We start from the raw sequence: 51672 nt of genomic DNA, 5'->3' as shown, positions 1-51672 counted from the left end.
AGTAAAGGATCCTGTACACCCAGATGAAGAACTGGAACTCTTACAAGGACATGTTGGTGAGGACAAACTCAACGTTGTTTCCAAAGAAACAAATCCCAAAAGTAATCGTCCCAAATCAAGTCCAAGGACCTAAAGTGAAACAAATGATAAAACCTATTTGGGATGAGTTGGTGAATGGAAAAGGTGGCAACAACACTTGGTTCAGGGTTAAAGGTTTTATAAGTCGAATATAAGTACATAAAGACTTCAAAGAACCTACATTGACAGGTTACACTACATTCAAGCTCAGGAAAAGCTGGGAACAACAACTTTGCATAATGAAAAACTGTCTGTGGTTGATTTCCTTCACGATGAAATGGAAGACCTAAAAATAATTTTTGGCCCCTAACACCTAAAGGGTTGAAGTACCTAGTCAGATGTTTGGTCTGTTTTGCCTGAACATGTTAATAAGAAGGTAAAGGGCTTTTGAACGACATCATTAACAAGTTACCATGCGAGTTACATGCGCCGCAAGAACTGGAATCTTGATACGTACAACTACTGTGGGCGGGGCCGGCACCCAGCTGACAAGAGACTTTGCTAGGGGAGATAAAGGGAATTAATCCCCTCTGATGAAGCTTGTAAGGAAGCATGATATATGGTAATAGGGATCCATAAAAAACACCAGAAGACAGGTGGAGGCGGACAAAATATTACAAAAGAAAAGCTTGGAGAGAGGTTAACCTCAGATGATGCTGACTTTGGAAATGAGCGTATGGTACCGGCCTAGCAACAACTAAGGAGGAAATGTTGGTATGAAACGTAAACTTCGGTATTGGGGTTAGGAACTTTTCAGGATTGTATCTACCACATCAGATATTATAAAGCAATGAAAAAGCAAATATTTTTTACCCTATATAATAAAGAGAAGGATATAATAAGAGACAGTGATCAGTGGTAAAACCAGTGATGGAGAAACTGTACTATTGAATTTTCGAGCCGGTATCAGCAAAGAAGTGAGTAATCAGAATCTGGCAAATGCCAGTTTTCAGAGCTCAACTTCAAGTAGCAACCCAAACAACAATACAACATTCAAACTGGATACATCGGAGACGGCATTTTATGATTCATACAGCATAATGTAACCACATTCCAAGGAAAGTATGTGGCAAAAATCTGAATGGATCTGGATTATCCAAACTAACTCTACTGTCTAAAACCTGGTAGAACAACTTCGCGGCCTTCTTCTTGTTTTTCAATGAAGTAGAGCTGAGGAAACACCAATAAACATTTGATCCGACACTTAGTAGAACTCCCCGGCATCACCACAGCAACTAGTAAAGGGGGGGTTTGTTAGTTTACAGTAACAACTGAAAAACAAACACTCTCAAGTAGTCGGTATTCTCCCCCCCATCAATACGTTTTACATGTAGGTGGGAAGTTTGAAAGCACTTCGGCACACTTGGGCATTTAGGATTAGGGGTTCTTTGGACACACCTTACGTTACCCGATGTACAAGGGAGGTTTTGAAATCACATTTACTAGGAATGAAGATAATGATGCGTTGTTTCACTGGAAAGGGGCAGGGTCCACAGCAACGGAATCCTGGTGATGGAAAAATTGTGATAGAGTCGTTTTGTGTTACGAGTTCCCCCATAGTCGATTATACCAGCACTTCCAAAATCCAGTTAATTGATGGTTTGAAACATCTGAGTGACAAGGATGCTTTAGTCTACAACTTCTTTCAATGGCAATGCATCGACAAAAGAGGGGTGTTCGGTTCATCGTTCAGCCTTCGATATTACAAGTGTTTACAGAAATGTGTACAATCCTAGATTTGTTATAAATCGCACTTCAGACAAACAGAACAAACACCCAGGCAAAAGATCCCTAGTAGATTTTGACAGCTGCAACATCAAAAATGTGTCTGTGAAAATTAATGGAGAAAGGTACCCTCAGAATTGCAGAATTTTGATATTACTAATGGTATATACAGGATCATGTACGATCAGTACCTAGGGTTCCGAAAAATAAACTTCGGAGACAATAACGTGTTAGTAAAACCTGAAAGAATTTATTGATAACTCACCTTTGGTTGTAATTGACACACATCTACATCAACCAACAACAGACAGATCACGAAGTGACATTCAGATTGAATTAGATTTTGTAAAAGCTATTGCATCTCCACAGGGGAGCAGCGGCACCACAGCATATGTTGTCGTTGTATCTGAGGCACATTTATCATATGACATTACTCGAAACATAATTCAAATTCCTGTAAAAACAAATAAAAAAAACAACAAAAAACAAAAAAAGTAAAATAAAAATGTTTTTTTTTCATTAGTAGGCGGCAATTATTGTTTTCATGTAAGTGTTTTGTATATAAGAAAGCGTATAGAATGGAAAGTCAGCATAATTATACAGTTCGCGGCTATCCGAAGCTCAAAAACGTAAACTTCGTACAGCGTACAAAAGACGGAAACCTACAGTAATCAGATTATCTAATTGAACAGCTGTCTCACGGAAGTGATCGTATACTTCTTTCTGGAGAGCAACACAAAGCCGTTTCTAGAGCCGTTAAGAACAAAAAAAGGTTTACAATTGCTTCTAAGTTACAACCAACTCGTATCTAATAAACAAGGAGGGTTTTTTGAAGGAAATTATGGAAATGGTGGATTCGTCAGTTCCTGGAGGTAAACGTTTCATCTCTCCATTAATAAGAAGAAAGGTGGCTCCTTTACTGAGAGAAAAATTTATACCTTGGTTAAAGAGTTTAGTCGATGAGGAGTTAGACACCATTATTGAAAAAGATCCTACGGGTAGAGGGTTGAAACGACGTATTGGTCGGAAGCTTGATGCATTGTTGTCTGTGAATAAAAAAAGAGATCTTCCCGCTGTCTCTTGGTGAAATAGAAAAAATTAGCAGGTATATTAAAACATTAATGAGTTTAAAGGTGTTTTCATGCGACAGTTACTTCCAGACAAACCTACAAATATCGAACGTGGTATTGTAAATCTTGGTGACCTTTCATCTGGTGGTACTCACTGGACGTGTTATGTGAAACGTGGTGAAAAGAAATTGTATTTTGATTCATATGGCGATGTCAATCCTCCAATAGAAGTAGTCAGGTACTTGGGGCCAAAAGGGTTGGTTTATAACTCAGAGCGTATTCAGGGGTTTGACGATCCTCCTATCTGTGGACATCTGTGCCTGGAGGTTCTACGACGAGATTCAGCTGGTGAGGACTGGGAACATATTCTTCGTAGTATAAGAAACAATAAAAATGCATGGAAACCGTGGTTTTATTTTCAACAGATTTGGAGACGAAATTGAAATTGGATCAATACCAACTCAACCCAATTCAGACCCTTCTCCTGACGAGATAATTGAGCTTGCAAGTGATGTATCAAAAGTCTCACAAGGTTTATCCGAAGTCAAGAAATTATTGGAATCGCATTTGGTAAAATCGGAAAAAATAATAAATGCGATCGAGATTGCCCCCACTAGTACCGTAAATGGTGAAAAGATATGGGGCAGCTTCCTACTGGAAAAACCACCAGAGAATTGGTCAAGTGAGCAAAGCAGTGGAGCCATATGATGTGGTTGTCAAAGTTCAATTGAGTGAATTAGAAGGCAAGATATACATCATGCAGAAAAAATTCAACAACGAAATAAAAAATATATGGAAAGAGGTTTTGAAGACTTCCATGATGGTAGCAACTTCATCTAAAACTTGTATAGAAATTATAAGTATATAAAAAACTGCAACCATGCCATTACTCAAACTAACTGGAACTGAGTCTGTACTGACTCTCCATCTAGAACACCCCATCCACTTGGATCCGAACGTAGAGTATTATATAGGCTCTTGTTGGATTTTACTCTGAGAACAACATATACAACTTGTTGCAACATGCAAAAGTCTATTTTTGGGATTTGGAAATACATTTCATTCCGAAACCACTGATACTTCAATGTGGTTACTGGACCATTGAAAAACTTGAAAAGAGTTTCAGAGATTACATACAATCGTTGAATCTTAGTATAAATTCTGACGATTTCAAGATCTTTAAAGATGGTGACAAAAATAATCAATTAATTCTCCAATTAAATTCTACTTGGATAAAACCGTTAGTGATCTCTTAGGTTTTGAAAAATCTGATGCAACAAACTTACAAAAAGAATCGTCTTACTTCAACTCAAATGAAAATGTAATTGCATCGAATCCACCGAATCTCAGAGCCGTTGATGTCATCGAGATACACTGCAATATTCTCAACAACAGTCTTGTCAATCATGATGTTCACTCTCACAAACATTTGGAGACAGCAATCCTCTACTCCTTTTCCCCTAATGTACCACACGGCTACAAAATATCTCAATCACCTCAAGAAAAACACTACATACCTCTTCGGAGCGGTTTTACGAAAGATTCAACAGATCACAATCACACTTGTAGACCAAAAACAACCAACTGCTCCAGAACAACCATGTAAACAACATCGTCTATTTAGATCTGATCAGTAAATCACAAACACATACATACTCACAATTGTGGTAAATAAAAATGCGTGGTGTCGGTGGCGGGACAGCGATGACACGCGTGGTGATTCGCGCGGCGCGGTTCTGACTACCCGTACTCACACTCTTAGTCGCTCTCTAAAAAATTCTGTCCCAGATTCGGTCTCACACGGTTTGTCCCAGAACCGGTCTCGGGTGCGTTTGTCCCAGGAACGGCCAAAGTATACTACTTATAATATCTTTGTAACTCAATATATAGATGGATAGTATTAGATAAGTACAAAGCCACTAAATTAACAACAAAACGACACGACAAGGTAATCTGCTAGGGATAACGCTTGAGAGCTTTACAAGAAGAATGGTCTGCAGTCATCAATGCTCTTGAGGAATTGGAGAGCGACCTAGATCAAAAAACTGGTACCCGAGTGGAAGCAAGAGGTCTGATCAAAAGATTAATGCGGTTGGAAACAGCTGTAATAATCCGTTTTAGGGAACTATTCTCCTTAGGCTTTGTAAAGTTAATAAATGTATTAAAAATGAAGACGTCGATATAGCAGTCATCGTAGAAGTCACTAATAATACATTTCTTTGGAGAATTCAGAGAGCTATTTGATATATACGAAGGCAAAGCACTACATGTTTGTGAAACAAAAATGTATGAACTAGACGAAAAACTCAAAACAACTAGAACACTTAAATCTGATGAGTCCCAGACCTGCAAATTTTGCTTTTCCGGATGAAACAACTTCAGAGTGAATACATTTTACCTATGATAGATAACTTAGCTGAAGAAATAAAAATTAGGACAATTGCCTAGGGGAAGTTTACAGACAAGTTTGGAGCAATTATAAAATTATGGACTTTAACGAGTCAACAACTAGAAATTGAAAGTAAAAAACTTGTTCTTATGATTTTTATAATGTTTTAGAGGCTTCGAGTTTTGAAGGAGTTGTTTATCTGAAATAGAATTCCATAGCCAACAACATTGGAACTAAAAATCCACTGCCTCTCACTCTCTACAATTAATAACTTAAAGAAACTGGACTACAGAAAATTTATCCTATTATTTTAATCTGGCTGAGTATGTTATTCTCTACCCCACTGAGGAACGCACCAGCTGAGAGGTATGTAACAAAATACAAACAGCTTAATTTAATATTTAATTATCCTCCGACAAAAGAGGAGAAAAGGTATATTGGTCCTTGGCAAAGACGATATGGTAAAAATATTACCAATAAAGACAACGCTACCATTGTAGTGTACTCAGCGGCGCGTAAAGAAACTATTACGGAAACTTACAGGCACATTTACAGTTTTAAATAAAGACCCAACTGATATCTTTGAACGTAAGGTAGCGAATATCTTACAAACACACAAAGCATTTTTCAGGTTAATTAAGGTCTAACTTAACTCCTCACTATTCCAAACTCCCCATATGTATGACCTTAATAAAATCCAAACCAAGCATCTCTCTCCGGCCTGTAGTTAGTGCTCGAGATTTGCTTTGCATGGAAGTGTCTAAAGTCCTTTTGGACATTTTAACGGCGTTGGTAGCCTTAACTTATAAGTAAAAACATATTTAGATTTGTAGAGAAGTCAAATTCCCTGAAGACTGAATCTGACAAACTGTTTTGACGTCGAAAGTCATAAATATACCAGTCCTAAAACTCTCAAAATTATTGAATCACGTCTCAAAGAAGATCAAATATTAAATGAAATAACTAAACTTCCCGTGCAAGTAATTTTGAGTTCGAGGGTTAAATGTACTGTCAACACGAGGGGATAGCAATGGGGTTTCCACTGTCTTCTATTTTCGCCGATATATTCATGGAGGGATTTGAGCAGGGAGCTTTAACTTTAGCTCAGTTCAGATCAAAAATTTGATGGAGTAGATGATACTTTTCTTGTCTTTCCTCGTGGAAACACTAAATTGAATGAATTTTTGAATCAAATTAATAGTATTTCTCCTTCCATCCACCTCACAGTGGAAGTGGGCGTCCAAAAAACAAGCTTCCTTTCTTAGATGGTGCATGTATTAAGAAATATGGGTGTTCTTAAAACTATGGGTTTTTTGAAAAAAAAAAAAAAAAAAAAAAACACATACAAGAAAATATTTAAATTATCAATCAAACAATCAAAATTATGTCCAAGAAACAGTGGTCTACTCGTTATTTCACAGAGCAAAGAGCTTATGCTTGGATCAATATGGATTATAAAAGAAATTTAAGAAAGTTGAATCGCTTTTCAGACGCAATGGATACCTTCAATCAGTCATAAATAAGTGCAGACAACCCAGAAGAGTAATTCTTATGTCAGTAAATCAAAATAGAGATAAATTTGCGTTTATATCAATCTTTTACGTAGCGGAATTATCAGGAAAAAATTAGATGGATAAGTAGAAATTACATTAGATCATAGTTTAAAACACACGATACTTTTAGACAAATTCTCGTGAAAACAAAACGATAAATGGCACACAGGATCCCACCACATGTACTTACAGTGTAAAATATAGTTGCAATAAATAATATATAGACGAGACAAAAATGCCATTAAACGTAAGAATAAAATAACACGTGTCATTTAGTAGATACGGTTAATATCCTCCTCTCTCCCAAACAAATTAACACTTTTCTTAACAACAAGGGAGTACTTTTAGATCGTACATTTTCCTCGGAGCATTATTCTAAAATATGTAGAGCACCGGAGGCTCTGATTGAGGAAGAGGTCCACCACCCAGCTTTATATTTTCGTACCAGCATTCCCATCTGTGAAGCTTCTAAAACAGATCACGTTTTCTACCATACTTCCTTTAACCAAGCTAATTACCTCAGATTTAGCTTACACCGCAGATGTGCCGATTTATTAAGATCTTGCTATTCTAATTAAATCTCCCACATTGATGCAGTTGTTCTCACTAACCCAAGACTTATATGGAGTCACGTTAACCGCTTGAATGAAATCTCAACCACCCCTGCCATCTTGAAACCCAATGTCATTGAAACAACCGAACCTCAAGCGATGTGTAACTTCCTTGAATGATACTTCTCCGATGTCTTCGTTAAGACCAACAGTGCTCCTCAATCTCCAACAATACTTCTTTGACAATTGTCTAACTATTTCCACATATGTAATCACTGAAGAAAACGTTCTTAAGCAACTAGCAATACAGCCTGGATAGCTCTGAGTTATGGCCCCAATGGAATATATCATTCAGTTTTACGATTCTGTGTCGAATTACTTGCTCCCGGGATCACTACTCTTATGAATAATTCGTTGCGTCTGGGCAAATATGTTCGACATTCTCAAACACGGTTAGATAGTGCCTATACTAAAAGACAAATACATGACTCCGTCCTGCAACTTAAGGCCCATAGCCATTCTACCCATTGCATGCAGTGTTTAAAGGTTAGGTTTTGGATCAGCTATTAACCTCAGAATTTAATATTGTCGTTCTTGTTACAATTTATTTTTTTAGTTAAAATCTAAATCTTGTATTGTCATCGGACCATGGACGTAGCATTGATAATGGTCAAAACAATATAATTAATATAATTAGATAGTTAAAATAGGGATTGAGTTATAACAAGCACCTGCTTACAGTGAAAACTGTATTAAATATCAGATATGATTTTTATGTACTACATATTAGACTATCACTATTTTACATATTGGACACTTGGGCATAATACCTTTAAACACTGTAACATTCCACAAAGACTAGAAATTTTCTAAGGATCCTTCCAATACTACTTCCGACTCCCGACCTAAGCTGCGGAGGAAGTGCAATAAACAATGTAATTGCAGATTAGCATAAAATGTAAAAAATTGTAGTGTTGTGATTTGATATAACAAATTATGTGGAGTCTTGAAAATTTTATCTGTTAGTGTTGGTAGGTTGAAAAATGTTTCTTATTTTTCATGTAATGAGCCAGGGTTTTAAAGTGTAGGTACAAAAATTATATAAAAATATGAGTTGAAAAACCCATTCTAAAGGAGTCAGATAATTTCATTCCGAAAATAAGCCAAATTGACTTTTTTTAAGTAAACATCTGTTTAGTTTTTGTGGTTACAGCACATCAAATTACAACAGTATAGAAGAAATACAGACATATACAGACACAATATGATGGGTGGAGGAAATTATTGCCAACAAACTGTGCAAGCCTCCTAATAACAAAGATATCACTGTTTAAATTACTAGACACCTTATCGATATGTCTTGAGATATCAAGGCAAGAATCAATAGTAATTCCAAAAAAAAAAAAAAAAAAAAAAAAAAAAAAAAAAAAAAAAAAAAAAAAAAAAAAAAACTATTGCAATGGCTTGAATCAATTTTGTTATCGCCTACGAAGTACGAATATCTGGAAGCATTTTTATCAGAATTCCTCAACCGAAAGGCAATGCTCACAGTTTTATTTCTGTTCACTAACAAATTATTGTCTGCCAAACATTATAAATGGGATCTAGTTTGTAGCAACATAGCGATCTTAACCTTGTTACGAAAATGATTTTTAACACTTATTGAAGTGTCATCAGCATACAAGCATAAATCAGCACAAGTCTCATTTCCAAGATCAATAAAGCAAGAAGAGATTAGGTCCGAGAGCCGATCCTTCGTAACTCTAGAACTTGCAACTATTTCACTGTGATTCCTGACGAGAAATGCAGCTCCTGTCATCCACATAAGAAATTTGTTTAAAAGCCTTTTACTATTTCATGATTATCTACATTTTTCTAAAAAAGAAAAATCCCTTTTTTGCAATTTTAAATAGGTAAGGATATCTTTTGTAAATCGGCGTTTACCTTTAATAAATCAATAGGTAGAGAATGTTTACATTTAAACGTTAGGCAGATTAAAAATCTATGTAAAATGATATCTTGGTGCATCACTGTGTGGAAAATGTTTTAAAAGTTTTACTCTACGTCCCATGAGAGGAACAAATTCTACTGTCCACAAATTATTTTAACTTTTATAAAATAATAAACCGAAATTTAAGAATAATTTAGGACGTGTCATTTTATTCATACTGGTATTTTGAAAAGAGTTAACAAAAAGTACAAATTAATCACTCAACCTTAGACTTTATCATAGAACAGTAAGGCGTTATAATACAAAACAATAGCTTACCCTTATGCAAATTACTCAGTAAGTAATCAGTACAGTACAACGAGCTCTTCACGTGTTAGATTTAATGGGGTGATCAACCGAGGCGGAGAGAAAGAGTGGGGACAGAGCCGACCTTTTTTTCCAGTAGCAGCAGAGCCAAGCAATGATCAAGAGAAAATAATAGGTTAGGGTTGTTTTGGGTTTTAATTTTGATTGCTTGATAATGGAAACTCTGATAGGGCTATGCAAGAATGGAATTTTGAAAGTGTTCACCCCTAGAGTTGTGCCTATTAGATCTTTACAAAAGAGAAAATCGGTGAGGTACATGCTAGGGGTACCTCCATATAAAGGAAAGTCTTTGGAAAAAAAATTAGAAGGTAAGAGCTAATGTACTTGTATATTTATATATGTGCATTTCAAAATTTATATTTCAGACTAATACTTTTGGGGAGACTTTAATAAGCGGCCTACACTCGTTATTCGGTTGTTTTTATTGGACAATTCGGTATATTATCCAACTTCCGGATATGTGCAATTCGTACACAATGAGTTTTAATAAATACAGAAACGAGAAGCTTGTACATTATAATTTAAAAACTCAAATTTAACATTAACATTTCAAAAGGGTAGGGTACGATAAGCGGACCCGGTTTTTTATATCAAAGAATATAGGCTAGTCATCGATACCTAATACTACTCGCATCTCAAATCCTAGACTATCAATCGATATATAAGTACCTATAGTCCTCAATAACAACCTTATGATTGAAATTAAAATATTAATTTAATATTTAAACAGTGATCAAACAAATTATTATAACCAAAATTAGGAAAACTGAAGACGACGATATTTACTCCTCTCACAATTACAGTTGTTTCTTTCCCACAAATTTCACATAATGGGTTTTTCGGTACGAGTCCAACATGTTGAAGCCACGAAAAAGCAACGCTGTGTAGTTTTCTAAAATTGACTGCCATTTTTAATAATCAGAATTACTTATGTAAAATTGAAATATTATCCTATGTGTATTATTGTAGAGTGTTTACAGCTGTTGATATAGATTATTTAGGTTAATAATTCAAAATAATTAATCAGTGTCGATTGATTATATCGATGGTTATGATCAAGTAATATCGGTTTACCAATTTAGATATAAAAAACCGGGTCCGCTTATCGTACCCTACCCTTTCAAAATAACAAAACCCCTAGACTTACATATCAAAGAAACCTTATAATATTAATAAGTTGCCCATCTATATATCAATGAGTAACCGCTTTTGTGAATAAAAGGAAAGAATTCTCCCCATGGGTTATCAGGAGCCAAACCCACATGTTGAAGCCACTTAAACAAATCTCGTCAGTTGTGACAAATATCTCGCACATTTTCCTCATTCATCACCATTTTCAAAGTCTCAAAATAGCCTATTAGTTACTTCTTGCTATTTATTGCTTACATTAAAATTACTATATAACTAATAAGTTGAAATCATATGCTAAGTTAAACAAATTGTCATATCGAATTGTTCCTTCGGATAAAAACATCGAAACATTCAATAAAATCAACCGAATAACGAGTGTAATCCGCTGATTAACTCTTTGAGTGCCACAGCGTTGCTAATTTTGACGGTATGAAAAGTGCATAAAGTGCCAGCACCGCTAATTTTGACGTTTCATATTTCGATAATATTTTATATAGTACAAGATTATTTTGGCCAAATAACCAGACAGGTTCCAAACTATCGATAAATACAAGTTTTATGTTGTTTCTCTACTATTTTATCTGTGAAACTTATGTTGTTTGGGAACTTATCAAGAGGCCGCTATTTTCGGACGGGTTTTCCATCTTGGGGACAAAATAAATTACAGTATTAAAAAGAACACTCACTTCAACCTATTTTGGAATTTAAATGTTACAAGTTCGACAATCAATTAAAACAAAAACTAAAAGAACAACGTTTTATTATTTGAAAAAGTCAGGTCATTCGTGCGTCTATTTCGAGACAATTTGGCAATAGGAACTATGACTAATCGAGTATTTTTTGACTCATTATGGAAGAAGGAAAATATAATGAAGTTTTTTTTGGCCCCTGATAAGGAAAACTCGTCCAAAAATAGTGGGCTAAGATAATACCGAAGTACCTATGCGATTTCCAGTCATGCAACATAGCGGAAGGATGAGTACCATGTTGCGTAACAGCCTTTCTTGTTGTGTATGTGCTGATAACCAAGCTTTTGAGTAAATACAAACTAAAATAATAACTCATACAGTATTTTACTGTATTTCTTTACAAAAGTAATGCAGTGATTTGAGTTGTGTCCAAGCGAAAAACATGAATTTTCAGCGCAAATATATTAGGGTTATTATTTAATAAATGTAAACTTTTATGTAAATATGTTAGGAATTATTTGTCTCTACATTTTACTAATCATATTTATCTGTGTTATCCTGATGTCATATTAGATTTTTTTGTGAAAACCACACTATTACTATGTAATTTCTAAACTCTAACAAATAGAGTACAATTTATAAATTGTTGGTACCGGGCAGCATTTTGTTTATACATATAGTGCCATGTTTGTTTTTTATTTCTAGAATCATATATTATACTTGGGTTTTATTTAGAATTATATAACCTTTATCATGGTATAAAGAAAAAAAAATCTTAAAAATAATATATACACTCCAATTAGGTTGAAACATAACTTTTTATAAAAAAGAAAAAAAGTTTTTTATATATAATTTTTATATTTTATTAAGCAAATTTTGTTTGTAACAATATGTATCATATTCAGCATTTAATGAGAAAAAAACCACAAAATTATAAAAATCTGTTGGGTAGTTATTTTACAACAGCTTTTTTGTCAAAAGCTTACAAATATACAAAAATAACAGCTTGGCACTTTACGCATATGCCTTGGGAAAATACCTGTGGCACTCAAAGGGTTTAAGTCTACCTATACTTTTAAAGCATTTTGCTGCCATGCTAACTTATTTGCTCACATCGTGTCTCAAGCCTGGTTTAATAAGATATACAATAGACATTCTATTCAGCAAACTGGTAGTCCCAGACTGCGGTGTTCCCGGATGTCACCATGTTACCTGCAGGGCCATGTCAAAAAATGAAGCTGAGAAGAATTATTTAGCAAATTATTACTTATCTTTTCATTGTATTAGCCTACACTTAATATCAGTTGTTCCTTGATTGTTGTTTACATTTAATTACTGTTGAATACTGAAGCGAATGTTTGTAGTTTAGGCTACATCCATGTCTATTAAAAAATATCTTAGGTTCTTTACTACTTGTTGCATTCCTCATGTAAATTTCAAATTGTATAATTAAACCTTGTTATCTCCTAAAATCTATTTTTGAGATATTAATAAAATTGTTTTTATATTTCAGAGGCTAACTACCAGGATCCAAAAATATATTATAAAGTAGACATTGGATTTCCACAAACAATCCAAAACCGGACTGAGGGTTTACAGCAACGAATAGCTCATTCCAAAAAACTTAAAGGGAATCTTGAACTAGAGAAGAAAGCCAGAGAAAATAAACGTGAGTTGAGAATGTTTTATATAATAGTTGTGATGCTAGTAACTGCTAGGTAACTAGAATCTAGTTTTGTACTGACATATTCAATTGGTTTACTTACCAAGCTGCATTAATATAATGCTAAACATTTTTAGACTGCATTATATTTAAAAAAATATTTTTATTTATATTGAGAAATTTCAACTTTAAAATTTAGAATGTAAAATGGGCATTTCATTTATTTTCCAAGTTTTTTTTTTAATTGTGATGATACAAGTTTTATAAGTTTTATGAGCATAAAAAATAATTTGTTTTGTCATACTATCAAAAATATTAAATTGTAATGTCGTATTGAAACTGTCTTGCTTTGTGTTGGTCAGTGTTTGAATATTTATTCTACGTTTTATCTTTTTTTATTAATTTTATAATATTAGTATATATTAAAGGCATACAATAATATATACTAATATATACTTTATTACATAATATTTTGACACATTATATGATGAAGTGTTGCCAACGTATGCATTTAAAATGGCCACAAATTTTAAACTATCTCTGAGGATTTAAAAAATAATTTCTAGATTTTAGGAATTTAATATTTTTGCAATATTTTAACTTATATTTCAAACCTTTAGGTTGTGAAATTTCTAGTTAAATAAATGGTACGTATGGAATATAAAGTACCTCAGCACAAATGTTTCTTAGATACGTTTTCTTTTTACTGATACGTATGGGACTTGTCTACAAAATTTGTTGCTTTAATGAATTTCCTTATTATCACAAAAACTAAGTTTCATACATAACACCAGCTGAAAAAAGAGGTAACATTATCAATTTGTTATACACTAAAACAATAAAGAATAAAAAGAAAACCAAATTTATCTAAAATGATAAATATTTTCAAAACAATAACAATGTTCAGATATAGCTTTCAGTGTGTTATCCTGATTACATACATTAGGCTATATAGAAGTTGGCAGAATATTAACAGAAAAATATTCAAAAATTATTTTAATATCTGTTAATAATCTTCTTTGTTATTTTTAATTGTTACATTGTTAGTTAGTTTATTTAATTAATATAGTGTATACTGTTGTATTTTCTAAAAGCATGGGGTAGTGCTTGGGGTACATGAGGTTGTTTTTGTGTCTTTTTCTATAATAATATTAATGATGGTACTTAATAATTTCATATGATTCTTTTTTGTTAGTAAAATGCACATGAAATATATAAACAGGGATTGTCAATCTTAATTCTATAAATAAAGGTAAGAGTTATTATTAGAAGCAGATTTCTCCAAAATGTAATTCCATATTGTAAAATGAATTAAAATAATGTGTAATTAAATAATAATAGTGTTCTAGTTTAAACATTTTTTCATTTATGATGACAAACATTATTTGCAAACTACAAGAACTAAGTTTTTTATTAACTCTATTTCATGGACCATAAATGGAGCATCAAGGATTTCCTTAGTTAAGAAATGTGCTAATTAAGCATAATTTAAAAATACGTGTTTTGGAACTTGCTATAGGAGATCATTCTGTAAAATTCGAATTACTCATAACACAGATATGGTGGAAGGTTGATTCAGTGTGAATGTTCCGTTTAGCTTTATTTTTCACTGGTACTCACTAATTCGGTCTAGCTGGACTCTTTCAGATGAATGTGAGCTCCAGATTCCAGGAGTCAAGTTTGTGACAGTGTCATATCTCAGACACTGCATTTAGCAAAATATGAAATTGAGCTAACTCAAATTTAAATTTTCACATCTTTTAGATGACAATTTTTTCTTTGATGAATAAGTTAATGCAAATAAGAATTAATAGAATTTTGTGCTTTGTTGTGTGGTAATTCAATCATAGTCACTATAGAATATTACACCACTTTAGTAATAATTTTGCTTCTATATAAGACATAACTTAACCTTGCTTATAACATAATCTTATGGTGATTTCAGATCAGTATAATGGGATTGATTTAAATGAAGAGCTAAATTCTGTACACTATTTTACTTGTAGGTATCTATACATGAAGTGATGCTTAGACTCTTTTCTTCCTGAAAAGAGTACTTACTATGCCCACCAGTATTCAATTTTAACTTAACACGCTTTGTTATGCCACTGGTTAACTCTTATGTTGTAGTTTTGGTGTGCCTTGATGACGTGTCCAGAGAATGGTCCAAAGAAAATGCACCAGAACATATCAAGTCTGCAGCAGAATATTATGGAGTGTTTCAAGATCTCTTTGGTGATGCTTTCTTTTATCCTCAAGTTGGTCTTCATGTGGCATTCAAGTTCGAGCAATCTTTTGTGCCTGTTTATAGAGGAAATCTGATTAAACCAAATCAAGTATGTTTATCTTTAAAATAGATATTCTACATATATATTTTATAACAAAAATTAAAAGAACCAATACAAATTCACAAACACACAATTTGTGCTATTTCTGCTAACTATGGCATTTTTTAGAAGGAAAACATAGACTTCCTGTCATTCTTAAAGAAATTACTTCTTTAATAATTTTCAATTGCTTATTTCATCCTAATTGATTTTAAAAATGGTAGAGTCAATGGTTTGTATTTAAGTTTTTATATTTTATAGTAATGGTTCAGTTGGTAATATCTGTATAAAAAGAGACAAAAATACTTTTTTCGATTTTATAATTTTTTGTCCAACAAGTATAAACATTTTATAAAGCATTAAAAATAAACAAAATGTATGAAAGTAAATACAATAAAGTTTTAGGATCAGCTGAACGTTTATAAAATATATACAACAATTTTCTAAATTCTTACCCTGTGAAGGATTACAAATTCAAATTATAAAAAAGGATTAAAAAATTACTGTAAATTTATAAAGTTTTTGTTGGTAATGTAATGGCTAAATACAAAAAAATACAGTGAAGTGCAGTTTGAACAAGTAAGTAAATGTTTGAAGTACATACATCTTAATTTAAACGTGTGGGTTTTTCTAAAGTGTTATAACGTACATGCTTTATGCAAATGTATTCTTATCTGATATAACTTGTAAAGACTAATGGTTGCTGAGCAGTTTTAGAACATAACAACAATTGTTCTCCTGCTGTGTACCAAAACTGTTTTTTGTAAACCCAAAAAAGTCAAAGACAGAATTTATCAGCAAAAAATAAAATATGAAACACTGTTTAACCCTTTGCGTGCCACGGCGACGATACATCGTCGCCAAAAACCCTTGCGAAAAGTGCCACGGCGACGATCTATCGTCGCCGACTTACTGTGCGAAAAGTGCCAGGCGACGATCCGTCGTCGCCGTCTGTTATCGTAATTTTTAACGCTTTATTTTTCATGAATTCTTTTCACAACCAATATTGTTTTATTTCTTAACTATCCTGCAATAGATAAATAATAGTTCACATAGTACTTTATATTAGTGAAGATAAAAAAAACACAGAATAATAGAAGCAACAACAGCGGGCGGTGATTAACCGGGCGCGTAACATCGTTGGCGCGTAAACAACTCGCTACTTATAGTATGCGTAATATCTAAAATAATACGTTCGGTTACATGGTTGTGTTTACATCGTTTTGAGGTTAGGATCTCTAAAATGATTTTGTTAAATTGATATCTCCCGTGCGTACGTGCGTGCGTACGTGCGTGCGCGCGCGCGCGCGCGTGCGTGTGTGTGTGTGTGTGTGCGCGCGTGTGTGTGTGTGTACATATTTTTTGGGAAAATATGAAGACCATATATTAGATATACTTTAGAACCAAAGGATAAATGTAAGTAATGCATTAATTATTTTTGTTTTAGTGTTGTGTTACCGGTACTGAAAAATGATTTTTTCATTATGTACATAATTTCAAGCATTGTTATGTAACTATAGTAATTATATAAAAAAGTTAACCATTATTTTTTTTCACATTAACAATGTTATAAAGAATATTAAAAAAATTCCTCCCATAGTAAAATTGTTTCTTATTAATTTGTCAAAAAAAATAAAAACTAAAAAATAAAAATTGCTTTATACATTTTTTGGTTTTGACATGCCAAAACTAATATTATTTTATGTTGTTTCATTTGTTTTGTAACATTTTATTGTAATACAACTTTTTACAAATATTTTGATACCTGTTTCATAAAAAATAGTATGAAAAATAATAAAAATATATTCTTTTTCCGGAAGCCCGGTAATACTTCTTATTATTCCCTGGCATTTTTCGCATATGACTTGCAATATAGTTGCTAGTGCATTTCTTTTGTACTAAATTTTTTGCCTTGTGGCATTCAAAGGGTTAAAAATATGCAACTTATATATATATATATGTATACATATATATCTTTATATATATTATATATATATATATATATATATTTATATATATATATATACATATATATCTTTATATATATATACATATATATCTTTATATATATACATATATATCTTTATATATATATATAACACAATAAATAAAACTAAAAAACATTGGTATTTATTGTGTTATAAATTTATGACATAATTTGCTAATTAAAAAAAGTCAGTGAAAACACATTGGTTAGTAGAGTGAAACGCCGCCTACCGCATCAGAATACGACGATCCAGTCAGAAATGGCAGCGCATAATGTACTTCACAATGTGTACCTAAAACAAGCCGCCATTTCTGATTGGATAAACCTTTTTAGATGCGGTTTGCGGAATTCAACTCTACTAAGTGAGCTCTTTCAAATGAGGTATCACTCGACCCATGCTTCAATTTAAGATTTCCATGTTTTCCTCTGTGGGCCGTCCCCCCATGGTTGGCATGTCATGGTAATAGCAAGGAAAAATAGTTTACATAGCCATATGACACTGTGCAAAGTTTATAGACGTTATCTCCTATGGTTTTTAAAATATTAAGCCGTACCCATACTTTTCAAACACCCTGTATATATATTTCTTGTGTTCCTGTGTATGTGACTGAACTCCCCCTAAACGACTGGACCGATTTTGATGAAATTTTGTGTGTGTGTTGAAGGGGATTCGAGAATGGTTTAGATTCACAATTTGGTCCTATTTAAATATTCTATTTAATTACATTTTTATTTATAAATTGTTGATGATATTGGAGTGTTTTATATTGGATCCAGCAGATTGTGCTACGACACGTAATACAAAGTGAACTGATATAAATAACACTTTCAGCTGAAGTTTATCAAAGAGGCAGAAAAATTTGTTTACATTTAAAATGTAGAAAATTATTATTTTAAAGTGCTTGATCAGTAGTGTAATGCAGATTGCATAGAAGAAGTTATTATCTAATTTTAAATTTTGATTGCGCCAATTATCAATAATCCATCTAATGCCATAGAAATGCTATTTATACGCTACGAAACCAACATATGAGACCATTGTTTTGGTTAGTGCAACAGCATAAATCAATTGTGGAAATGTAAATAGATTAGACCGGGGGTGAATTTAAACTACCACCAGAATAGACTCATATTGACCGCAGCAATGTTTTAGTTGGACGATACACTTTTGTCATTGGGATAAAAAGGCTAACTCTTATTATTACTGAAATTGTCGGAGCACTTCAATAAATTATAATGTTGGAGGGAATACGAATCTTATAAAAACTGTTTCACTTTATGACTTCAGGACCCCAAAACACTGTTCTTTAAACTTAAATCTAAAATGGATCAGGAGATTGGAATAGCTTTGAGTGACTATCGATTATCTCAGGAGTGTTTATTAAGTCATAGATAAAGAATACATGAATATATTGTCCGAGTTTTCAACAGGAAAAGCCGCGGGTAACTGCTGGTATATATATTAAACTTTTATAAAATATTGCTTTACATACAAACCTAGCAAATGTTATACAGTATCATAGTAATCCAAATTAATGTTGTAATTGGTAAATGCAATTTATATGCCTTAGAAAAATAGGAAAATAAGTATAAAATGTTAAATTTCAAAAACAAAAAAAGTTTGGTAAAAGTTTTATATTTATGTTGGTATTTTTTGTAATTTCAATAATATTTTCAAGTCCAGAATCTAAGCTTGGTATTGATATACGAGGCTTGTTTTTTACGTAAGTACCGTTTGAAATTGCGCCATTGCAGCACTGCGGTTTCATACTTGTGCACTAACTTCTTCTGTTAGCAAGTTACAGATGCAGATATAGCAAAATTAGATAATTTTTTATTTGATAATGCATATTTCAAATGTCCCCGTCAATTGAGAATCTCACTAACTGTGAAGTATGTGCCATTATTTGTTTTCTTGTCGAGGTAGGTGTGAAAACACTTAAAATTCACTGTCAGAATTGAGAAGTGAAAGGACAAAATATTATGAGTGATGGGGAATTCAAATGCGTAAGAGCTTTAAAAGATGGCCGAAAGAATGTTCATCATGATGAGAGAAGCAGTAGACAATCCTCAATAAACTGAAATTCTATAATGAAATATTCAGGAATACTAATGATTATAGATTCAAATCCTTCTATAGAAATTACAAAAGAATTAATAACTTAATTAATACAAAAGAATAAAAAAGTAATAACTGCTGCAAAATCATACAAAATAAACAATAAACTAAAACAGTCATCTAACTTTTCTAAGACAGCCTGGAACACTATACAAAATTCAACAAATAAAGCAAATTTAAAATCCATTCAGCTTTATGCTGATGGGATAAAATTAACCAATCCAAATGCAATAGCTTTGGAATTTAATAAATAATTCTTCTCCTCAGTGGCTAGTTCTCTTGATGCTGACTGTGAATTGGAACTGGATACAGTCAACACACATACCCCTGCTTCATCTATGGTTCTGGCTCCTGTGTGTGAGGACGAAGTGGGATGTATTGTAAGAAGTTTTTCAGCTAAAACTTCCAATGACATAAGTGGCATATCAATGTGGCTTATAAAACAATGTTATCAGCACATATTAAGCCCATTGGAAAAAATCATAAATGTTTCTTTTGAAACTGGCACATTTCCATCCGCACTCCAATTGGCAAAAGTCGTACCTGTTTTTAAAAAAGGCGATTCAAAGATAGCGGATAACTATCGACCAATTTAAATTTTACCTGTTTTTAGCAAAATTTTTGAAAAACAGTTCCTGGACCAACTTTTTAATTTTCTTGATAAACACAAAATTTTGTCTGATCAACAATTAGGTTTCAGACCAGGAAAATCAACTTTTGGAGGAATCACACAACTTGTAGATATTATTGTGGAAGGCTTTGAGACACCATCAAAGAACGCTCAGTGTCTTTCTTGATCTCTCAAAAGCATTTGATACTGTTAATCATGGTATATTGCTTGTGTAGCTGGAAGGCTGTGGTACGGGGAACAGCACACCAGTGGCTCCACTCATACTTGAGCAGCAGAAGTCAATGTGTTCAGGTCCAGAATGCAGTATCAAGTACACTAGTATTAGAATATACCAAGGAGTCCCACAGGGATCAATCTTGGGTCCTGTCCTTTTCTTGATTTATGTGAATAACATCCATGTGTTACCCTTATATTGGAAAATCATTCAATACGCAGATGACACGACTCTCTGTTTCCGGGCTGATTCTCTGACTTCTTTGGAGATTCAAACCTTCATTGATCTTAATTCCTGCATTCAAAATTTTCTGGTAAATAATCTCACAACTAATCATGAAAAGACAAATTACATCAACTTCTGTTTACGTGGGTTGAATACTTATGAAACCCCAACAGTAATGATGGATAACATTGTTCTAGAAAAAACTGATTCTGCTAAATTTCTAGGAATACACCTGGATAAAGGTTTAACCTGGAAAGTTCACATTGAAAGTGTATGTGCTAAATTGGCAACTGGAATTTTTGTCCTTCGAAATTTATCAAAGTTTTGTACGTCTGATGTCTATGGATTAATATTTCCATACCTGTCGTACGGAATTTCTTTGTGGGGCAGTTGTGCCATATCAAACTTGGAAAGAATATTCAGACTGCAAATAAAAGCTGTTCGAATCATCGCAAAATTGAACAACAGAGAGTCATGTTGAACTCATTAGTCTTGCTAAATCAAAACTTCAATTTCCATTATAGAAAAACATGTGCAGTCACCAGACAATACATTTTTGCACATCTATAGAGAACAAAACATATTGGAGACTCCTAACAAAAAAGCCACACATTTAGAAAGAGCTGCTCTTTTTTAGTGATGTTTCATTCTCGCAAAATGAAAATTCCCTTTGTATGATACTGGGAAATATAGTTAGTTTTTTACTCTTCTTGCAACTTTGCAGTTGGCTCTAACTATGGAACTACTTTATATCTTCTTATATATATAAAAATCTTGAGTCACGATGTATGTTGCCAATAAACTCCAAAACGACTGAACCAATTTCAATCAAATTTCACATGTATCCGTAATTTAGTCTAACTTAGAAGATAGGATAGTTATTATCTGAATTATTCGCTTATGTCGTGAATATAAACGAATAAAATGAAGAAAAGTTTTCAAAGCGCCTGCACATTATAACCTGCAATTACGAGATAGATACGTATATTAAACAGTGAAACACTATTTGAAGGCGCTAAGTTATGATGTATAATTGTCTAAACTAAATTTTTGGTTGAACTTAAAGGTTGAGTGGTAGACCACTTTGTAATAAAATACATTATGCATGTACAATACATTTTTGACATATTTTCTTGATCGTGACATCAAGGTAAAATCTACATCGGGGTTGGAAATATAATTTACTTCAACCAGAAATGCTCATACGCGGGCAAAACTTACGAAAAGCGTGCGAAGCCGCGGGAAACAGCTAGTTATGTTATAAATTGCTAACATTAAGTGAAGGAAGTTTAGTGGGAATTTCAATACTTATTGAGGATAGTTTAGTATATATCTTATATCGGCATTAAAGCCTCGTTTGATGATTATAATATACGGTATTGAAGTGGAGATGACAAGAGTGACTCAATGATTCGCTGGCAAGTAGAAGGGCGAGTACTGTTCACAATATTATGGTTCATTTAAATTGAAATAAAAAAATATTGTATATACAATATATATTAATGTTTATATACAGACATTATTACATACATTGAATTTTTTTTAAATAGTTAGAACAAAAATTGTCAAATGGACTAATAAAATGTAAGCTACCTCCACTATCCTGTAATGATGTTTTAAGGATGCTTTAAAGTGGATTTAAGATGAATGTAAATTGATTTAATTTACATAAAAAATAAAGTAATCCTTAATTTGTGGAACAAACATTAAAAATGAAAAACATGCAAAACCTACTTTGTAGACTCTTTAAGTCGGGCGAGCATCTATGTACTTTATAAAGTTTAGAATTTTAATGTTGATTTAGAATATGTTAAATGTACCTTTTGGCAACATTTAACTTGGTAATTTTATCTTTAATATTGTTGCAGGCTTTGACTGCTCCAGACATTAACTACAATTCTGATCCAGACTCCTTGTGGACATTGGTAGCCACAAACCCGGATGGTCATCTAGAGAAAAATAATGTTGAATTTTTACACTGGTTTCTGTAAGTCAATCTTCAATAAATAATAATGTTTTGAAATCATGCGTAAATATATTTTCTTTGTAGCATTTCAGATAAAGACTTTGTAACTATACACACCACAATTTCATTACCGCTTCAAAAGATCTTCTATAAATTGTATGTTGTAGTGATTTTCCCCACGTGGTTTATACCAAAGTTGTTTAATATTAAACATATTATGCATATATAATTGCCAATTATGTAATTAAAAATTAATATAGTGGAAAACTGACTTGACACTTATGTACATCTGTAGCAAATAACCTCAAAGTGTCACTAGACATTATTATTGTGTATTGCTTGGTTTGTACATCTTAATATATTTGGATGTATACTTTTCTGTATTACTTGAGTTTATTATTTGTTGGAATCAATATAAATATCTTATCTCCTAGTTCTCTCACACTAAGCTTGTTTTACATTGATAACATCATTTTCAAAATGAGTGGTCTTTCACTTAAAGGTGTCAACTTAAGTGAAGGATCCTTTACTGTACTCCTAATTTAAATATATTTTCGCTCATAAACTAGCCCTTCCAATGTCCACCAGTTTTTATTAGTTAGTTGAAATTGCCAAGAAATATTTTATAAGGAATGTAAAGTTTCACTTTAATTACCATAAGTCAAATAATATATTATGAAAATCTTTAATATTATCTTTAAATTACATGTAATTAAATAGATTCTCTAACAATAACATAATATGAGATATTTTAATTGCATTTTATACGAGAGTCTTGTTGTGGCTTCACCTGTTATTTTTCCAAATGTAGGATTAACAAGAACCTTTATGTTGGTGTTGACCTTTTCCCAAACATAATTAAAATCTATCTTATTAGAATAAGTCACTGTTTGTTTACACACTTGTTTACCCCTTCACTAGGTCATTATTCTTTTGGATTCAAATATTGATGTTGCAGAGCACCATTGTAAAACATTAAAAAATTGCAGGCAAACAATGTTTTAATGTTTTCACAAATTCTGACCGTGATAAAAGTTTTTATTAGATGTATCAACATTTTTTGTGAATTTTCTCGGTTAGGGTGCAAAATTTTCAAAACAAATTTTTAGCTAGCACCTAACAGGTAAAACGGAGATGTTTATAATTCCAAGTAAATCCATTCTGTAATTTGGATATTTTGTGATGAGTTAGGTTAAAGATTAATAAAAATACTTTCAAATCTTTTCAAATTTTTAATATTAGATTTCCATGAATGGGAGGGTCTTTCTAGGATTTTTTTTTATTATTAGGTTGTTTCATAACATGCGTATACATTTTTAATAATGTCACATTAATTGGCATAGGAATTATTGGGCTTATTGTTGAATTTTGTATGTATGGACTTATTTGCTGTTAAAATATACAAGAAATAGAAATCTACATAATTAATTATTTTTATTTTCTAAAAAAGTGTGAAAAAATAAAGCAAATTGTGTGATATAATGATTATGACATTAAAATGGATAAATGAATACATGAACTCATCCAAGCAACACTGTATTAATCATGACCTCAAAATAAAAACCCATAATTAATAATTATGGAAAGTAAAAGTGGTATGTTTTCAACTATGGTTTTGTAATACAAAGTGCACTTGTTTGTTGCAGTAATTTAGCTTTAGAAAAATGTATAAATCTAGATTGTATAATGTAAACGTGTTATTTTCAGAGGTAATATCCCTGGCAGAGACATCAGTAAGGGTGAAGTCATTGCTAACTACATCCAACCATTCCCAGCCCGGGGAACAGGCTTCCAACGTTTGATTTTCATCTTGTACAAACAAACTGAGAAAATCAACTATTCTTCTCTTACACTACCATCTAATAAGTAAGTGTGTTGTGTATTAGTTCTTTTATTTCATTACATACAAATGGCTAGTACAGGGTGCGGCAGCATAACTTCCTTTTTTAAAATGCGCGCCATTCAGTTAGTTGATGTCATAGCGGAGCGCTAGTGGTCTCATTCAAGAGGGGGTACTGTAAAGTTTTGTCCCGACACGGTTCAGTCGCCATCCTGCGTTGGAATAGTGAGGAGCATGCCTTTGCCGTTGAGGCCTACTTTTCAAGCGGATGTTCGGTTATTGCAACACAGCGTGCATTTTGGAATCGCTTTAATTTAGCCCCGTTGGCTCCCGTCCCAGACCGCAAATCAATTGTTACATTTAGACAAACTGCAAGTGCGACAAAACGAAGAACTGGAGTCCCTCGGCCCGTTAGATCACCTGAGAACATCGATGAAGCAGTGAGAGCATCAATGTTGCGATCACCACAGCGTTCTGCGCGCAAACACGCATCTGCCCTTGGACTATCCGATCGTTCTGTGAGAAGAATTCTTCGTGATGATCTTCATTTTCATCCCTATAAGATGGCGATAGTGCAGGAACTTTCAGAACGTGACTTCAATTCTCGGATGAACTCGTGTGAGCTTCTTCTTGATGTCGTTCCCGAGGGTGCTATTGTTTTTTTTTTAGCGATGAAGCCCATTTTCATTTGTGTGGGTCGGTTAACAAACAAAACATGCGCTACTGGGCTGACATCAACCCTCAAGAATTGCATCAAAGGCCTTTGCATTCACCGAAAGTCACAGTGTGGTGTGCAATTTCCTCAGCTGGAATTATTGGTCCCTGGTTTTTTTGAGGAAAATGAGGTTAGTGACAGTGACTTCGGACCGGTATGTTAACATGGTACAGAATTTTTTTTTCCCCACGTCTAGAAGATTTGGATTTGGGGGACACTTGGTTCCAACAAGACGGTGCAACAGCACACACTTCGAGAGCATTGATGGCTGTTTTGAGGGAAAACTTTCCAGAGCGCCTTATCTCAGTTAGAGGCGATTTGGAATGGCCAGCACGCTCTCCCGATCTGTCACCTTGTTGTGACAGATGTGATTTTTTTCTATGGGGTTTTTTGAAATCCCATGTTTATGTGAACCGTCCAAGAACCCTACAAGATTTGAAGACCAACATCCCAGAAGAAATTGCTAACATAACACCTGCTACGCTAACAACAGTCATGACAAACGCCAGAAATCGGCTTACGCAATGTATGGAGAATGGGGGACGTCACCTAACAGATTTGATCTTCAAAACAATGTAAATAAAACCTTTAGATATGTACCTACATTATAAAAACTAAATAAATATTTTCTGTTGCATACAATAGTTTTTATTGAGTTTTGAAAAAAGGAAGTTATGCTGCCGCACCCTGTATATAAAGCTGCACTTTAACCCAGTAAAATTAATTAAAAAAAAAGTTTTGTTTACTTGTTACTAGTACTGTTAGTAATTCTTAAAAAAAACAAAATTAGTATTATCTTTAAATTGTTAATTTAGTAAAAAGTAATCTTAACTCGCTCAAAAGCTTGTTAAAATAATCTCATTAACCCTTTGAGGACTGCCGGAGGATTGCTGATCTATCAGCTGCATTGATTTTTTATGGAAGAGACCAAGAGCCGTCCAACTGCTCTTATTTGTTTAACAACTTTGAATGCAGATCTCATAATTTACGGAGCACAAAATCTTCCGAAGAATGGATGTAATTTTACAGAATTGATGTTTCTCATTATGCGATCACTAATTTTACGTTGTAATTGCATATTTAGTAATTTTACGTCAATTATGCTGTTAGTAACATTATTTTTCACTTTAAAACGCGAGATGAATTTCTACGAAAGCTTTTTTTAAGTTTTTGTCCGATAAGACGACTGCTCAGGCTGACAATTAATTCACAAAATTATTAAATTTAGTAAAATTGTACCTATATGTCATTATACTATGTGTTTTGTGTATAATTGTAAATAAACATTTACAAATTTTGTACAAGAAATTATTTACTTTCTGTGCATAAAAAGATTACCGTATCTGTAAATTGCTTACTTTTTCTATTTTCAGAGCTTGTAAGTAAAATATTGTCATCATATTCATTTTCTTATTTTAGAATATAGCTTAATAAACTTTCAGTTTTGTTCTGAATGGAATTGTAAACAAAGTGAATCAGTTTCCGATAGTAAAATTATTTTTTCCATTCTAAAAGTGCTCAAACTATATATTTAAATTAATTTTACTTGTTTCTATAACTTAAAAAATATTTAAGTTACTGTAAATTCACATTAGGGGCCGTTCAAGTATTACGTAAGCAGATTTATTGCAATTATTTACCCCCCCATCCCCCTTGTCAGCAAAAGTAAGCAAAGCTCTTACCCCCTCCCCCCATGCTTACGTAAACATTTGTCAATTAATGTATTGTTTTTTTAATTTTATAACGTTATAATTATAATTTGAAAAATAAGAAAATAGATTTAGGATAGAGATTATATTTTACTGAAACGGTATTCAACATAGAGTAAAGGACAAAAATATTATATCTTACTAACATAACAAACATTATTTTAAATTTTTGGTACATATATTAAATTCAAATTAACAGTCTTCAGTCCATGAAACCCGAATCCATGATTCTAAGTTTTCGATGACATTGGATTGCTTCGATTGCTGCTCAGTGTTGTGAGTCTGCTCGCTTTCATCCGATTTTGGAATGTCTACGTCATTCTCATCGAGCCATTCAACATCATGGTGCTCTAAATTTTGAATAATGCACATAAGTTCATTAGCACGACGAGCAGCGACTCTTACAGGTCTAACTTTCCTATCAGTGTGCGTGTTTACTTTCTTATGGATCTTTTCGATGTGACGATTTAGTGACTTGACGGAAGCATGATAAAGACCACACGTTTTGCATGTTCGACTTGATAGCCTCAATTGTACCGTCGGACAAAAATAATCGTATGGCATTTGCAGGAAATCTTTGAGTGAAGCACTTAAGCGTAGAGCTAAATTGACTGGAAGATTAAGAAATTGCCCTCCTTCATCTAAAACCAAGTCATCAACTGTTTGTTTTACTTTTACAGGTGGTGGAAGAAACCTGTTGTCTAGTAATCTAAATAGGCCACTTCTTGGACGACAGCATTCTGTATTTCTACATTTTACAATTTGGAGCAAGTATTGGCTTTCACGCACATGTTCTGAATACCATTTAATGTCTGGAAAATCAGGAAGATCTTGTTCACCTGCCCCAACATATTTTGCATTAACATTATAGCCATCAATTTCCATTGAACTCCATACTTCAGCTAATACATTTCCTGCAAATTCGAAATTAGATCTTTCTAAATGTTCATCAATTGTAACGCCACGTTCATCCAAATGAGACCCAAAATGGTCATGAGGCAATATTAAACCAGCCAGTTCCCGACTAAGAGGAGCCATTCTGCGCTCTACTCTGTTATACACACTTCTTCCGGGAGCATTGGTAGCTAAAAACAATGCATCGAGATCATGTCGCTTAAAGTGTTGTATAGCAAACCCTATGACTTTTTGATAACGCAGATTTTCATCTGGCCCTCCATAAACCGTCATGATTACCACTGGTTTTACTAGTCCATGGTCAGTTTTAGCTAATGGTCGAAACTCTTCAAGTTCGAGAAGCGTCTCGAAATCCTGAGCATGAGTATTAGCAGTAGATGAACTATGCTTTCCACTTCGAATAGCGATGTATGTTGGTCCAGAATATCCAACGGCTTGCGGTTGTCCTAGCATATTGGAAGTGATTTTGATACCAGCATAAACAGATGGTATTAATTTATGACGCTTAGCGATTACCCAATCGTGATCAGGCAATTTTATTCTATATTCCATGTGCATTAGAAGAGGTGCTTGCTTATTTGCCGCAGTTACGCCAATAGGGACTCGAGCTTTATCATCTTGAGATATGAAAAATACTTGATCTGGTCCTAGTATGGATGCTATGTTCTCTAAATAATGCATTGATGTTTCAGCGAACTTGCTATCTAAGTGGCTCTTGTGGTGATCAGTTTGAGCCTGAATGAGCTTAACAGGGACTGTCGATACATGTCTTCGTCCCTCTGCAGAACTAGATTTTCTGGGAATCAAACGAAGATATGTCCCACTGCGACTAATGTCAAATCCCATTTTACGTAATTCTTGTGTGAGTTCATCAAGAGTTTTTACGCTGCGAATTGATTCCGTTCGTCTTCTATCATCTGCTGCACTCCCAAATAAAGCTATATCCGCGATTGTTTTCAATAGTAAAGGTTGATTGCTTTCAAGATTAGGACGTCCCACTGAATCCCTTAGAGATAGTCTTTTTTTCATTTCTGGATTTTCATGACAAATATCTTCTAACTTTTTTTTCATACCATCCCTGTGTTTCTTCTGGGCAACTGCGTTTTGAACCTTCCTGTTTAAAGACTGTTTTGCTGTTTTTATTTCCTCGCGCAACTTAATGATCTGTTTATCAACTTCAGCACGGCTTGGCATAGTATCTTTGGCAGAATACAAAGCATTCAGATTTTTTTCGAGTAAAGCAATCTTATTTTTCATATCTTCCTGAGAAGGTTTTGGTCTCTGTGTATCTGCATTTTTATTAATTTCGCATTGCTGTTGTGATTCATTACCGGTTTTTATTTTATCTTCTTCCTGTTTTTTAATATTTGAAGCTGGCTGTGTAATTTGTGTTTTTTCTGCAGGTTTACAGGTTGCCTAAAAATAAAAACTTTCTATGGGTTCTGCTAAAGATTCTCTTATTAAGCTACATAAATACAACGTATGGCAATATATATGGTAAATACAAAACCCTATGGCTTTAAATCTAATATCTTTAAACGAGCAATTCGTTCCGGTCACAAAATACAGGGTGTTATACTCTATTCAAGTAGGTATTTAACCCTGCAACTGGCTTTAAGCGATTATCGACGCATTAACTACAGTTTCAAAATGGCACTAAGCTATTTTCGACGCATTAACTATGTCGTAATATGATCTCTCACAGCAAGTCTATTTTTACTTTGTTTGAAGTAAAACATACGTAAATATAAAGATAAAGATTCAAGGTTTCATATTATATCATAAAACGCTCTATAGTTAAGTTAAATCTTTCATTATAAAATTCTAAACTTGGATGTTCGCATTTCCGATCGCCATTTGTTTGCGTAATTTCCGAACACGCTGCTAAAATTACCGTATGTTTGTAAAAATTCCCTGTCGTGAGTTTACGTTCTACACGATCGTAAGTGTCGTCATTGAAAACAGTGTATTCTTGGCTTTCAGAAACATCTTTTCAATAGCCAGTAGGAAAATAAATGTTTATAAAATAAGCGTTTGAAAAGCTCGTGTTTTGTAAAATCTCAAAATGCCTAATGCGTCGAAAATAGCTTCATTAAATTTTGTTATTTTTTTTACTTTATCGTTGTCTGTAAATAGTGAAAATCATATCAAAACAAAGAAGAAGAATTGCTCTAAGCAACAGTATAATAGACAACGAAGACTATGAACTAGTATTTTATTTTTGTTCTGTTGCGCAATCACCGACTCAGCCAGTAGAGAAGAACAACGCATCGCATGGTTGCCGTGTTGATTTCTTTGTTGTTATTACATCATTGCCGGTATTAGTGTATTGCTTGCTATTTATTTGGATATTTTAGACTTCTCGTTATTTAGTGTGTATAAATAAAAGTTTGTTTATTGTTTTTGTTTTTAATTAGTGAAGTGAAAAATGTAGAGGTTAGGTTAAGTTTTAGCGAATAGGTTGGATTTTTGTGAAACTGAAAATAAGCCTATGTTCACGTAGGTTCAGTGTTTTATTATTTTGTAGACAATTTAATTTTAATTAAAATAAAATTTTGATTTAAATTTATGCAAAGGTATTTATTATAAAAGTAATTTTTTTTTTACTTTTTCTGAAGGTATTAGCGTTTTATTTCTATGACCATCGCTTGTTTTATTTTTTTAACAAAAAAATAATAGAGATAATAATACATTGTTGTACATTTTTGTAAACTTCAATAAACGTTCTATCTTTATAAATAATATTTGGATGAAAAGAAAATTGTTATCTAAAAAAGTTAGGCATTTATTTCACAATTTTGACTTTTGTAAAAATAGAAAAAAAATTTGTTGCCATATAAAAATATCTTATACAATGTAAACTTCTATAAATATCATATTTTTCTCTTCTACATATATTTATCTCTTAGAAAAATATTTGTTCATCCAATAGATTCCAAAATGTCACAATGGTATACATAATAGTGCTATACAAACTTTTTCCGGATTTTGTAATTTTTATAGATATATTATCCAAAAGTACCAATAAACTTCTTTTACCTAAATATTTTTTTGTAATTTGTAATTGAGGTATATAAGAAAACTTTTGTATATTTTAGAATTATTCTAAAAACTTTCATATTACCTGAGAGGGTGCTATACATTTTGAGAAAAATTTATTCTTTACTAATATTTTTACGTTAATCTGTAAAAAAATAAAAATATATTCAATGATTCAAACTTTAATATTTTTTTTGGGAAACTGCATTTATTTCTAAAGACATTGATGTTTTTAAAATGTTTGTATCTTAAAAAATAGATGAGCAGTGATTAAAATACAAAACCCTTACAAAATCACCAAAAAGTGCCTGCCATTTTGGGAAAAATGATGGCCAGTTCCAGGGTTAAAAGAATGTAAACAATCTTGATATGTCTTTTTATTGAAATATGCAATTATAAAATCAGATATTTGTAAAGGTGCGTACAGACATCGCGAGGCTTGCGCCGCGAATGGTTCGTCTCGCATACATCAACCTAAGGCATGCTACGGCACATGTATACGTGCGAACCATTCGCGGCGCACGCCTCGCGATGTCTGTACGCACCTTTATGTACTTACAGAAAAGCAATTTTAATATTTGTTGAGTTTTTAAATGAATTACAACAGATTTTACACAGTTTACAATTTTAAACCACATATTTCAATAAAAAGACATATAAAGATTGTTTACATTCTGTTAAATTTACCTATTTGAATAGAGTATAGTTTTCTGTAGGTATATATATATATATATATATATATATATATATATATATGTATAAAACTAACATCCTGTATTTTGTGACCAATTGACGGAATCAATTATAAGAAATAAATCTATATAATGAATATTACCTCTATACTTTAAGATAGGCCATAATATTTTCTAATTAGCAAAGAGAAACTTTTTGGCGATTTCTAATATTTCTAGTAGGTATTCATAGGTACCTAAAATGATTTCGTCACTCACCTTAGAAAAAAAATGTAGTAGATTGGATTTATTCTTAGTCGCCGCTTGCAATTCTTCTTCGATTCTCTTAGATACAATAATATCTAGTTTCTTGTCGGATTTTGCTTGTAATTTGTAATTTCGCCACACTTCATTAACTAACTTTTGTACATTTTGTACTTTCGTACTTGTATGAGATTTTTTAAAACTTTCAAACAATTTTTGGTATAACTTGGATTTGTCTATTTGAAACGACATCTTATTTAAACGTTAAACTTTGGCTAATGGAATGAATGGTAACACAAATGTTAACTTGCTTTACTATGCTTACAATACGTCTACTCGCTATAGCATCCAAACGAAACAATACACTGATAGAGGAAATTTAGACAAGTGAACAGCGCGCGGTAATTCCCTTACTCGGTTCTAACGCGAGTAGGGGAATTACCGCGCACTGTTCACTAAACGTATGTATTACTTGCGGGAATCCCCGAAAATGCGTTTCGTTTTCAAGCAAAGACGATGTGTGGGTTGCCATTTGTGTAAAAAAGAAAATAACTACCGATGACGTAATCATCATCTAGACTCCCCTACCCCCCATGTCATCCAAAATAAGCAAAGCAAAGACCCCCCCACCCCCCCATAGTGCTTACGTAATACTTGAACGGCCCCTTAGGCATAAATATATTACAAATACTGTTTCATAACACAAAGTAACATTAAAATATTGCACTTTTAACCCTTTTAACCCCGGCCATTAAATCAAGTGAGGTGCCAGGAATCCCAAGCCATTTTCAGACAAAATGTAAGGGTTTTGTAAAAAATTCATAACTCAGTTATTTTTTAAGATATTTAGGTAATTATTTTTTTGTTTTACTTCTTTATACATGTAGCTTACAGAAATATACAAATAAAATTATTATTTTGAAAGTAATTATTTTTACATACATATACATATATAAAAAATAAATAAAAATGAAAAAAATTTCAAGTTTGATCATGGAAACCATATAGATAAAAAAATATTTGACATAAAAATACCCATTTACTTTATGATATATTTAATCCTTAATAAAAGGAAACAAAAATCATAGGCCTACCTTATTTACAAGTGGAGTAACATCAATTTTTGTTTAGCCGTGTAAATTTTTCTTTTTGCCATTTTTGGGCAAGGCAATGTAACAAGACCTTTGAAATTCACAGTACTTAAAATAAACATAAAACCAAAGTTATTTCTGAAAAATAACTAAAACTGTTCATAATATAAATTTAAAAAAAGTTTTAAAACAATATTTACATTACTACAAAATGATCACTAAAATCGTCGTCACTAATCATATCCACACCATTTGCAACTAGGTTACTAATTAGTGTATTTTCACTTACGGGAGACTTTGAACGATGTCTTTTACTCATTTTGAAATAAAAAAAATAATAAACTAAACATTAACTGCCGTACTTTACACTGCTTTAACCTAAAACTGTGAAGAAAACGGAATATTCACAACCACGTGATATACAGCTGTCTGCAACAAGCGTGAGCAGTCAGTCGAGACGAATTGCAATTGCTCAGTCACAGACTGACAAAATACGAAGTCAAACCATTACAAACTAATATATTTCGATGCAAAATATCTTTGTGCACAAGTCTGTGAAATTTCAAAGCATTTGGTGAAATAGGTGGCCAGTAAAGTAATAAAAAGTGCACGTCCGTACTATACGGACGTCGGGAGTTGACGCCATTTTTACGACGTCCGTATAGTACGGACGTCGGGGTTAAAAGGGTTAAATAGCATTTTTAATGCCTACTGATATTTAATCCCCATGAATTATGTTCAATTCAAAATTTTTAGTGAAAAAACTTACAAGTTATAACAAATATTACCACAGTTATGATTTTTCCAAACTGTCTGCAAAACAGCTATTTTAGCTACAAGTATTTTTTGCATGTCTCTTTTAATTATAGAATACTTATTTTTGATACTGCAAAAAACACTTAAAAATATTGGCCCTCAAAGTGTTAAGGCCTTTAAAATTATATTTTATAATTATAATATTTATGCTTCAGTTTAAGATATTTTATGAAAAAGTCTTTATTTCTTCTCATGTTCATAATTAATTTTAAAATCAATAATAATTTTGTGTGTGTCATATGATCTGACATAGGTAACATTACTGAATTAATAAAGATGATTCGCTCGATCCATCATCTGAGGCAATCCTCATTCCACAGTGATCAGATTGTATCTCTGTCCAGTCAGTCTTTGAATCACAACTAACTCATCTCCTGGTCCTGGTAGACATAGGTAACATTACTGAATTAATAAAGATGATTCGCTCGATCCATCATCTGAGGCAATCCTCATTCCACAGTGACCAGATTGTATCTCTGTCCAGTCAGTCTTTGAATCACAACTAACTCATCTCCTGGTCCTGGTAGACATAGGTAACATTACTGAATTAATAAAGATGATTCGCTCGATCCATCATCTGAGGCAATCCTCATTCCACTGTGACCAAATTGTATCTCTGTCCAGTCAGTCTTTGAATCACAACTAACTCATCTCCTGGTCCTGGTAGACATAGGTAACATTACTGAATTAATAAAGACGATTCACTCGATCCATCATCTGAGGCAATCCTCATTCCACTGTGACCAAATTGTATCTCTGTCCAGTCAGTCTTTGAATCACAACTAACTCATCTCCTGGTCCTGGTAAAAGAAATTATGTAAATTGTAAAATGATTTATTTTTTTAAACAAATTTACAATATCATGTAATAATTTACCTGTGAATAATAAAAACAATTAGAAGTGCTTTAGTTCATGGTAATCTGCAAAACATGGAACGACGCAAAGCGCAACATCACAGTCCTTACATATTTATCGAGATTCTATCTGATGTTAATTGTCATAACAAATGAAGCGTAATGTTGGAGAAGTGACCGATAGATAGCAGCAAACATCAAATATTACGTTCTGATCGGACACGGCACCAACACAATGCGCCAGATGTTGGAAAAATAACAATCGCGTAGACGCGTGAGTAGCAGTGACGGCACGATTACCGACATCATGTCAATGCGTTTACAGCAGTTAAGAGGTTAAGAAGAATCCATGTGCTGAAGTAAATAATCAAGAAATATGTCCCAGCAAAGAAGAATCACTGCTTTATTTACTCACAGTGTCATTCCTGCAATTGCCTGACAGAAGGTTGTTGAATGTTGTTAATATTCAACAAAATAAACCAATTTGAATAAGGAAAGAAAATAAATTTCATTAAAATTAACTAAAAAACTTCATTTTATTTACTTATTTTACACCCTTTATATAGCAAGTATCCGTTTAGATACATTGTCCTTACTCTCATCTTAGTGTAAAGAGTTAAACTAGTTAGCACAATAACTGGACAACATTTACATAGCAAGTATCCATTTAGATACATCTTCCTGATTCTCATCTTAGTGTGTAGAATAGAATAGAATATAAACATTTTTATTTCCAAAAACATATACACATTGATATTTAGATTTATTTACATTTGATAAATAGTAAATTACCCTTTTACTAAGTGGCGATAAAATAAAACAATTTAATTTTAAGTATAGTAGTTGGATAATATTATTTATATAATTTAAGTAAACTATTTATTACATATTAACATATATTATAAAATGGAAATTAGCCTACATGGGCAAGCAGCCTGTGCGTAGGCTAGAGTCGTACTAAAATAGTGTGACATACTATTACTACAAAGTAAAGAGTTAAACTAGTTAGCACAATAACTGGTCAGCATTTACATAGCAAGTATCCATTTAGATACATCGTCCTTACTCTCATCTTAGTGTGTGACACACTATTACTACAAAGTAAAGAGTTAACCCATTGCGGATCGTATTGTTTTGGCGCGCGGGGCACCAGCGGGCACGAATTAATTTACGGTCAGTGGCCAAACGAACAGCAATGGTGCGCCACATCGTATCGCTCGCTATTGTATACTAGAATATTCAGCTGTGAAGGTATTCGTTCAGATGGAACATGGGCCTGCTGGGGTATCCGTGATGTAGGAACGATAACACGCGATCAAGGTTCCGGGGTGGCAGGGATGATGTCTGATTCATAGTCTAAATAAAGCGGCTCGGGCGAAGTGATTACAACATCCGGGCCATTGTCTAGACTAAACCCGCCAATATGTACGTCTGCGTCGTTTAGTTGTGTCACTAACCTCAAAGGTATTATACGAGTAATAACAACTGAGGAAAACACCCAATCAAGAGTGCTAAAAAGCAGAGAGTAAACTCATATGAATGGTTTTTCAACTTCGACATACAACTGCGATCTGTAGGATATTTATAAAACTGGTGAAAACACTAAACGTAGACCGTTGTTAAACACACTTAGTTGACAAGTGAAGACGATCGCCCGATCTATCAGACATTAAAAGAACTATTTGGAGGGAAACTTAAAAGTAGACTGCTTTTGCAACCTGAGCTCGTCATCGTGCCGTTAGGCCCAGCCGCTGCGTGACGAGCCCAGCTCGTCAGTGATCCGCAATGGGTTGAACTAGTTAGCACAATAACTGGTCAACATTTACATAGCAAGTATCCATTTATATACATATTCCTTACTATCATCTTAGTGTGTGACACACTATTACTACAAAGTAAAGAGTTAAACTAGTTAGCACAATAACTGGTCAACATTTACATAGCAAGTATCCATTTATATACATATTCCTGACTATCATCTTAGTGTGAGACACACAATTACTACAAAGTAAAGAGAAACTAGTTAGCACAATAACTGGTCAACATTTACATAGCAAGTATCCATTTAGATACATCTTCCTGACTCTCATCTTAGTGTGACACACTATACGTTGCTAATAATTTCCTATAACTTAATATATACTTTGTTTACTGCATAAGAGCTTTTTTACAATATTGGGATAAATCATTTATACTCTATGGCTCAAATAATACTATTAACTTCTTGCATTTTTTTTGTATTGAACAAGTACGCACAAATTAATTTTATTCATAAAGAAAATTATTTTCTCATATTTACAGAAGTATTTATATCTTAATATTTCTTATTAAATCTGACAACTTTTGTAAATTTTGGATTTCCTTCAAAACATTTATGATTTAATAAAAATAATGCTTGAAAGTAGGACTTTGTAAAAAGTTTTGAAACATATCTTATTATGTCATGTTAACAGTTTTTTTTTATTTTGTACTTTTTATTTTATTTTACGTAGTGCTGAAAACAGGATAACTATGTTGAACATTTACCATTGCACAGGTCTAGAGTGAAATGGGTAATTTAAAAGTTCAACCCAGTATTTATACCTAATAACAGTTGTGCTTTATAGGGTTGATATGAAGAATCGGACATTTAAAACGTACGATTTCTACCGAAATCACCAAGATCAATTGACACCAACAGGGCTTGCATTCTGTCAGGTAGACTGGGATCTGTCTGTGTCGCACTTCTTCCACACAGTTATGGACATGGATGAACCAGTGTACGAGTACGACTTTAATCCCCCTTATCATCCCAAGCAGAAAATGTTCCCTATAAGGCAGCCCTTCAATCTGTAAGTTAGCGTATCTTTGTAAGATGAAATCATTACACTATTACATTAAGTTACACTATTTTATTTCAAGGTTAAATGGAAGTTTTTAGTTATATGGAGAAATCGTATAACATGTTTGCTTGTGATGGTTTTGTAGAGGTGTGCAAGTAATCACCAGGAATACATAATTTTCATCTGCATACAGGATGATAAAAATATTTCTAAATCCATACAAACTTTTTAGAAATTTCTAAATTTTTAAAGCATGCTTCCAGTACACACAACATTTTTCAAATAGCAACTCTTTATGTAGGGCCTACATCACTGAAGAAGGGAAAAAATAGATTTGTCATAAGTCAAAGGTCTTTATCTATTTTCTAGGTATTCGAGGGAAAGATTTCATGGTAAATGTACAAAAATAGTCCTATTTAGTTATTAATAAAAGAATAAATTCAAAATACTCAGTGTTGTTATTAGTTATAAAAATAAAATACCAGATAATTCGCTATTACGATTTGTTTTCATCACCAATAGTGACTGAAAACAGTTATGATTATGGTATGTCTTTTTGTTCTTGTAGTTTTATATAAACCCTAAAAGGGTAATTTCATACCCGAATACGTTATCTATGTTAACCCTTTGCACGCCGGCCCATTTTCAATAAGTACGTGCCTAAAGAGCCAAGGCAAATTTGAAGCTTGTTGCATGGGCATACATAATGTACCATAACTTTTTTATTTTTCAACATAATTTAATGATTCTTTCACTGTTGTTTATCTCATTACACATTAATTTGGAATGTGTATATATTTATGTACATTATTAGCATAAATGTACATGTATTTGAAAATCCTCTTGACACAAAAAAATTTTAACAAAAAAAATTTTTTTGTGACTACAATAAGTGGTCAAGAAACACATATTTTGTAAAAAAGTAACACGTACCAGTAAACTATATTTAATAACCTATTAGTGTACAGAATTTGAAAAGCTTACCTTATGTGGAAGTATGTTTTTTGTTTTTTTCCAAAAATCTTGTACGTATAATCAGATATGATGTTGGTGTAAACTAATAGCACTGTAGCATATATAATAAGTTAAAAAACTGAAAATTGCACACATACACAATATTACTTGTCTTTTTGTCCTTTCTAACCAAAAAACTAACACTAATAGTCATATTTACATTATTTACAAGTAGGTTAAAATGTCGTAACACCGGTGCTGTCCAAAACAGAGAGGATGAATACCTCTCTGACAATTTTTACATATCAATTTAGATTTCTTTCTAGGACCTCCACTTGCAGTGCTAATTTTACTACACACACAACAGTTTCTTTCTTTATTTCCAGGTAAGTGTTCCATACCAAAACCATTCACTCCATTTCCACCGGCCATATTTCGGGGTTGATTGTTTGTGTCTAGCCATTCTTGGGATATGTCTTCAATTATGCTTATTGTAAACTGAAGCCTTGACAACTGCTTCCCAGTGCAATTCTCTTTGTACAGTATGTAACAATTCAAAATCATGCGGGCAAATACATTGAAAGTAACCTTTTTCCAATATTTGAGTGTTCTTCGCTCATCCAGGTAACAGTACAACATCTGATCTGATCCATCTACTCCTTCCATGTACTTATTGTACTGATCAATCATGTCAGGTTTCATTTGTATTTCGTCTCCATTGTATCTCTTTTTTACCTTTTCCACAGATTTTACTGTACCTTTTGTGGAGAGAAGGATTACAGGTTTCTTTTGAGATTTTTTGTCCCTATAGGCTAACATAAGTAAGTTATCATTTCTCATGTACATCTCTTGACCAACGTTCAACTTTGCCTTTATTTGATCAGGAATCCCCTTCCTATTTCTTCTAATAGTCCCGGTTATATAAGTTGATTTGCTAAATAAATATTTAGCTAATGAAATGGAACTGAAAAAATTGTCTACAAACAAGTGGTAGCCTTTCCCTAAGTATTGTCCGATGCTCAGTAGCCTTGTAACAACTCTATAAGCAAGTCCATGTTCAGAGTGTCCATCCTCATCCCTTTTACCCTTGTAGCATGTAAATCCTAGGCAATACTTAGAAATAGAATCACATATCATCCACAACTTGATACCCCATTTATGGTGGTGTTTATTGGGGAGATATTGTAGTAGCTGTGAATGACTTTTTGTTCCAACAAGACTTTCATCGATAGAAAGTTCTCTATGTGGAGTATAATAAGTCATGAACAGTCTATTGACATGTTCTAACAATGGTTGAAACTTTCCAGCAGGATCATACCCAGGTTCACCAGTTTTAGGGAGGATACGGTTATCAACTAAATGAAAAAATTGGAGGATGGCTTCAAAACGGTTTCGGCTGAACATCTCACGAAACCAAGGACTTGACTGCGACTTTAGTGTTGACCAATAAATGTCTATTGTCGGTTTCTTATTGAGCCCCATATTCAAGATGACGGCTAAAAATGCCCTAATTTCTGCAAGTGAAACAGGTCGCCAATTATGCATTCTAGCACTAGGTGACAAATTTGGGTGGTTTTGCATGTAGTCATTGGCATAGCGATTAGTCTCAGTAACAATGGTTTGGAGTAAATTTAGAGTAAAAAATAAATTAAAATATTGAATTGGCTTTGCATCACCTTGAGGACAATGTTTTGGGCCAGGTATTTCAGTGAAAACAAAGTTTCAGGGTCCCCACCCAACCGTGAAAACCGTGAAACCGGGAATAAGCCGTGAATTTCGTTCACCGTGAAAAAACCTTAAATAAGCCGTGAATTTTGTTTACATACCGTGAAAATCTCTACAACTTTTGAATAAATAAAATCAACACGGGTCGTCGTCAGACGATCATATGGGAAAGTTGACCTTCGCTATTGCAAAGTAAAAAGTAGCACGCAATGTAGGGGATAGACCACGAAGTTTGACAGGTGCTGCTATCTGAGCGATTGTACTGATAATATGGTTTATAAACAAAATAAATGAGGAAAAGGAAGGGCCGGTGGGAGATGACGCTTCCGGCTCAAATCACGTGAGGCCTGTCTTTGTCTGTCGCCAGGTTCCGGGCCTTGGCTACGCTACGCGGCTGTAAACAAGGCATTCTCTGATTGAACGCGAGATTAATAACACAATTTAATTACTTGATAGATTGTCGTTTAATGTAAACACTTTTCGTATTGGAGTTTTATTGTATCAGATATAGTCTATTATTGTTTTCATAAAATAAAAAAAGTATACAAATCCTTAATCTAATGTAAGGAATTTAAATTACATTTTAACTTAATTTCATTCTATTAAATCCCTTATTTTATTTAAATATTAATGAGAAAAATGCTATTCAGTACGATATCTATATCGTTGTGTGTAATGACTGTTAACACAATGTAATAATTATAAAAAATTTTAATTTATGGTGGACAATAAATTGAATTAATTTAGGGTCTTGCGTAAATAAATAGTATAATAATGTGACGGAGCAGAACCTACACGACACATATCAATTAACGCAGCGAGACCATAACTTTATAGGCCTATATAACTGTTTTTAATTACCAGTAAGGTCGTTTGAGAAAACAATTTTATTTTTCATCTCTTTAGATATTAAATGGTAGTGATATGCGTTTTCTTTATCAATAATATTTTTTATGATTCCTAAGCTGCATGGATATTACGAGTGTACACGGTTTAAATCTCTTATGGTGAATGTGTGTTTAAATTGTATAATGTATTAGTAAAATATTGCAAATGAAACGTCATGTTATAAAAACGTTAGAAAAAAAACCATTGCATTTTTCTAACCAGGAAACAACAAACGTCAAGTAACTTTGTAGTGTTAAGCTTTATTACTACAAAACTACAAATCGAGGAAGTCGTCCAAGTATAATTTTGTCGGGTTCCATACGACTACGTTAACGCTATTAATCATTTCATGCAGATGAAAAATATATCGTAGTACAAGGTTCATTTATTGTAATGTGGTGCAGCGATGTTATGGTAAAAATAACCTTTGTTGTCTACTGTCAATGAGAGTGGAAGGGGAGGGGTATATCGTGTACTCCACTCCCCCATCCTCGGACAACAGCTGGTTTCATGTCTCAACATGAAAGATTTGTTTCCCCAGCTCGACACTCCAATCTTATTTCTTATTGTGAGAATTGATATAAAGATTTAAAGCTTTTCATTCAACTCATTCTGACACTTTCTCACGGAAATTCTTCTGTTGAAAGAGGCTTCTCTGTCAACAAACAGTGTATAGTTGAAAACTTGAAGGAGGAGAGTTTAGTCGCGTTGAGAAAAGTTTGTGACGGCGTATCAGCAGCAGGAGGATTGGAGGCAATGGAAATCACTAATGAATTAGTTCATGCTGCCAAAAATTCCCACGCCCACTACTCGGAGCACTTGGCAAAACAACGAGAAGAAATGAAAGACAAAATTAATTCTGAGAAAGAGAGGAAGCAAGCTGCAATAGAAAAAAAGAATTGGAAGCACAAAAATTCCAGGTTTTGTCCGACGTCAGGAAAAGGGCAGCTGAGTTAGACGATAAGATACAGGAACTTAGCAAAAAGTGCAAATCGTAATTCACTTTTATTCTAGACATTTTTATCAATTTCTTTATTTATGTGTACAAATATAATTTTTTTTTTTATAAACTGGTACCAAATAACTTTTCCTTATAACAAGTTGTATATAATTTTTATACATTTAACGTTTATATGTTATTTTAATTTCAATAAAATTGCCTTTTCTTATGTACTAATTAAAATGTGAACCTGTGATTATGTGAAAATTTTTCCTGTGGAAGAAATTGATCGAAATAATAATAATAATGCGTTAAACAAGAAAATAATTTAATAATCACGCAAGTGTACTTCATGGACTCAAACGAGTTAAGGCCATGTCACACTGCCGTGGCGTCGCGTCCGTCCATCCATAGTATGAACGTCCGCGTATGCCGCGACGGTCTCGAATCCCGTCAAACTACCAGACACGCGTCCGCGTCCGCGGCCAACGCCACTTCTTTCTAGGAGTTGCTTACGCATTTCAACTACTTTGAATTTGTTTAGTTATACACTGATAGTGGAATTAATAGTTTGTTATAGCTCTACAAAATTAATTTATTGTTCTGGAGCGTATTCATTAATAATTATAATCAAAATTATATTTTCATTATTACATGCAATACTATTTCTATTATGAACTTAGTGATTAGGGCATTCAATACTTTATATACCTCTTTAAAAAACTATTGATTTTTATGTATAAGATGCACTTGAAAGGATTATTTTGTAATTTTTGTGTTGGTGTTTTCAGTTTTGTAATAAGTCTTAATGTTTTTAAAATAAGGCCTATTTAATTTTGTTATAGATCAAACATAATATGAAAAATAACAAATAAAATGATTGCATATAAACATGACACCAGAGTATTCATTAACCCTAGAACTGGCGGTCATTTCATCCTGGAGTGTCGGGCTGTTTTAGAGCTTCGCGCAAGGGTTTTTTAAACAAATTATTAAAAATATAAAATAACAGGAGTAGGCAGTGGCAAGAGCGCGTGGTGCCCCGGTGAGGGAGTTGGGAAAGTGCTTTATGCGCATGCGCGAGTCTTCGTAGCATCGCCGACGTCGGCCAAGGATCGCTCCAGCCGCATAGCGCAGCAGACGGTGGCCGACGCGACGAACGTTGCGCCACGTCGGTTATGTCAGTGTGACTTGTCCTATTTGACAACATGGTTAGCGATTATTTTAAAAAATCCATCCGCAGATGGACGGACGCGACGCCACGGCAGTGTGACATGGCCTTTAGCCTTAGCCAACGTACGAATCCTGTCACCCTGCATCTTGTCTAACCTGTGTCAACAAAGTTCTCTTCAGATTTCAACAAACTTGTAAGTTAAAGAAAATTATGAGCTATGTGCATGCTAATTATATTGAAATTTGTCTTTGTCATTGCTTTGATGACTGTTATGATGATGTTTTGTAAAAATAATATGCCTTGTTATATTCATTATGTAGCAAATCGCACATAAAATCGGGCGCTCGCCGCTCATTGCTTGCGTCGTAACCGAAGCCTATTGTTATTTCGTTCTTTTAGACGTTTCCGTCAATTCCTGCACGATCAATGACATCGTTAGTCAAATGGGAAGAAGTTTTATATTGTATTTTAACCGCTCCGCCGCGTCTGTAGTGTTTACGTCTCAACTTCGCCCCTCTCCAACACGATTTTGTTTGTACCGGTAACGTTGTTCATGAAAACTTTCCGACCTTGAATTTTAATTTTTTTAACCGTGAATTAGCCGTGAATTTGAGTATTTAGATTGAGTGGGAACCCTGAAGTTTGTACTATTGCCAGGGTCATCATTTCCATTAGTTATTCTCCAATTACAGTCTTCAGGAATGGCTTGATTGCCTAATCGTGCTCTATTGTTGAGTTGATTTGTAATATTATTAGGCCTAGGGCTAGCTAAATTATTTGGATCGGCAACAAAAGTATCTGGCAGAATATGAGGAGGCCTACCCCTTGGTCTACCGCTAGGCCTACCTGTAGAAGTAGATGGTAACTGTTCTTCATCTGATGAATAGCCTAAATTATCCGACAGCACAAAGTCAGGGTCTTCATCGGTATCATCCAAAATATCACTAATATGTTCATCTTCACAAGAATCAGAATCTACAGTTGATTCCTCTGATTCTAAAATATTGTCTACATATTCATCGCCGAGATCGTCATCCACAACATTTACTCCCGCTTCATTTAGTCCACTAACTAAAGTATTTTCACTAACTGGTGACTTATTACGCCCTCGTTTACTCATTTTACAATATAAATATAAGTAATACACATAAAAAGTTCTTCAGAAAAACAATATAAGCAAACAAACATAAACGTAAACAGCACGATGCAGACGGCTTGTTACAGTATGGCACAGACTGATCGTCGGAACAGCTGCTACCACCAAAGTCAAAACAAATAATATAAATCAAAGCAAATAACTGTTCCAAATAGCATAAAACCACTTTTAACTTATGATTAAACTATTTAACTATCGAATAGTCGAATTTCAAATGATTTAAGTATTTTATAAGCCGACTATCGTAAATAAAACGAACGTACTAGTATAGCGGACGCTGGCCGTTTTCGCCAAAATGGCCGACGTCCGTGTAGAAGGTACGTTGGCGTGCAAAGGGTTAAATTCATTAACTACAAATGCAAAAATAAACATTAACTCTCTAAGTGGGAAGCGACGTCTTAGAAGTCGCTTCACATTGCCGCTTATTGCTAGGCAACCGATAATTATTTTTTACGCCTAGTTTGCACAGTTGCGTTCACCACTAAATTTCAAATACATTTCATATAGTATCATCAACATCACAATGAAATAATCAATGGTACTAACTGAAATAATCCTAAGTTTTCTCCCACGGTTATTTTTACAGACAATTATTACACAAAACTTCCATTGGCCCGTGAGTTGCTAAGTAAAAACACTTTTATAACAGGAACAATTAATAAAAACTCCAAAGAACTTGCTAAAAGTATTGTTAGTAGTGCTAATTTAGGGGTACAAGAGAGCATTTACTACAGGCAGGATGACATTCTTTTGGTAAAATACAAACAAAAAAAAAACCTGTTATACTGTTGACAACTGGCTGTCACGCAGAAGATGAATTGGTTACGAGCAAAAGTTTTATTGGTGTCCAGGGTGTAACTGCGGTATTCACCCTCTTTGTTACCCTAAACTCCAGCAATTTTATAGGCCTTACACAACAGGGAGGAAAATGCAAGCAACTTCTAGCGATTCTGACTAGAAAAAGTGTTTTTTCTAGATTCAGTTTTTCCAATATAACTTTTTCAGTGTTGTAAATAGAAAAATATTATTGAAGGTTTTTTGTTTAGAATTAAATTGTGAATAAAGATTGCATTTAACATAATCTCCTAGGAATGACATTTTTAAAGTTACAGAACGTAAAAATGAAAAGTTTGGTGGAGAAAAAAACGTTTTTTTTCGAACATTTGTGTGGATATCATAAAAAAAAAAAGGTTAAGGTATGTAAAAAATAACTATACTATGTTATTCTATAGTTTATTACGAAAAAATTTATATATAACAAGCATTGCTCATATTAGAATTTACATTTTATTTTAAAATTATAAGATAGTCCTGCTTGACTCTGAAAAATAGCCCGCCATTCCAGCAACATATTACTGCCACTTAGAGGGTTAAGGAATAGAGAAAAACTATAACAAACTGTAAAAATTGTTTTATCTTCATTATAAATTTAAAATGAAACAGCACACACCTAACATGGATATTTAAAAAGATGTTGGAAACTATCATTTCCAGTTTTATAAATTTTTGAAAAAGGTCTTGTATGTCATGGATACAAATACAAATACAAATAAATACAAATATTCTTTATTTTCAAATACATTAAGTATTGAAATGGCGTCAAATAAAATCATCACAAACAGTTGTTACAATTTCAAAAATAAGCTTTTCAAATGGCAATGTTCATTGTCTTCTTTCAATAAACTCGTTAAGTGAGTAAAAAGGATTGTTAATTAGCCAGTCAGTAAGAGTAGTCTTCAGTCTTCTCCCGGTGAGGCATCTCAATTCTTCAGGTAGAAGGTTGTGCAGCTTCATGCCCATGTAGGAGGGTTTCTTTTCATATAGGGAGAGATGGTGAACTGGTAGTTGGTAACGAGTACCGTGTCTAGTATTGTAGTCATGTAGGTGTCTATTCTGCGTCAGGGGTTGTCCAACAGCATACAAGATGACTTCTTTTACGTAGAGGTTTACTATTGGCATAATCTTCAGGGTTTTGAAGGCTTCTCTACAACTTTCTCTGTAGCCTAGCTCAGCTAAGGTTCTTACGGCCCTCTTTTGTAGAATCAAAACTTTCTGAAGATTACTTGCAGAAGTTCCTCCCCATATCATTAGGCCATACCTGATGTGAGTTTCAAACAAGGAATGGTAGGCAATTTTCGCAGTAGATATGTTGCTTATAGATTTTGTACGTTTGATCATATAAAGGGAGGAATTTAATTTGGGAGAGAAGATTGTCTACATGCTGTGACCAGGTAAATCCCTCATCAACAATGACTCCTAAATATTTAGCTTGGGTGTTTCTTTCCACGTCGGGTATTGTTGGTACTTCATCACATCTTCTCCCAAATGCGACTTGACTAGTTTTGTCTGGATTTACCACCAAGTCATTTGAGTGGCAGTACTGATAAGCCATGTTCAAGGCTGTGAATGATCTGATATCTAGATTGTCTTTTTGTCCACTCAAGAGCAAGGTGGTATCATCAGCGTACATTGAAACTGTACAAAATTTGTCCAGGTGTTCGGGTTATGTCATTTGTAAACAGTATAAATAATACTGGTCCCAAAACAGACCCCTGGGGCACTCCTCGATTTATAGGTAAAGGTCTTGATCTAGTTATTGCTGTGATTCCACTTGTTGCTTGTTTTATTTCTACTATTTGTTTTCGGTCTTTAAGATAGCTTTTAAACCACATCTTGGCTGTGCTCTTAATTCCTAATTTGTCTAATTTGTGTAATATGAGATCATGGCTCAAGCAGTCAAATGCTTTACTCAGGTCTAGGAAGAAACTAGTAACATGTTTTCCTTCCTCAAGGTTGTCAATTATGTAGTCAGCAAAAATCGGTCAGGGCGGTCATGGTTGATTTTCCCTTGATGAAACCATGTTGTCTCTCAGTTAATAAATTAAACTTCTCACAGTGGTCCAAAAGCCTTCTCAGGACAACTTTTTCTAAGATTTTAGAGAAAGTTGGCAATATTGATATTGGCCTGTAATTGCCAACTTCGGTTTTACTCCCCTTTTTATGTTTTGGGTAAACTTTTGCAAGTTTTAGGCTGATGGAAATTGACCTTGACTCAATGATTTGTTAATAATACTTGTGAGGGGGATGGTTAGTGATTCCTTACAATGTTTAAGTATTTTTGTGGAGATATTGTCGGTGGCTGCAGAAAGTTTTTTTGTTTGAGATTTTTTATAATATTTTGTATTTCTATTTGGCTTGCGTGTTGGTAGTTATGTAAGTCATGGCCGGTGTCCGAGGTTGTGTGTGGGTCTATGGATGGTTTAGGATTGTTTTTCAGCGTTCTCTCAGCGATGCTGGTAAAGAAGTGATTCATATGCTTTGCAATTTTATAGGGGTTATCTTCTACATGTCCATCAATTTCAAGCTTGAGTGTTTGTTGTATTACATTTTTTGTCTAGTCTTTCATCGTTTATTATCTTCCACAAGGCTTTAGATTTATTTTCTGCTCTATTTATGAAACTGGCTGATGCCTCTTGTCTTAATTTTCTCAGCCTCAAGTCATATTCTTTCTTAGCCTTTGCTAGATTGCGTTTATCTTCTTCATTATTTGTTTTCTCATATACTAGAAGTTTCTGAAGGAAGTTTTCTTTTAGCAAGTTTACCTGATGGTCTACAAAATGTTTTATTTGTCACCTTCTTTTTTCCTTCTAATTTTCTTTAATGGACATGCTTGATTGAGAGCCATGGTAACTATTGACATAAATTTAGTATATGCTTCTTCTGCAGTGTAAAGCATTGTGCACTTCATCCCAATTTTCTTGTAGCAGTAAAGCATTTAACATACTAAGGTTATTCTGGGAATAGTTTCGGCTCATTCCACTGTAATAGGTGTTTTCCTGATAAGTCCTTATTTGTGACGTACAAAGTTGTGCAGTATGGTCAGATAGGCCGCTGTGAAATACCTTACTTTCTACGTCTTCAAGTGGTAGATTTGTACAAACACAGTCAATTGAAGACCTTGTATTCGATGTAATCCTAGTAGGAGGTAGATTCAATCTATAAATGTTGTGACTGGCCAAAACATTATTAAGTTGTTTGTTTTCGTTGTCAGTCTTTAAGCAGTCAACATTGATGTCACCTAATAACAGAATGGGGTGATTTTCTGCTTTTGTTTTTTCCAACATTTCTGATATTAGACTCAGTGCTTGATGAAGGTTACCAGAAGGAGGTCTATAAATTCCAGTAATGTATAATGGTTTCTTGTTCAATGTTAGCTTAATCATTGCTGTTTCGCAGATTAATTCTTGACAGTATGCTGAAACAGGGATTGTCTCTGTCAGGTGGAATATGTTTTCGTCAACATATATTGCTGCTCCTCCTTTAGTATGGTTACTTCTACTAAAGTAGGTGGCAAGTGTGTAGCCAGAAATTTTGATATTTTTTAAAATGTCTTCTTTAAGTCCATGTTTCTGTGAGTATTAAGATCCTTGGCTGTACTTCTTCAAGAAGGTGGACTAATCTGTTAGTTTTATTCTTCAGTCCTTGGATATTCTGATGTAGAACAGTGATTTTTAGGTTAACTTGTTTGCAGGGTGATGGGGATTTACAAAGATCCTGGTTTTGTATTTTTGTTTTGAATTTGTGAATTGCCTTTGGATGTTTGCCTAAAAAATGTTTTTCTGGATGAACTCTATAAAAAGTACTTTGTCTAGGTGGTGAATAGTCATTTGGAAAATGTACCTGCGCTTCCAACAACTATCTTATTGCTATTTAGTACTGGAGTGTCTGGTGTTTTCAGTTTTTTGTGACGGGGTTTGTCTGGCTCCCCCACTCTTCTGTTCATGATGGTCAGGTATCGGGCCGGAACCCTGTGTCACAAGAGTCCTGGTCAGTTTTTGTGACGGGGTTTGTCTGGCTCCCCCACTCTTTTGTGCATGCTGGTCAGGTATCGGGCTGGAACCCTGTGTCGCAAGAGAGCTGATCAGTTTTTGTGACGGGGTTTGTCTGGCTCCCCCACTCATCTGTTCATGATGGTCAGGTATCGGGCCGGAACCCTGTGTCGCAAGAGAGCTGATCAGTTTTTGTGACGGGGTTTGTCTAGCTCCCCCACTCTTCTGTATAGTCTGGTCAGGCGTAATTAGATCAAATTCCGGTGTTTTGTGGTCTCTACACTTTTTTACTTGTAATGAAACACTAAAGTAATTTGATTTTCTAGTTTTGTCCTTATTGGGTAGTTTTTACTTTTTAGTTCTGAAACTGGCTTTAATTTAGTAAGACGAGCCTTCTGTGTCTTCCTTATATTCATTTCTTTGTTCTGGTCTTCTTGTCCCGTTATTGTATTCAGGACATCAGCCTTAAGGGCTGGCAGAGGGGCATAATTATTCATGACATAACTCGCAAGATCTGCCATGGACTGCTCCATATGGTCAAATTTTTCCAGGACAAGAGCTAGATCCAACAAAAGAAGCAGGATTAGGATTTGTCGATTGTGAGCTAACAAAGGTTGTTTGGGTTTCCATGTCTTTAAAAGTTTTAAAATTGTAACTATCAGTTTGCTCAGTCATTGTTTTCAATTTTGAGATGATTTTTTCTTGCTCGTCTATTTTATATAGGTAACCAGTGAGCATTTCTGATTGTTTTATGTCGTGTTCCTCAAAAATATTTTGTAAGTCAGATTTATCTTGTTTACATTTAATAAGCTCCTGCTCTACATCCTCCAACTTGTTTAGCAGGATTTCAATTTTCTGTATATGTTTAATTTCTATGGCTGAGAGTTCTTCAACTTTTGCTTCCATACTAAGTGAGTTGGCTTCAAGTAGAGAAATTCGACTATTTAGATAGTGGATGTTATTTTTCAGTTCATTATTCTCCTGTAGTAAGATTGTTCCGGCCTCTGCAGCTAGGGTCAGAGATTTTTCTAAGTCCTGATCTTCTAGCTTTTCATGGTCAATCAGTTTTAGATTTTACTTCGTCTAGTTTTAAGTCAGTCAGAGAGGGAGGGATAGAGGGAGTTGTGCTTCCAAAACTAACACATTGAGTAAAACTATTTTCAAGGCCTTGAAAAGAACGGTCTGGAGTGATTGGAGTTGTATTTAAATTTAAATTTGGATCACTATGTTCTTGATCAAGCTGTTGGTCTCTTCTACAGGTAATACATTGCCATTTTGCGATTTCAGAATCGGTCCATTTTTTTAAGCTTTTTTCTGGAATGTTTTTGGCATCCTGAGTGGTACCATTTTTTACATTTTCCTGTACATTTTATTCCTGAAAATCTGACACCTATATCACAATTGCCACAAGGATATTTTGTGGGCATTTTGTACAGCTAGGTTACAGAGTAGAGCAGGAGTACAGCTTAAGCTAGGTCAGTAAGTACACAGCTGCTAGCAGTTGTCAGCAGGTTGCGTAACAAGTGCTGAGCTGGTTGTAATGAGGTCAGGCGGTAGTAGGTCAGGTGTGGAATGTGAGATGTCAGAACAGTCAGCACTGCTTCCAGTGGTTACCATATGGTACCAGATTATTCCTACAAATGTTATTTTAAATGAAACAGAGCTTCTCCTTTGTCAGAAATAGTGTTGTTTAATATGTAAAATATACATATATTTTTTGTATTGTTAAGCTTGGTAATGGTTACTTAAGTGTTCTTTTGTTGATGTCATATGCTTAGGATTCTTGCAGTAAGTAAAGTTGTTGTTATTGAACTTGTTTTCTTGATTTTTTAAAATGAAAAATACTCACAGTACTTGACAGTCGTTAGTGTGCACAAGTTAGGTGTTGTTTTGTACTTATACCACTAAAACTATAACTTATTACTGGAGCACTTTCACTGAGATTGTTGGCTGGCAGCCATGTTGGATGTTGGATATTTGAGTTTTACACAGGTAAATGCTACTATAAAAAAAGATATATAGAATATTTATAGGTTTTAATACTGCCAATTTGAAAACAGCAGGAAATAAACGACTGTGTTCACAGAAATGTTTTCTTTTTAGTTAACTTAAATATAAAGTGATGTGTAATCCATGTTTGTATTTGAATATTTTTCAGAAATGGGATTACCCCATAATGGATCTTGTGGCGACAAAAATATTTTCCATAATTCCCCATGGTTGAAATAGTGAAGTTTAGTTTAAACCATTTATGTTCCCATATTGTATAACAAACTACAAGAAACCACCGCCTTAAATTAATTCTAATAACACTAATATTTTTGACAAAAATAATCCCATTACACAATGTAACATTTAGTAATTAGATGTAAAAAGGTGTATTTAGTATGTTGTATATTATGTGGTAAACATTATCATTTGTGTACTTTCCAGCATTGCCCTAGGGGATCAAGTAAGAAAAAATGAAAATGTGTGGATTTATGTGTAACATTTTTATTTGGTATTCACAAATTGAATCTCTAAAGAGCTTACTTAATAGATACCAAATTTAACTATGGCTAAGGTAGGGACCACCAGAAAGTGCAATTGAGGGAGAAGCCTATTTGGCATGTGCCCTTGGAGCAGCCAACGCGG

At 33.7% G+C, this 51672-nt stretch overlaps 1 protein-coding gene across 1 annotated transcript; it reads left to right on the top strand.

The window, feature by feature from the left end:
• Positions 1-9747: 9747 nt before the first annotated feature.
• LOC124372926 (39S ribosomal protein L38, mitochondrial-like) lies at positions 9748-37402 on the top strand. The gene is made up of 6 exons (XM_046831337.1): positions 9748-9991; positions 13017-13172; positions 15297-15502; positions 22538-22656; positions 24343-24501; positions 37157-37402. Exons 1-6 carry the CDS (start codon positions 9838-9840, stop codon positions 37383-37385), a joined length of 1023 nt encoding a protein of 340 aa, XP_046687293.1. The 5' UTR covers positions 9748-9837; the 3' UTR covers positions 37386-37402.
• The last annotated feature ends 14270 nt before the right edge of the window (positions 37403-51672 follow it).

Source organism: Homalodisca vitripennis, unplaced genomic scaffold (assembly GCF_021130785.1).
Source record: "Homalodisca vitripennis isolate AUS2020 unplaced genomic scaffold, UT_GWSS_2.1 ScUCBcl_4364;HRSCAF=10499, whole genome shotgun sequence".
Taxonomy (NCBI): Eukaryota; Metazoa; Arthropoda; class Insecta; order Hemiptera; family Cicadellidae; genus Homalodisca; species Homalodisca vitripennis.
Note: the sequence above shows the minus strand (reverse complement) of the source record. Positions and strands in the feature narration are given on the sequence as shown.

Bases quoted from the DNA above. Each gene is read 5' to 3' on its own strand.
- LOC124372926 (XM_046831337.1), top strand. From the start codon at position 9,838: ATGGAAACTCTGATAGGGCTATGCAAGAATGGAATTTTGAAAGTGTTC. The intron at 15,503-22,537 runs GTATGTTTATCT...ATATTGTTGCAG, and splicing joins ATCTGATTAAACCAAATCAA to GCTTTGACTGCTCCAGACAT. The intron at 22,657-24,342 runs GTAAGTCAATCT...TGTTATTTTCAG, and splicing joins GAATTTTTACACTGGTTTCT to AGGTAATATCCCTGGCAGAG.